The following is a 71,311-nucleotide window of genomic DNA, read 5'->3' as shown; positions in this document are numbered from 1 at the left end:
GTTTCAGGTCTTTCGTTTGGTGAGCAGCCCGAATCCTACGACCAACTGCTTGGCTGGTTTATGATCTGCTCCCCTATTTTTTGGGGTTACTTTCTCCTTTATTTCATTTTGTTTAAATAAACTTATTTTAAACATTACTGATGATGGTCTCTCGCATGTTATCGTTCTTTTCTTTTGTGTATGGACCGTAACATATTTGGGGACTTGTGGCGGTTGCTACTGGGATTGTCTAGTGTGTTGGTTGGTTGTGGCTCCTGCTTAGTGGTTTTGTTGGCCTTCTTTTGTACACTTTGTTTAAATAGTAGGTTTGATATTGATACATCCTTACTGAACATTAATTGCCACCCTTTGCACTGCTAGCTTAAAAAGCACACCAAAAATGCATACACTGAAATAAAACCAGTGACTTTACCATAATTGTGTCGTAAGCTCCAGTGATGAGAGCGATGAAGAGGGACAGCACCATGTAGATGAAGAGGGAGATGAAGGTGTAAAGGTAGACTTGGCTGAAGATCCAAACCAGTGTGCTGCTGTGCTCCATCTCCGCAAAGGTTATGAACATGTCGTCTCCATTGATCAGAGAAAACAGGCACTCTGACACCATGGAAAGGGAGCGAAACTGCAGACATAAGAGAAATTTATGCAAGGAACTGTTAAATCACAACTTTTAATGGTGCTGTACTACTCTTTTCCAACCAGAAAGGACTGCTTATTGCTTACACAAAGCTGCACTAACCAGGAAAATGTTGGCCTTTTGCTGTCATGATTCATATCTAATAAATATTAATTTACTTAACTCATTAATCATTCATTACTACAAAATGACAAGCTGTTGAAGATTTTATGATAATAAGGCTGATCTGACGTGTTCAACCATGTGAAAAAGAAAGTGCGCTCACTTTCACTTTTAAATATTTATGGACCAGGAAATTATAAAAATTGATATAATTTTTAGTGACCATGTCTACATGCCTAAATAGACAGAGCTGCTGTCTGGTGATTGGTTGATTAGCCATTTATGTTATCAAGCAATCGACACATAGACTTAATAATTCACACACAATGCAAACTTAAAATTTACCGTGTCTTTGTGGTGTAATATTCAGCCACTGGAGTGTTTTAAAAGAGGCTTGTAACACAAATTTCACTTCTGGTTTAATGTTAATTACTGTAGCAGGCAATGTAGCCATAATTATTCCTTCCATCACCCTCTAATGTATTACTTTGGGTTTTTAAGTACGACATATGTCCCAAATTGCAGATTAGGTGGGCTATTGTTTGAGTTTGTGGGTGCTGTAGTTGAAAGAGAGCTTCACATAGCTTAACAATCAACATTGGGGACATTTTTCCAGTTACTTGTAACTAAACCAGCTAACTAATGAAATCAGCTCATGCAAATGCTAAGTGGGTTCTTACTTAAATACAATGAATCCACAGGTAAATGCTAATACTGTGGCAAAGAACAATGAACCCACTTAGCTCCAGCATTAGCTGACGCCAGCAATTAATGACTAGTAGGTTAGTGGTAAAGTATAATTAATCCATTTAGTATTTGCATTAGCTCACTCCATCAGTTAATGCTAATGCTTAGTGGATTCTCGGTAAAGCACAACAAACCCATTTAGCATTAGCATTAGCTAATCAGTTAAAGCTAGCAGGGTACATGGTAAAGTACAACACTTAGTATTAGTTGACTGAGTCAGCTAGAGTCAGCTGACTGAGCCAGCTAATGCTAAGTGTGTTTGCGGCAACATACAATGAGTGCACTTAGCTTTAGCACAAACTGACTCATCAGTTCATGCTAATGCTAAGTGGGGCAGAGGAGGTTTATAAAGTAGAAGTAAAAGTAAAGTAGAAGTCCTGCCATGTTTTTAAAATCTACCTGTGCATTTAGAACAGGCTCATCTATCTTGCAGTTTAGGCTGAGCTTATTAAATTCAGCTGGTTTAGTGATTGGTTGGAACAGCTGCCGGACAGAACTTCTACTTTGGGGCACCTGGATTATACACCTCTTAAGTGGGGCTATGGTAAAGTACAACAGCTAAAATCCTGTTACAGATGAACATTTGATTTTTCTTTTTATGTATGCTCACTTTTCTCCATGTTGCTCTTTTTCATCTTTGTCTTGCTCAACTACCATTATAATCATAGAGTTTTGAGATCCTGCAAACAGGTGCATTAAGGTTACCCTGTATTACTCACTAAACCGATGCCATCCATGTAAATAAATCCAATGGTACTCACATCTAGTGACATCAGAACAATTTAACTGTTTGTAAGCTTTAGGGATGTAAATCATAAACAAAATTTTAAAGATTTTAATCTTTCTGATCTTTTTTGTTTAAATCTCACTGCACAAGTCTGTCAACTCCAGTTTTAGTCTGAATGAATGTAAGACTTTCTGGATGGCGTCACCAGTCTCATTCGAGCTTATGTTTTCAGACAGAACGCCTCACATTTAACATTTGAATACTTTAATATACAGAGTTTACTGTCTACTCAATAGCTACATTTACATGGACAAATATTTCATCTATCTGATTGAAATCAATCTGATTGGAGATTCCAGCTAGCATGTTTACGTTGGAGCTAGGTAAAGTGATCCGATCAGTTGTATTTACACGACAGTAATGCTTTTAAAATGTGCAGTGCCTTCTTGTCCAGAAAAAGTGGGGTTTTCTGTGTTTTGTTTTGAAACTTTTGACAATAAAAATTCTCCATAATCCTGAGCTCCTTCAGTTTCCAACAAAAACGTATCTGCCACAGTCCTGTTCTGTTCTGTTCTGCTGCCACCATTTTTTAAGACCCTCCTGAATCATCAGGTAGGTCAGTAACTGCCATGTGGTTCAAGCATGCGAGAATAAGTATATACATGGTTATTTTTGCCTTCTGATCGGTCCATATAAAGTTTCAACCCCCCTTTTTAATCCGATAGAAAATTATTTCTGATTGGGGATGATTGGTTTAGCTGTGGTATTTACATGGGACATTTTTATTCAAATTTGACACTCGATTGGATTAAAAGTAGTCCATGTAAATATAGCTACTAACTATACAAGACATTCAGGTCCAGTGCCTGGAAAATGAACCCAAATCATCATCCTTCCACCACCATGTTCAACAAACATGGTGCTCTTCATTATGGCCAAACTTCTTCACTTTGGTCTCATCTAACGAAAAAAAAATGTTTCTGGGAAGGTTTACAACTGTTTTGAATGTTTTCAGTTTCTGAAGTCAAGTGTGTCACAAGTGTGAACTTTCCTTTTCATGTGACTATACTTTTTGCCAGAGTGACTCTTGGTTAAAGTCCTGCAAGGTTTGTGTATGGTACCTTAGTGTGATAGGGTCCCAGTACAATCCATCCACAAAAGCAGTATCCTAAATAAATAGCAGCTGCACAGCAGCAGAAGCGGATGACATTTGGAAAAGCAGCTCTTAGTGTCACAATCAAGATCTGAAAAGAGAAAAGCTGACTCAATAAAAGGCAGGACACAGCCAAACTCAGGCTGTAATATAAGGATTCCTCCTTGCAAAGACATTACAGTACAAGTTTGTTTTTCACATACGTTGTATTTCTGAAAGAAGCTGAGGTAGCGGATGACTCCCACCCACACCAGCAGAGTAGATGTGCCCAGCAGGATCCCACACACATCATATGACGACAAAGTCTACATCATAAAGGACAAGTCAATCATTTTCTGCTATTTCCAACAACAGCAAGAAATCTCGCTGACAGGCGTGTAACTGTTACCTTCGACTCGATCCCAATTTTAATGAAGCTGCCGATGATGGTGAACAAGTCGCTGATGATGAGGAGGATGTACCAGCCGTTGATGAACTCCATTCTGTCTCCCCAGTTCACGCTGCGGCCGAGTCTGTGATTGAAAAACTGCACGTACTCCTGTGATGGAGAAGGTTTTGGTGAATGGTTGGTTTTGTTTGTTCTTACCCACAAACATACATGCGTGTTTCAGCTTTCTTACGTGCTGCAGGATGATTCCTCTGAGGATGGAGCGGCCACACAGCAACAGAGACAACAGGCAGACGATGGCCACCAGCACATCAAAGAACTCTCGAGCGTAGCTTTCCGCTGCCAGAAGAGAAACGGAAACAAAAGGGATCAAAGCCAATTAAGAAAATCTGTTGGTTAATGAATTAACATCCCACCTCCGCCTCCACCAGCAACTCACCATGTCCAGACACATTGGGGTCTTTACACTCTTTTATGGTGGCCTGGTTCTGTAAGCTGATCTTAACTTTACCGCTGTGTGCTCGGTTGTCCATGACGATCTGAGACCATAAAGAAAACCCCGGTAAGTAAACAACCACCAGGCGGGAAAATGCTTCATACGAAACATCATTGTACATAAAATATCTTTGTGAATTCATCATTTGATTTAAAGCTGGGGTAGGTAATGTCGGGGAGCTAGCAAGATTTGAAAGTGGCACCCTGTCTTGGCTCCTCCCCCTCTGGTTCTGCTCCTTGCGTGATCCGAGGTTTTTTTCTTACCTCCGCCAAGGAGGTTATGTTTTTACCAGCATTTATCTGTTTGTGTTCAAGAAACTCAAAAAGTTATGGACAGATTTTATTTAAATTTTCAGAACTTGTTGGAAATGTGAAAAAGAAGAATTGATTTAATTTCGGGCGTGATTCAGATCAACGTTTGGATCCAGGAACTTTTCAAAGGCGTTGGTGGAGGTTTGCGCTCTCCGAGTGCTTTTCTAGTTCACAGCTTTTTCCACCAACGATTTTCTCTTTTTCTGTTTAGCAAGAGGAGGCAAATAACCAAGCCAGGTCAGGAAATCCTTCCTGCATTTTCTCAGCCATGTTTGCCTTCCGAGTTTCATCTTCACTACTTTGTATTTTCATCTGAACACACTATTTCTATGCAGGACAGCCGAGAGAAGAAGCTTCGGAAATATAAGAAATGAACAACTCCCATTTGGTTTTTATAGATTTATAGTAAACTAAGGGGTCTAACTATATTTCTTATTGCTCATGATTACAAAATGTACAGACTACCATCAGGATGAGGAATCACTTCACCCAGAGTTAAAAAAAATGTCTGAGCAACATTACCTACCCCAGCTTTAACTCATTGGCTGCCAATCACTGTTGTAGTTTTGGAGCATTTTGGCTTATCTTTTGGGACTGCGAAATTTGGGGGTCTGATTTGGCCAGGTGTGTGCTCGAAGCACATCTACAATATGTTGGGTGCGCGCCACATTTTGGAGGTGTTTTGATGCGCGTTCAGCCAAATTGGCTTTTCATACACAGAAACTGCAAAAGATGTCAAAAGACATCTTTTGGCAGCCAATAAGGTAATATTGATGAGGTACGGTCCCACTTCAAACTTCAATCATAGGGTTTATCGAAGGTAGAAGTTACTTGTTTCTATGTGAATATCTGATAAATAGATTTGTTTTATTAACATTCATAAGAAGGATTGTCGCTCCAACAAGGATCATGTCCCCTCACGCAGCTCAGGATGGAGGTTGGATTGAAGTCAAGATGCAATGCAATCTGTTGGTTTTTACATTTACAGCAGAGTTTTGATACTTATCATGGCTCTAGGAATCCATGTTTTCACATTGAATTTTCAGGAAAATCATAAACTAAGCAGACACGGGTGAGATTGTGAGGAATAACACATTCATGATGTCCTGCAGCCGACTTCAAACACATTTCTGCTTGCTTTGGGAAAATGGAGGAGATCTCACTGTGATAGCGAAGGTGTAGCAGTCTGGGATTTCGTTGTTTATAATGGTCTGGATGTTTATGGCCTTCAGCTGGAAGTCAATTGTTACATTGATCAGCCTGGAGACAAAACAGAAGAAGAAATATGCTGAGAATTTAATAACAAGAAAACTCCAGTAGAAGAATAAATTTGTTTTATTCAACAAAATAACACCTAACTTGTAAAACTCGAGCGTGAAATTTTTGTAGTCACTGTTTCCAGGAGCAGAACTGTCCGTTGTGGGATTCAGGCCGACGCAGTCTGAAAAAGAACAGTCAGAAAATAACCTTACAGGAAGTGAAATGTATCTAGGAGGAAGTAATGTTTGAAAACCACACCGTTTATAGCCTCTTTCCACATCACATAAACTCCACACTTCCTCCAAACAGAGCTGAGCTCTAAGTTCTTATCTGCATTACTGGAAGACGCTTCCAGACGCAGCAGCCGGCTGCAAATAGCTGCTTTCCCAGGAAGACGGCCGGTTTGGTAAAGTACACGGAAAAAAGCTGTTTCTACTGATAGCATTTATTCCACATCTGCAAAAGTAGGGCACAGTCTGAAAGCACCTCCTGGCACAAGAAGCAGAGAAACGTTCACCTTTCACCTCCTACCTGTAATAACACGAGGGTCGATGTCAAACGTGTCGTTGACTGGGTCGATGGTTCCCCGACTGAAGTACCTCTGACAGAGAGAGAGCGCGCTCCCTTTCACGCCAACGCCCATCACATATGCGTACCGACCAAGCGCGATCTCAGGTAGAGCCATGTACTGCAGAGGTAAAAGAGGTGGGAAACTACAGTCAGCCAAGTCCTCTTATTTCTTTCTTTTATTTGGAAGAGGTCTTGAGGAAAAGTTCTCCAGGACTTTCCAAAGATCTCCTCTGGACGTTTGCTGCCTTTTGCGTTATTCTCTGTCAAACCATCCCTCACTGATCCATAATGCTGAAGTCTGGGCTCTGAATCGATCTGACAGCTGAGCTTGTGCTGAATAAGCAGCACAACAATGCTAATGCTTTCCAGATGTTCCCGCATATTGGATCAGAATCTATTAGTATTTCTCTGTATTCATTATAAATAAGAATTTTCACACGATTTTCCAATTTTACTTGATGCAAATGCAGCTAAAATTGCAGCTAAAAATGCAGCTAAAAAGCACGACACCGGCTCTGTTGTGCTAACCAGGCATCGCTGTGACACGACCAGGATTTTAACACCAGAGGAATTCAGGATTCATCTCTCCATCAGACGACTCATTTTCAGTCCAGATCTTGCATGATGTGACACATCTTCAGTCTTTTCTCCCCGTTTCCCTTCCTGAAAGGTGGCTTCTTGACAGCTAGCCGTCTACGCAGACCGTTTCTGATTAACTGTGGAAAGATCAGCTGAAGATATTTGTTGGATTTTTTTTCTTATTTTTAAAGGAAAATCTTTTAAGATCCCGTTTATTTGCAATAGATAGACACTTCCTCTTTTCTCTGCACACCGCGCTGAGATATGCCACATTCTCAGTTAATTACTTTCATGATGGAAAAATAATTATTTTATTAATGTCAAAATGTTTTTATCTGTGAGGCTCCAGCTTCCCTGCGAGCCTTCATCAGATTAAGCAGTTAAGATAATTAATTAATTAATTAATTAATTAATTAATTAATTAATTAATTAATTAATGGCGGCTGTAGCTCAGGAGGAAGAGCAGTCGCCCTACAACTGGAAAGTTGGGAGGTCGATTCCAGCTTCCCCTGACAACATGCCGAAGTGTCCTGGGGCAACACACTGAACCCCAAGCTGCCCTCCGATGTGCCTATCGGGGTATGAGTGTGTTGTATGAGTGTGCGTGTGAATGGGTGAATGTTACAAGTAGTGTAAAGTGCTTTGAGTGGTCTGCATGACTACAAAAGCGCTATACAAATACAAGTCCATTTACTATCTGTGGCTTTTTTCACAGATGCAACTAAAAGAAATCAAAAGTTGTTATGTGTAAGCAGCACTAGTTCATCCTCTAGAGGCAGGTCTGTGTTTTCTGTCTATATGTGTTATAAGTGACTTAATAAACAAAAAAAACATGGTCGCAAAAACGGTCAAGGCCAAGATTTGGACTGAAAATGAGCGAAAAAGCAGCAAATGTCTAATGAAAAATCTTTAGAAAACCAGGAAAACAGTAATTTAAGCAAAATTTAAATGGTTGGAAGAAATTCTGGTTGCTTGGAAATAAAATACAAGAAAAAAGCAGTGATTTAAGCTTTTTGAACAGGATTATATTAAATTACTTTAATTTCCTTTTACTTCCCTTCTGCTTCTGGTAATCATTAGTCTACCTGCTCTATGGCAAAGTGGATGCGGTTGTAGAGCTCTGCTTGCGTGTGGACAGCCTGAGGAGCGTTGTCCTGGTAACCCTTCAGGAAAAGGTGCCTGAATGCTGCTGTGTTTTCCTCTTTGAACGTCACGACCATCTGGTTACTGAGTCCAAACAGCACCAACTAAACGGCAGAAGCACAAAACACCTCAGCCAGAGGACACAACCGATCTGAACATGGAGAAAAGCAGTCCAGATGCATCTTTACCTGCACAGTCACGATGATGATCTTCAGCAGCTGCAGGCCCAGTTTGAAAGGCTTGCGTCCCTTCGCATTGTATTTGTCACAAGGGCTCATGAAGAAGTACTTGAGTTTCCTTCTCAGAGCTTCTTCCTCCTCTTCGTCTTCCTCCAGCTGCCGCTGCAGCTCATTGCCCACCAGAGAGGTGGGACGGGGGCTCCCACGCAGATCATGGGACCCATAGCTGGATGTGGAGTAGAGGAGTCTATCCTTCTCTGCAAAAATCACACAGAAATTCAACCAAATTTGTTGCTTTTTCATAGAAAATGATTATTTAAAAACTCTAGATGTATTAATAACTGAACTTTAAAATATTAAATGTGTTTTAATCTGGTCCAAACCATCAAGGAATAAATCTGCAGATGATTTGAGGTAAAGAATGAAGACATATCCCGGCTTTATCTCTTATCTAGATTTTGTGCAACAGGCCCCAGATCTTATCGCGAGAACATAAAACAGCGTGATTTCCCTTTCAGCCTCTGATTTACCTGCAAGTAAGGCATTCTGGACATTTATGATTATTTATACGTGAACCGTCAGAAAATTTCGCCTCTAAATGTATTGATAACAGAGACGCAATCAATCCCACGCGGTCGTCCCCCTCCGCGAGCACGACGCGTGGACAAACCTGTGGCCGCGTCCTGGCTGTAGGTGTGACTTGAAGACGCCATGGTGGAGATGGAGAGCGGGAATAAAGCGGGAAAAAGACCTCCTGCAGGGGGGATTCATGTCATTAAGGCGTGACGGACTTCATGGCAGATACAGGATGCTCTCCGTGTCGCAGTGGATGGATGACACGCAGGTAAACACATCACAGCTTCCTGCTGACCACGTGACGCACCCACGTGACAGATCAGCTGCTGGGAAAACAGAAACTTACTCCTCATGTTGGTTGTCTAGACCAGTTTTTCAACCTTTTTTGAGCCAAGGCAAACTTTTTTCCACTGAAAAATCACAAGGCACACCATAAACCAAATTTTTATTTTATTTTATTTTTTTAAAAGTGTATATTATTAATATAAAGTCCATCAAATCAAAGCCTCTTAAATTGAAATCAGATAAACACAAGAAGAAGGAATTTTATTATCTTTCACTGGGGCCTGTTTGGATGAACACAGAGCTGCTTTTTAGACCAATACGGTAAAATTGGGTAATATCTCACGGCACACTAGTGTGCCATGACACAGTGGTTGAAAAACACTGGTCTAGCTCATGATTTATGGAACACTCTGTGTTTTTCTTCCAGGTGTATTTATGATTTAAAAAAAACAACAGATTTTTAAAAAAAAAAAAGAGTATTTCATACCTGTGTTTTCGTCCGTAGATGATGCCATCCAGTTGGTTTACTTTGAAATGAGGATGGGTAGTTTTTTATAAGATTAATTCTTCTTCCTACTCCGATTTTTTTTTTATTTTCCTTTTTGCATGAAATATACTACAGTGGTTGTGTAGTAGTTATTGTAACTCTGGAGTATGTTATCTGTGATTGTTTTTTTGGATTTGCCAGTATATTATGGAAAAGAAAAGAGAATTAAAAATGTTGAAATGAAATTAAATAAATAACAGCTGAGTTAATCCATGATGAGATGAACGCATTAAGCACATTATAAGCAGGGATGCTGGCAGGATTTTACACCTGTGGGGGTCATGGATCTTTCATTTGGACACTTTAATATCAGCTTATTTTCTTTCCAGTCCAAAGAATAAAATCCCAACAAAGACCTGAGGATGTGAGGACTTTTACTAATTTGTATGAAGCTTTACAGTCAACAGTCTGCAGAGAATATTTTGGTTGTTAATGATCAAAACAAGTTAAAATAATATGTTTAAATGTTGTTTTGCTTGTAAACTGTCACTTTGGGCCTAATAAATATAACAGGTTGACAATGATATCATACAGATTTTATTTCATTCCTTTCTCTTAGTAATATGTCCTCATTTTTCTTTCTTTTTAAATTTTTTTTTTAACTTTCTACACCAGTTTAGAGTAGAAATATCCATCTTATCTAATATCAGCGATGCAGAACTTCATGTTGCATTCACTGGATGTTGAAAATCTAAATGTGTAACTCTTTTTGCCCTTGTGTGGTTATTTCCAATTTGCAATTAGGAACAAAATGAGATAAAAATCTGTGCACTCTGACTTTTGAATCTTTGTTTTTTCCTAATTAGAATTTGGAAATGACCATAAATGCAGCATTAGCAGCTCAATCATGACACAAACATGATTCATTTTAAAAAAGAAAAAATTAAAGTACCCTTTATAAGCAATCATTTTTATATGTCGGCCTCTAAAATCTGGAAAAAGCAGATAAATGGATCCCAGGACATTCATTCATTTTCTGAACTGCTTATTCCAATTCAGGGTCGTGGGGATGCTGGAGCCTATCCCAGCTGGCTCTGGGCGACAGGCAGGGTACACCCTGGACAGCTTGCCAGTCCATCGCAGGGTCACACAGAGAGACGAACAACCACACTCACGCTCACACTCATTCCTAGGGGCAATTTAGAGTGACCAATTAACCTATCATGCATGTCTTTGGATGGTGGGAGGAAGCTGGAGTACCCAGAGAGAACCCACGCATACATGGGGAGAACATGCAAACTCCACACAGAAAGGCCACTGACCAAACCAGCCAAGGATCAAACCAGTGACCTTCTTGCTGTGAGGCCACAGTGCTAACCACTGCACCACCGTGCAGCCCGATCCCAGGACATATGAAGTCGATATGTAGAGTTATCTGAAAGGAATTGTAGAAACAGGAATTTTTACCAGGATTCTTTATTTTAACACAATCTCATTAACATTGTGTAAAAATGTAATTTCCAACACATATAAATGGTATTATTTGTAAATATATTGATGCAGTTTGTTTGATTGTTAAAATAAAAGAGACAAAGAACAATTGGAACTAGGTTGCTATGCTTTTAAGGAATATTTGAAGATTGACAATATTTTTACAAAGCTAGAAGTATGTTTTGATCATCAATGAATCTAATAGAGTATACATAAATAAAGTGAATGTTTGGCTTTAATGTAGGGTGGAAATCACAATATGAGTGGAAATGAGCTGCTTGGCAGCAGTCTGTGCTTTCTGAGTGCTTTTCTACTTTCATCTTATTTGATCAATTAATTATTTCTTTAGAAATAAAACCAGCCTTTAAATCTCCCCATACAAAGTGGAAATAAGATTAACATTAATTTGAACAAACATAGTCATTTTGACCATAGTTTAGGCCTGTAAAAAAAGAAAACAAAAAACAAAGCCAGAGCTGTTTGTGAATGATACAAACACCAGGAAATTTCTTAACAAATGACTGAATGATGAGTGAAACGTTATCGAGCAGAAAATAACTCAAGTCTCACTTTAACAAAGGTTTCAAGTGTTATCAGAAACATCTTTCAGTTTCAGGTCATCTTATTATAGTTTGTGTCCTCAAACGCAACACTTCAGTGTGTTTCAATATCATCTTATTCAGCGAGCCTTAAGTTTAACCCTTTCATGCAGGAATTAATAAAAAAAAACCAATGCAACTTTTCTTTAAGTACAGTATCTTACCTCTACAGACATATGCAATACTTTTTTATTAGTGATATTTAGAATATTTAATAAAATATATAATCATAATTATATAATGTAAATCTATAAAATATAGCTCTATCATTTTCTTTTCCTATTTATTGCAAAGGCAAACTTGCATAATAACATTATGTTCAGTTATATCATATATTTATTTCTTCTCCAGTGAGTGGAAACGTATTGGATGACTCATTAACATCCACTGTGGTGGTTTATTTACAAAAATACCATCTTCATTCATGAATATGCAAGAAAAAAAGCTTGTAAATAGGTGTCCACTAAACCGCCACTGTGCATGAAAGGGTTAAACTTGGTCCTACAGCATCTGTAGGGTGAATATGAATAAACTAGAATAAAAACCCATTAAACATCACCAAGCTTTTAATTCGCAGTATATAAACACTACAACTAATGCTTCATATTAAAACAGACAAAGTGAATCATAAATAATCTGCATCAGCCGACACGCAGTCAGGACAATCTCAGTGTTCACGTTCGTCACATCGATACCAAATCTATGATACCTGTGTGATTACAGATGAAAGCTGTGATTGAACTGGTATAAAACTTCCTTACACATCTAACATACAAACAGGATGTCATTCAGCTTAGCCTCCATCCTCACTTTAGTTTTATTTGCAAACAATGACTTTTAACATTTGCTTATTAAAGCAACTGAAGATTAGCAGCCAAATATTGTTCCATTTATTTACAGCACAGAGACATAAAACAAAACAAAAGCATGATTACAATACACTGCCTGGCCCCAATTTTTCTAAATATATAGCATGCAAATGCTATATATAAAAACAAAGCAAAAGATTGAATGGAATTAGTTATTAAGCCGGAAATGATGCAGTGCGCAGCTTGAACAAGCAGCCGGAAGACGCGGCTTGTGGTTGTTGAGACGTTAACTCTGTTTCAGACTAAACAAACTGATCACATCAAGCCGGGCGAAGAGCTGTCCAAGGCTACGAGGACTCTTCATCACTGAGGAAGATGTGTACGTAGATTAAAATCCTGACATGTCAGGACAACGAGGAGCGGCTAATAAAATGCTGCAGCGACGTGTGGCCTGGCTCCTGACCAGTAGCAGGGTTCAGATGTTTCTCTGCTTCAACACACGTCAGGTTTATGCCGGATTGCCTCAAGTTTTGCCAAAAACTGACCCCCGTAAGTTGAAGTGAGTGAGCGGAAACAGGGAGGATCTAAAATCTGCATAACTCTGAGGACTGGAGACGGAGAAGGCTGACTGAAACTACACGCCTGTGGAGGAAATGGACAACATTGTCCGGATTCATCAGGCAGCATGAAACCTCAACTCCACCGAGAAGAAAAATGTAAAGGTGGAGATAAGTTTCATGGTATACATGATGAAATCAAAGCCAAACGTGGTCAAATAACATGTCACAAGCGTGTGCCTTTTTTATTTTTGGCCAGGCAGTGTATTGTCTGACACATTTATCTTGTATCAACCATGTAAATACGTGTCAGACAGCACTTTGACTCAGATGATCCACAAAACTGAGCGTCTCTGTGCGTCTCGGGAAAGTCGTCTGATTTTCAGACGCGGTCATCAGTTTCAAGTAAACCTTCTTCCTTCAGTCTTTATCTGCCGTCCAGAGCCTTGTCCCTGGCGATGACCGACTCGTTGAACTTTATCATCAGCGTGGTGCCTTTGTGCCAGTGGGCGGTGACTTTGGCGGGGAAGCCGCTGTGCGTGAGGATAGCCTCCACGATGCCGGCGGTGAAGGCGGCGCAGTTGAGGCTGCTGTTCTCTTTGGGCACAGAGATGTACACATTGATGAGCGGATCTTTCTCGATGATGTAGTAGGTCTTGTCGTCGTCGTTGGCCTGCTCCAGCTTGTCAGCCTCCTTACCAAACAACGACTTCCACACATTAACCTGATGGGAAGAGAGAAGCGTCAGCTCGAGCTGCAAAGTGAACCGATCCTCATATTTATGTCCGTTCACCTTGATGAAGAGCAGCATGTTGAGTACTTTGGTCTCCCTCTTCCCGTTCTTCTCCCGCAGCACCAGCACGTCCAGCATGCTGGCACCTACGCTCTGCCCCATGTCCGCCAGGCGCGTCTGCAGCTCGGACACGGAGTACACGCGGCTCTGACAGTACTGCACCATCTCTGAGAAGAGGAGCGCGAAGGCGCTCAGACTCACTTCAGTCTTGGGTCGAGTTAGGGGGCGCTCCAGGATGGTGGACTTCCCTCGAGTGAACCGTGTGTCCATTTTCTGTGGAGGGTGACATCAGACACATTTAGAATCAGATCAGAAATAAATAGATTTTCCTCTGTTGTACCACGATGGTGGAATGATCTCCCAAACTCTGTCCGCTCTGCAGAGTCCCTGTCTACTTTTAAGAGCAAGCTGAAGACTCAGCTCTTCAAGAAGCACTTCAACACTTAGTTTAGCTATAGTTGTTGGAAAGTTGGAGAAATTAGCCCAGTTCTTTGCAACAAACTTTATCGTATTAATTCTTTGTATTATAACATAGGTGATATTATGGGGTGGGAGGGGACAGAAATAAACACACTGGCTGTTTTGAACGCAAACTGTCGCTGATTCAGCAAAGATAGGAAGACTAAAAGAGAAAGGGACAAAACAAGAGTCACTGGGTTTCATCTGGGTCATTTGTTTCTTAATTACTTCTGGAGAAGCCTTTTTGGTATCTGCTCCTAGACTGTGGCGCCTAGATTTGTATTTATTACGTCCTTGCACAGCTGGGGTTGTTTTAAATGTGCTATCTAAATTAGCTTGACCTTTTTGTTGTGCATTTCCTATTTTTTTGTTTTTGGATTTGCTGTGATGTCTTCATCGTCTCGCTTGGTTCCATTTACAAGTTTCCCATTTCGATTGTATTTCCTAAATCTTGTGCAAACAGCTGACTGGAAACAAAATTTCCATCTCACTAGGCTGAGTAAACATCCACAACGAATTTAAACCTTTTCACTTGTTTTAAATATAAAAAAAAGGCAAATTTAGACTTATGCAGACATTAATTTACAAATGCAAATTACATTGTGCCGTTCCTTTCTAAGAGTTTAGAGAGGGTGGTTTATCTTCAGTTACAGGATCATCTTGACCTACATGGCAGTCATGAGAAATTTCAGTCTGGTTTTAAGTCATGTCACAGTACTGAGACGGCTCTTCTCAGGGTCTGCAATGATTTGAACAGTTGATTCTGGAGCTTCTGCTGTGTTAATTCTTCTTGATCTCACTGCCACTTTTGACACAGTTGATCATTATATTCTAATGTCTTTATTGTTTTTAAATGTCTTGTTATCTACTGTTTGTTTTAATCCTTATGACTTGATTTTTATCTTGTACAGCACTTTGTGTTGCCCATGGCTTGAAAAGAGCTCCAGAAATAGTTTGATTTGATTTGATATCATGTTTGCAGCAGTGTGTAGGTCTAAATGGTACAATACTCGAATGGTTAGAGTCCTATTTAAGTAACAGGAGTTTTTCAAGTACATCTTGGGCAGTTTTCTTCTACAAAAGCAACACTTAAACATGGGGTACCTCAAGGCTCCATCCTAGGTCCCATCCTATTTTCTCTATACTTACTTCCTCTGGGGTCCATCTTTAAGAAATATAATGTGTCGTATCATTGTTACAACTGACGACATTCAGATTTATTTTCCTTTAAAGTCTGTTGGAACCTGTTGTGTGGAAAATTTGCAGAACTGTTTGAAGGACATTAGAACACGGATGGAGCTAAACTTCCTCTGCATAAATGAGAACAAAAGTGAAGTTTTAACTTTTGGGAAAACTGACCTGCTGGCAGGATGCAGTAGTGCTGTAGGCTCCCTGGACTCTTTTAACTGAACTTTTATTAAAATCTTGGGGTTTTCTTTGATTTTAATTTTAAATTTGACAAGCAGGTCAATGCAGTAGTCCAGTCTAGTTTTTATCATTTAAGGCTCATCAGTAAAGTGAAGCCTTATCTGTCGCATGATGTCCTGAAATAGGTCATTCATGCTTTTATTTTTTCTAAACTGGACTACTGCAACTCACTTTATACTGGGATTGATTGGTCTCCCCTCCGTCGTTTACAGCTGGTCCAGAACTCAGCTGCCCGCCTGTTAACGGGAAAAAGACGGTGTGAGCAAATGTCACCTGTACTACATTCTCTTTACTGGCTGCCTGTCTCATTTAGAATAGTTTTTAAAGTTATACTTTTGGTTTTTAAATGATATTTTTTTCAACCTTTTAATGTTGATTTATTTTAACCTGTACAGCCATTTGGATACCTTGTGGTTTATGAAGGTGCTCTATAAATAAGGTTTTGATTGACTGATTGATTGATTCAGTGAATGTTTGACTGTGAAATGACAGTTTTGTGCCAGTGTTTATTTATTACAAGATGAAACAATTAAAAAATCTTTCAAGTATGTATTTTATGTCTCTAGTCAGACATTGTAGCAGTAAAAACAATAAACATACATAGCTATTTTACAACTATTTTACAAATAAGGTAAGGGCATGCAGAGAAATTAACACACACACACACACACACATATTATTATATATATATATATATATATATATATATATATATATATATATATATATATATATACACACAGCAACAAATTTAAGTCTTTTCAATTTTTAAATTTAAAAATAAAGGTAAATTCAGATATTATGCAGATATTAATTTACAAATGTAAATTACACAGTGAATGTTAAATGACAGTTTTATGAATGTTAAATGACAGTTTTGTGCCAGTGTTTATTTATTACAAGATGAAACAATTAAAAAAATCTTTCAAGTAAGTATTTTATATCTCTAGTCAGAGACTGTAGCAGTAAAAACAATGAACATATATGGAAGCTAAAGATATGGGCCTAATATATTCACAAAGGTAATACAGTAGCCTCATCTTATGAGGAAAATATCTGTATAAAACAACTTTAATAAATACAAATGATCTTATACTTAAACTCTCTTTATATACAGTCTATGCCTTAAACACTGCAAAATTGATTATTTAGCTTAATTGTGATTATGACATCATCATGATGACGTTATAACACAATAATAGAAATTAAAATTGTGGTTGCTTTTCACAACAGGCATTAAATTTGTAGCCATAAATCACTGCTGTGTGTACACACATAAATTCTGACATTTGGACGAATAAATCCCACTTTTTGGAAGCAGTCCGGATTTCCACCTGACGTACAGCTGATTTCAGCTAGCCGTTAGCAGCTAGTTATTAGCATCAGGCTAAAAACGTTAGCTCAGGTCTTCCCCTAAAGATTATTGCCTGCATTGAATTCAACAGTACAAACATACACGTACCAAAAACAAACTAATTAATCAAAGTTAATAAGTTAGTAACATTTAAACTAAATAAATCTAAGGGTAAACGCACCTTGTTGGAGCTAAACCAGCTACGTTACGGATCCAGTTCCTGGTTCGTCTTCTTCGTCTCTTTTGTTGACTGCTGTGGACCTTACCACTCTTCATAATTATTCCGCCACCTAGTGTGGCTGATCCTGTACTGAGATTGTTTTTGACAAATTAACTCTGTTTACAGTTGTGCTCATATGTATTCACCCCCTTTCATTAAAGAAAAGGCTGAATTTACAACAGTCACTCAAGTAACTGGATATTTAAAAAAGGAACAATAACTAAAAATTTGCAAAAATATAATTTAGTAATATAAGACACTGTTTTTTCATTTAATTGAAATGAAGAAAGAAAGAAAAATAAAACAAACAAACAATTTGGTTCTGGACAAATTAGAGTACTTTTCTGTTGAACAGTAGGACAGAATACCTGTCAACAGGTGCAGAAGTCTGACTGAGAGGAACAGAAAACACATGACTGTAGCGGAAACATTAAAGGATTGTTCAACTAAATATTAGTTTATGAGTGATGTAATATGTAATAAATTATCTTATTTGTTTGCTTTTTAAAAAAAAAAAAATTCTATTGAACCAGAATTAGAAGATAATGTAATGATTTCAATAACATTTTTATTTATTATTACTTTAGCTTATTTTACATGCAGCTGTTTTTTCCTTCTTTAATGAAAGGGTATGAATAAACATGAGCACAACTGTATGTCATTTTCATTTTGATTACATTTTTAAAATTTATCAACCAAATTCACTGTAAATGTTCACAGATCACCTGAATCAACAGAATCTAATAAAATGACTAATTACACCTCTTTGTCCAGCAACCACTCAGAGTAACTATCATTGTGGCTGCACTTGTTGAAATAAATGAAATGCCACTTTTAGTTTAACTTCTAAATTATCTCCAGATTATGAACACATTCATTTAAAAAAATGTAAAACTTTCTTGTTATTAGAGATTACAGTAACCACTTATTGACCTGTTGGTGTGTGCATACCAGATTGTCTGCTGGGAATGTTCCCACAACAACCAGAGTACATCTACTTCCTGTTTCTTCATGTAAATTCTGCAAGAATTTATGTGGGACTTTTGTCATTGTGTACATATAACTGAAGCAGCAGTATCTATATGACCATCTTGTGCATTTATATGTCTGCCACTGCCATGGGGAACACACGTGATTTGTGGTTTTGGGACTTCCTCAGTTTTGCATCTCTGATAATTAAACAAGAGCATCAGAGTTGCCTCAGAGAGGAGTGCCAGTGATTTATAAAGCGGTGAACAGTTTGCTGCTGGCCAACATTATTCCCGGAAGGTTTCTTTATCAAGCAGCAGCCAGCTTACTGGCACAAGTAAAGTGACTGAGATTTATTACAGAACTCGCGATTTTTTAAAAAAATTGCCCAAGTTGGTCACACAGAAAGACCTTCAGTGGTAAGGGCAACACAGTGCCCATGTTACAGCTGTCAGTTTCCCACATTGCTCATGCGGGTACGGTTGCTGATTAAACACAGGCATAGCCTATCCACAGCGCAACTGTTGCATAACCACCCACTCATTTTGTATACGAACTTCTATAAATAAGAGACGGGCAAAGTGCACACAGTTGACGCTTGGAGCTGAAGGTGTTTACGACTCAAGATGGATAAAGGCTGCTGGAAACTAATCCTGCTCTTTCTGGTTCTGTTGGTCAATATGTGTGCAGAAGGTAATCACATGTTTATTTTGGTTTCTTTCCTAAGATGCAAATAAGTTACAGTAACACTTGCAGCTAAGTCAAGTAACCATAGTAATTTTGTACATATCTTTTTTTTGTTTAATCTTTTTGGACTTTATCCTTTCATTTTATATCTAACAAATGTTTTGTGAATGTGACATTTATTAATGGCTGGTATTAACAATAACAGTTTAGCTCTGGGATTCTTTCCATTGAGCCATGCTGTAGTTGGTAAAAACTTTGTTTGGCATTGTCTTGCTGAAATAAGCAAAGCCACGGCACATGCTAGCTGTGATCTTGTGCCACAGTTTTTAACTACAGTATCTCTAAATGTACAAAAATGTCTGTGTAAAGTGAGAACTCTGAATTTTAAGACGGCACACGAGCTCAGAGCACTGTTTCGGATAAGTAACACCTCAAAAGGACCATAGAAAAAGACTATACATATACACAGTGTTTAGTTACCTGTCGTGCCGTAAATGTCTGGAAAGGTTTTGGCCACTGACGGCTAGCGTCCAAACAACTATGCTTGGCATTTGAAGTCATTTCTAAGTCCATAACTACCACTAGATGTCAATAATTTGTTAAAACTGCACCAAGGAGTAAAAATATCCATGACAAGTTTAAAAAAGAAATGTTTCTTAATTGTGATTTAAGTTAAGGTGACGTGTGTTGATTTGCTAACTGTTGATTCATTAGCTGGTTAGGAAAGCTACATAGCAATATTTTAGCTAACTTTCTTTATGTGCAGATGTAAAGAACAGTTAAAAATGTTGAAATATTATTTAACGAATGTATGTATGTGTGTATGAATACGCGGTACACAGTGATGGCAAAGGGGCGGGGTTTAATAATTTTTTGGCTTCTGCCGACTCCTCTTCGAGTATGTCTGGTTTTGTTGTTTCTTTTTTTTTTTTTTAGTTAGTTTTGGTCTTTTTTGTATGTTTCATTTTATTGTATTGGACATAGTGAAATAAACTTTCCAACTGGAAACACAACCAGCAAAAAAAAAAAAAATTCGCATATTCCTTCAGCCACAGCCTGAAAGCCGTTATTTGGCTAAAACATGATTGTCTTTTTGTCTCCAGCTTCATTTTCCTGCCACATGATTGACTTCATCAAGGCTGTCAAGCAGGTGGAGGATGAGGACGCTGGATTGGAGCCAGTCGCTGTGTTAAAGAGGCTGCGCCGAGTAGCTGGCCTCAATGATGGATTCATCAAGTTCTTCCTCGCAGACGGCGACTCTAGGGGTCCAGAACTGGATGCTAACCTCACAGATTACATCCGTAAGGTTGTGCATCACCGAGTTCTTGAAGATGCCAGGGAAGAAGGAGTAGTTCTGACTCCTGATGGAACCACTGTTGCCCTCAAGCCACTCCTCCTGGGCATTGAAGCTGGTCTTCGCTCCAAGAACCAAGGCCTCTACCAGCTCACTCTGGCCAAAGATCTCAGTCTTTCTCTCAAGCACAGCTCGGCTGACACAAGGCGTCTCGGATCTGACGGCTGCTGGGACAGTTTATATTCCCCTCAAATCTTCGCCCTCTCAGACAGGCCATCCTGGCTTACCACTGCTCAGGTCAACGGAGGAATGGATGGTTTGGTTCTGGGGACGGAGGTTTTGTCCAAATCCATTCGACCTCTCAAGCTCAGCAGTCTGCTGACGGAGTACTACTGCCACCAGCTGGACAGCAAAGGCCTGGACGGTGCCCCACGCCTCATCAGCAGACGTCGCAGGGAGAACTTCAGAGGGCTGGTCGCCTCCCCAGTGCTGGCAGGACATGTGGTGAAGTCGGTGATGCTGCAGGAGAAACTGGCAGGACTCTCAAAGATGGAGGCAAAGAAGAAGAAGCAGCTGATGGCTGTGGTGAAGGAGGGAATGAAAGAGTTTGTTCATCTGTACATGGGTGAGCATGAGATCAGACCACAGTGGAAGTGAAAGAATCTACAAAGCACTTTTATCCAGAGTTTTGTTCACTAAAACAGTCCATCAGATTGAGAACAGAAAACAAGTTTTTTGCTGAAAACGCAGCGATATGTTATGGCTAATGTGTCTAAACGTGTTTCAGATTGCCCACCCATCATTCCTCGGTGTATGTGGGGTGCAGAGCCGTACCGAGGAACACCCACAAACCTGTCTCTGCCTCTGTCCTCCATGTACATCCATCACACTTCCTCACCCAGCAAGCCCTGCCTGACCTTCCAGCAATGCTCTGCAGACATGCGCTCCATGCAGCGCTTCCACCAAGAGGACAGAGGCTGGGATGACATTGGATACAGGTTAAAAAAAAAACAAGTTTGGCATTTTGAAAATCTTAAATGTATGAAGTTTAGAGTCTCTAAGGTCTGGTGTGTTTCTTAGCTTCGTCGCTGGCTCTGATGGGAACATCTACGAGGGTCGAGGGTGGCACTGGCAAGGCGCCCACACCCTGGGACACAACTCCAAAGGCTACGGCGTCTCCTTCATCGGGGACTACGTTGCCAGTCTGCCATCTCAGCACTCCATGGCGCTGGTGAGAGATCAGCTTGCATCTTGTGCTGTGGGTGGTGGCCGGCTGGTGCCCTCCTTCATTTTACAGGGGCACAGGCAGGTGGTCAACACGTCTTGCCCCGGAGACGCCCTCTACGAAGAGATCAAAGGCTGGGAACACTTTGAGGTATGTAGGAATACTTGCAAGCAAGCAGATGTTATCTGGCTATAAAGATGGTGGAAAAGGATCAGCTGGCCGATGAAATAAAGCTGGAATATTCAGTGTCTTCCATATTTGCAAACATTAAAGTAGATAAGACTCAGATGTGGCAATCAAACATCGAAACAGCACGATTTTCAGCTTGTCAATTTTAGTTCGCCCATCGATAATAGCTGGCGCTCCACTGTAGGATTTTAGGGCCATTTATGCTCCCCTACGTCTGTTCCAGATGTTGTCATGTGTCCTCATACTTCCACGTGTCTTTTACGTTGCCATGGTTGCTGAGACAATTCATCCACTAGAGGGCAGTGCTGAGTTCAGAGTTCACTTCCGCATTTTGGTTGGGATGAAATTGTTTACAAGCGTCCAAAAACACCAGAAGAAGTAGAAGAATTAAAACCACAAAGTTTTTTTTTTACTGTTCTTCTGCATCTTCTCCTTGCTCCTCTTCTTCTTCTCTGGTTTGTTCCATTTGCTTGTTGCTTGTCAGCAGGGCCGGATTAAAAGTGCACAGGCTCCTGGGCCCAGAGTGTTCCAGGGGGCCCCTTCCCCACTGCAACATTGTAAAAATTGTGAATAATAAACTGTGAAACGAAATTTCTAACATCTCTCAGCCAATGGTACCAATAGCAATACACTGGACACTGTGGTGTAACTATTTGGCTTTTATGTACATTTTGTTTCACGTCCAAACTGCTGGTGTTTGCCTCACATGGGCCCCAAGTGGGCGTCGGGCTCCTAATGCCCTTTGGATAATCCAGCGTTGCTTGTCAGCTGCACGATTCAACACTTTTTGGTGGTATTGCTCCGTTTTCCGTGTCAAGTGGCAGAAAGCTAAACCCCTTGAAAACTGATTAAAATATGCGCGTAACTGATGCAGGAGATGAAGGAAACTGTCCATCTGTCAGCGTATCGGCTTCTGCATCAAGCATAAATCAGTCTGAGTAATAATTGAAAGCTCATTTGAGGCCAAAGTTTATTTCAATTATCACCAGAAACATCATTTGTACCACATTAAATCTATTCAGATAGTTTAGATCCTTTTGCTTGAATTAATCTCAAGAATGGCTCATTAACAGGCTGGATGAGGAGGTCCATTAATCAGAATCAGGTGTGTTGGAGCAGGAAAACATCTAAAACATGATGGACAGTGCAGGGGAGTGTATATTTATGTGTATATTTATTTTTGTCCACAAAGACAAATATAAGTTGATGACATTTTGCTTTTTCTAACAGTCCTTTAGCGTTGTTTTCAAAAAAAGGTATTAAAATGATTCAAGTGATTATTTTGTCTTTTTAGGACACGAAGAAATGAAAATCATCTGCTTGAGGATGAGAGGAGTCTTATTTACATCCAAACAACAAACAATAAATATTTCTTATTCTCATGTGCTTATTGTTTACACGTTCTTGAACACTATGACCAGATGTTGATTAAACTTTTGTGTGTGGATTTGTTTGATTTTTGTACATTGAACAAGTTTTTATCATGCTTCATCCTTTCACTGCACTTATATGTGGAAATATTTACAATTTCATGCAACTGAATTTATTTGACAACTAAACTTACTTTACATATTAGAGCTCCTGATGTGAGGATTTATAGTCACAAAGTTAATACAATAATTATTATTTCTCCCTCTGGTCTGTGTGGGTTGTAAATCAGAGAAGATGTGACTGATTTCTGTATTAAAAACTACCAAAATATGTTTATAAACTGCAGACATTTACTGTCAAGTTAAGTTTAACATGAATGATCTCACTGAATTCTAATAACTCTCCATAGATAATAATTATTAATGGCTAATAACGAAACTGCTTCCTCCCACTCCTCAGTTTTATTTCTCTCAGGTCAAAAGGTTTGGTCAGTCTGTGAACATTTCTACCAAAATCTTGTAAGTTTGCAGCTTTTCTGAAGGTTTTCTGCTCATTTATAGTTCATTATACTGTGATAAACCATTTCAGCTCCTCTGCACATGTGATGATGTGATATGTGCCACATTCAATCATTCAATCAATCAATCAAAGTTTATTTATATAGCACTTTTGATACAAAAGTAGCACAAAGTGATTTACATAATAAAAAGTAAAAATAAAACAAGGTTTAAAAACACGACTTCGCGTACAAAAACATAGAATTTACCCAAAGTCTAACACATATGCTCACGTTTCACACACACTCATGTAGATAAAACACATAAAACACTCTCATCAAACCAATCTTAGGGATCTACATTGGCACATTATGGCTATAAAGGCCACCGCCTCAAAAAAAAAAAAAAAAAAAAAATCACAGCTGCTGTTACACATTTTTTTTTAGTTTTTTGGTGGAAGCTAGCAGAGTTTTTGTCTCTATGAGAATAAATTCAGATGCATGGCCGTGTATGGCCAGCAATTTCATTTTACAACAATGTCTTTCCATTATTTAACTGTACAGGGTGCCAAATAGCTAAAGTAATTAATAATAAAAGACAAGTCTAGCAGGCTTTAATATGAAATAACATAACAATATGCATGGAATAAACTTCATGTCTAAGATTTTCAGCATCAGATTTCAGTGCAGATGACTTGTGTTGATTTTTCTTTGTCATTACATATCTGGACTTCCAAACATGAAATCCTCCATAAAAAGAAAACAAACATTTTCAATCCTATATTTTAAACAACAGGTTATCAAATGATGTAAAATACTCTACTGGAAAAAGGGTGTAAGGAGATTTAAAAAATTCCTTTTTAAGTGAAATAACTTCTTACAGAATCCTCAATTACACATAATTTTAAATCAATCTAATGTTAACTTGTTTGAAATGGTCATTCCCCTACCTAAATTCTTCCCTTACAGTTATTCCTTTGTGGATTTACTGGCATTGTGTGGAAACATCATCTCCAAGTTACAGCTTTACTTTTTCATTCATTCATTCATTTTCTTAACCGCTTAGTCCAGTAAGGGAAGCTGACGGCGGGTACATCTGGACAGGTCGACACTTCATCTCTGAACACACAACACGTCCAGCCTGGAAGCAGATGGTCTCCAGCAGCAGGAGACCACACCGGGTTCCCTCCTGTCAGAAAGAACAGGAAACTGAGGCTACAATTCACACAGACTCACCAGAACTGGACAATAGAAGATGGAGAAACTGGTCTGATAAGTCTCCAATCCAATCCAATCCAGTTTATTTATAAAGCACCGTTAAAAACAACAAAGTTGACCAAAGTGCTGTACAGAAGAAACAATAAAACATACATATTTACATCATAATGGGGCATCAGCACATTGTTAATAGTAAAACAACCCTTTAAATTAGTCAAACGCCAAAGAGAAAAAATTAGTCTTCAGACAAGACTTAAAAACAAGAAGCGATTCAGCCTGTCTAATGTACAGGGGCAGCTTATTCCACAACTTGGGACCAATAACAGAAAAAGCTCGGTCACCTCTCAGTTTACGCTTCGTCTTAGGAACCACAAGCAGAAGTTGATCTGTGGACCTCAGAGAGCGTGTAGGGGAATACCTCACCAGCAGGTCTGACAGGTAGCGAGGGGCCAGACCGTTCAGGCATTTAAAAACAAATAAAAGAATTTTAAAATCAATTCTGTAACGGACAGGGAGCCAGTGAAGGGAAGACAAAATTGGTAAAACATGGTCAGACTTTCGAGATCCAGTTAAAAGACGCGCTGCAGCGTTCTGCACCAGCTGCAGCCGTGCGAGAGAGGACTGACTGATCCCACAGTACAGGGCGTTACAATAGTCAAGCCGTGTAGTTACAAAAGCATGGATCAAAATTTCAAAATCATGTCTTGAGAGTGAGGACCTTATTTTTGCAAGCTGTCTCAGGTGGAAAAAACTTGCTTTCACCACAGCACTAATTTGTTTGTCCAGTTCAGCTCCACATTCACATGGTAGGATCAGAATCTGCTGGAAACATCATGACAACATGGATCCATCCTGCCGTCAGGATCATGTTTCAGGCTACTTGTGATGTAATGATGTGTGGGTGGGGGCATAATTTCTGAGCACACTTGGGGCGCCTTAGTACAAACTAAGTATTATTGAAACACTACAGCCTACCTGAGTGTTGCTGCTGATCATGTCCATCCCTTTATCACCACAGTGTAGCATCTTCTGATGGAAACTTCCAGCAGGATGATGCACCATGTCACAAAGCTCACATCATCTCCACCATGATGATGAGTTCACTGTCCTCCAACGGCCTCCACAGTCACCAGATCTCAGTCCAGCAGAGCAGCTTTGAGACGTGGTGGTGGAATGGGAGATTCTCATCATGGGTCGGATGCAACTGTGTGATGCTATTATATAAATATAATCTCTCAGGAATGTTTCATACACCTTCGTGAATCTATGACATGAAAAATGAAAGCAGTTCTGAAGGAAAAAGGGGGTCCATCGCGCACTAGCAATGTGAATCTAATAAAATGACCAGTAAATGTAAAATCTATCATCAAAACAACCGTCATTTTCATATTTTTTATATTTAAATGTATTTAGATGACTGCTGGATTTATCTCCCCAATGATGGGTCTTCTCTTGATTCTCTTCAAACATGTCTGAAAAATGTCAAATCTTGGATGGCAATTAACTTTCTTAACCTAAACGACTCCAAAACAGAGATGGTGGTGTTTGGTTCCAGGTCCGCTGATGTACCCTCTATCGATCTGGACCGTTTTCATTTATTTTACAAGCCAGAACATTGGACACTATATCTGCTTTTAAATCTGTGCTGAAGACCCATTTGTTTAAGCTGGCTTTTCTCCATAATAAGTTGACTTTTTAGATCAGATTTTATTTTGATTGCTTTTATTTAGTTTTTTTTTTTTTTTTTTTTATTTATTTATTTTTTTTAGATGTCTGTTTTTGTTTTTTTTAAAAGTTGTCCTAATGTATGTTTTTTTTTTTTTTTTTTTAACCCCCAACAATGTGGCACTTTGGTCAACATTGTTGTTTTTAAAGTGCCTTATAAATAAAGTTGTATTATATTCTAGTTTTCTGTTGCGTTTTAACCATAGACTGTATATAAAGTGAAGGTTTAGTGTAGTGTAAAGGTTTAACCATAACAGGCAATGACATGCAGTTCCACTAGCAACCACACGGGGACGCCAAACGTCCATCTAATAATCAATAAGTCTTTAATTGATTTGCAGCATTTTGGTGACTTGTTTAAAATATTAAACAATGCACGACTAATATAGCAAAGCAATGACTAAATCTCAGTTTTAATTAGCTAACAAAGTACTTACAACATAATACACACTAAACAGAATTAAATTATGTCGGTTTAATCAAAAATCATTTAGCTGATTTAATAGTTTACCTTTAACCATTTATTATTTTATCGGAGAAAAGTATATTTTAAAAAAAAGAAAGAAAGAAAACGCCACAAAGCCCTTTAAAGAAAAAAAAAAGAAAAAGAAAATACTCGTAGTGATTTGTACACCTTAAATAAAGAGTTTCATCTTCTTAGAATTGACACACTTCATGCAGAAATGAAATAAACAGAGCAGCTGTGAAAAGTTACTTATTAAACTCGTCCTGTGGGTTTGCTGGAAACTCTTCCCTTCGCCCTCCCCGTCGACGTTTTACGTAGGCTGCCGTGGCGTGCCTGCAAGCTGAATAACATGGAGTCCTTCGCCTGGCATCTCCCAGGGATCCCAGCTAGGAAGCCGAGCAGCGGGTAGAAACCAGCGACCCCCCCTCCATGGCAGCAGCCGAAGCCGCCTGCGAGCACCGACGCGCGGCCATAAAGCTTCAGCTCCCGGCCTCAAACTATGACGGACGGTGCTTAAACAAACAGCCTTTCACTGCGATCCGAGAACCAGGCCGAATTCTGTGAGTAAGTGTCCTAAAAAAAAAAAAAAAAAAGGAAAAAAGAACTAAAGATATAGGAAGGCGCAGTTTTAAAGGCGTTTTGTGGGTTTAAAGGACAGCGTGCATGAATGTGATGGTCTTCTAATCACCTGACAGCGACCGCATCGATGTCAGCCCCGTCCTCTGGAGCTCCACGAGCTAAACCCTGGGACACCTTGATCCACTCTGGCATTTTCCTGCCTTTTTCTTTTTTTTTTCTTTTCAAGAGGGGCAGCAGGAGAGGACATGGGCCTGAATATAAAGGCCACTTATTTATGTAACCATGTGAGCGCCCTATTTTATTCTTTAAGCTCATAGATATGGTGAAAATAGGTCAGACAGTCCGAAAACTGCAGGTGGAAAAAAAAAAAAAAAATGGTTACAGCCAAATCAAATCCTGATAGGTTCTGCAGACGTAGATGATTACCTGGTATGTTTTGGATGCTTACTTCCAGCTTTTCTAAATGAATGCATTGTGTCAAAGTTCTGTACCATGAAAAACTTCAACATGAGCTCATATGTTTTCCAGAGGAAGAGGAGGCTACACCATGTAGGAAAGCTGGTCACCTGTGGGACTCCATACTGTTCTCTGGGGAGAGGGGGGGGATCATGGAGGCAGATGGGCAACCTCTAACCCCAGGGACCAGCTATGGGCCCCCACCCTTCACCTCAGCTGAACTCAACGCCGTTGAGGTAGTTTTCTCTTCACTACTATCCCTTAAAGCAGGGGAGTTAAAATCCAGTCCTAGAGGGCCAGTATCCGACAGGTTTTTGTTGTTTCCTTCTACCAACACAGCTGATTAAAATCAAATGGATCCAGCAGCTTCTTGTCAACATATTTATGGATTTCGGTCAGGTGTATTGGAGCATGGAGACAACAAAAACCTGCTGGATACCGGCCCTCGAAGACTGGAGTTCGACACCCCTGCCTTAAAGTAATTTTCATAATCAATCCATAATGATTAATTTCCTCCCTTTCTATTCTTCAGTCTTCATGTTCTCCAATGCTGAGAGATGGCCTGATGTCTGCAAAATGCACATGGGACCTGGCTGGAGAGGAGGGCTCGGAGCAGAATATGGGCCCTCAGTCCAGCACAGAGCCAGGGAGGAGCACACAGAGGAGATTCAAGTCCTCAGCCTTTCCTTCCTCCCTAAGCTGGGACTCTGACTCTGAGAAAGAAACTCTAGATGGTAACAACTGGTTTTTTGTACAGTAGAAACCTGTTGCACACACTCACACCCCCAGGGTAGCACGATAAATGGATCATCTTCAGCAAAGCTAGAAGTAGTTATGAATTCAGCTACTACACAGTAAAAATGGATCAGTGTATTTATGGTCGTCGTCTCCTTGTTTTTAATGTTTTTCAGTCTGCTTTAGTCTCATTTGCTGAGTATGAGCAAAAGCTTTAACTGTGGATTTTACCTGTTAAGCTGTGCAGTGATGTTTCTGTGGTTGTGTGTTTTGTGTACTGTGATGTGTCAGAGGAGGAGCAGCAGAACTTTTCTAACCTTCACGGTCTGGCTGCTCACAGCCCTGGATCACCCTCTTCTGGACTCAGGTGAGGAGAAGGTGCAGGGGAACATATTATGGTATTGTGTTTATTATTGTTTTTACCTCAGTGTTTTCTTTGTTGTTTTTGTTGTTGAGAGCTATTTTCATTCCACCAATCTTTCCTAGACTAAGGAATAACCTTCTACTTTATACCATCAACTAAATAATCAGGTCTAGTTCCTGTCGTTGGGTGCATGAACACTGACACTGTTTGGTCCTCAACTGTATGGTTTCTTTGGAACAATGTTAACCTGCATCTGAATTCTTGTACAAACTACAGAAGCAAACTCTGATTGGCTTAAAAACTGTGACTTTCACTTGCAAATGAACCTTAGTGCAGCTGGTTTACAGTGTGAAAGCAAACAGACTGTCCAATGAACCAGAAGAGGAGGTGACGTAAGGCAACGTGTTGGATAGCTCGCAGCCTCTCCTGCTGCTTGTAATAGATAGATTCTTATGAAAATCACATTAGGTTGAAGCATCAAAGTAAAAACACAAACCCCAAGATTGCATAAACTTCTGCTGCATTGTTTTCTTGAGGTGGACGATTCGTTTCCGGTCGTGGCCAGTAAATTAACCGGATTTTCTTCTTCCTTTGTGATCAGCGATCGTTTAGGGGAATATCGCCAATAACTGGCCATTGTTGTAACTAAAGCTGAATTAACTAAAGGTGTGAAGTTTTTCAAACAGCCCCGCTCCCCCAATTCAAGTGAGTCCCTCCATAATATCCTGGTGTGAATGTGTCCTTAAGGCCCTTGACAGTACAAGGCTATGACGGTAAAACAAAAGTTTAGTAGCTTTCTTACCTCTTGTTGATACGGTGACAGAATTTTTCGGTGAATAAAACCGCAAAGAGTTGACAACGACCTATAGAAGGAAATCTTCTTGCAACGCAACGCATGGTGAGTCCTGTCGGTGTAAACTGGAATCGGACTCTTTGGGCGATGGTGACGTCTTTCGCATCATCTTGCATTTGCGCAATCAGACCCTGTGTAACACACTAACAGCACAACAAATATGGCGGGACTTCATGTCATGTTTGTGCAGCTGCATGTTTTTCATTCATTTGACAATGAGTTAACAGGTCAGGTTTACCTTTGTGACAACTGTGAGGGGAGTGAGGGGAATGATGTTTTTTTTTTTTTATTTATTACTCATCCGTTTAGAAATAATTTCATCTAGAAATTCTGCATAATTGGTGTAGCAAAACTGCTGTTTCTAGCCGGTTAACAGCCTGAGTTAGCTTTAGCCCGCCTACCTCCATTAGCTGGTTAGCTTGCATTAGCTCTGGGTTAGCTTAGTTAGCGCTTAGCTAAAGGCAGGCTGGAGTTTGGTAGATGTCAATCATCCACCCCCACGCTCACAACCCCCCATTAGCTCTACCTCTTTGCCCATTTTTGTATTTCTGGGAGCGACAGCACGCGTGACGCTGCCAACATGGCGACTGTAGGAACCGCCCACCGAGCTTTAAATCAGCTCTTCAAAAAACTACATGTGACGTCACAGAGGCTCCGTCCATCTTTTATGCATCATATGTTTTGGTTTTTTTTTACTTGTTCTGAGTCATTTTTTTAGTGCAGTTTTAGGATATCATTTTTAAAATTAAAACCACAATATTTCAATCTTTTTCTAATTCTCAAAACTAAATGCCAAACATATGTCCACACTAAAAAAAAAAAAGATGCACCTTCATCATCATTAATGGTAACTATAAAACAAACTTCACAGGACTGCACAGCTGATTGTATTCACATCTACTGGGATTTATTTACGTTAATGTATGGACAGGAGAAGGGGTCCTTCTGCTTTTTCTTTCTCCATTATATTTTCCATAAAAGCAAAAACTACAGTAACAAGTCAACAACTTCAGTTGAATGAGGTAATGGGAAAGCAGTTCTCCCATGTATGCTTCATGAAGTGTGTGCTTCATGAAGCATACACTTCATGAATGCTAAAGTGTAACTTCAGCATTCATGATCTACCTTCACATTCCTGGTATAAAATAGACAAAGTACAATGTAAGCTGAAGCTAGCTTTCTGCCAATCAACATTTGACTAACGCGTTGCACATAGACTGTATGTAAAAAGATGGACGGAGCCTCCGTGACGTCACCCATAGATTTCTGAAGATCGGTTGGCGGTTCCTACCATCGCCATCTTGGCAGAGTCAAGCGTGCAGGGGGTGATTGACATCTAGCAAACTCCGAGGTGCCTGTAACTAAGAGCTAACCGAGCTAACCAGCTAACGGAGGCAAGTGGGCTAAAGCTAAGTCACATTGTTAAGAGGCTAAAAAAAAACGCAGTTGTCTTGCATTCCACTTCTTGAAGCGGGATATCGGGTAACTGCCAGTCAAATTTTTTTCTGCTGTGAAGTTGGTCTTTTTAACATGGGAGTCTATGGAGATTTGCTCTGTTTTGGAGCCCCTAGTGGATGAAGCTGGAACTGCAATTTTTGGCACTTCTGCATAGGCTTTGCTTTTTACCGCTGGAGGTTGCTGCTTAGCGTCGCATCATCTCCAATAGCTGTGCATAGTTTGAGTTTTGTATGACTTCATGTCTGTTAATGATGAATAAAATGGGGAGAATCCTTCACCAATATGCAACCAGCTCTGTCATGAGCATAATTGTTCATATACTTGTGTAGTAAGCTTCTTATTTTTGGACTGAAGCACCTGAACGACAGTCAGACATCTCACTTGTGAAGTGGCTCATCTCTTTTTGCCTCGGACACAAAATCTGAGTAATTGTTGGTAAAAGTGACTAAATACTATTATATAGTTGTAGGAAAAGAAAGTTGATGTAGTATAATTTACAAAAATAAACAAATGTTGCTTTGTAGTTGCTGGGATAGGCTCCAGCACCCCTACAATGCTGCATTGGACTAAGCAGGTCTAGATAGATGGGTAAACCTGGTTTCTCACAGATCTGTGTCATGAAGCTTTATGTCAGTATTGTAGACATGGATGTTAATTGTAGCATAGTCTCAGCCACAAATGACAAACATTTGCTGTCTATCACTTCATATTTGGCATTATTATACCCTGCTGGTGTGTTTGTGAAACACACAAACAGCTAGACACCCCACATCTGCTTATTTATTCTGCTGAAATGGCACGTTATGTCTTCCCTTCCTACAGGCTTGTTGGCAAAACTGAGCAAGAACCTGAAAGACTGCTGCGCTTCCAGAGTGAGACTGACACAACTGCCCCTGTGGGGGGGCACAGCGACAACAATGAGAGCACAAAGACCGAGGAGCCAAATACATCTCAGCTTGGCCAAACAGACTGTAAGCAGAAACTTGAACTGCTTGCTCATTTCACATCTCGCTTGTTATCTTTGACTTCATTCAGAATTCCCGTTTTTTTCTTTCAGTGGCAGACGGTGAAGTCTGGAATGTATCTGAGGGGTCTGAGCCGTTTCTGTCCAAAGTAAAACCAAAGGACGGGTGCCAAGTGGAGGAGGAGGTGGCGGCAGTACAACGTGAGAGGGAGACGAGGCCCAAGAGAAATGAAACCAAGGATCCCGAGAGAGATGTGTACACCTTCCCTGGAGACTCAGATCCGGAGAGTCCCCCTCCTGCTCCGTGGGCTCATTGCACTTTTATTCAGCGGTGCAGGAAGAAGAGAGTGCTGCTCAGGCCCTTCTCTGGACTTGGCACCCCGAAGCGCACAACGCCTGAGGCGGGTAAGCTGGCTAAAGCTAAAACCACTGACGATGCAAAGATGAATCGAGGGGAAGGGGTTTATGATTTCGAGGAAGCTGGTTTTGGGGACGGGACTGTCGAGACGATAAAATTCGGAGACAAAGTTGGGGAAAGAGACCAAGAGGAAGAAGAAAGCGGGATGGAGCCAAGTAATGAAATTTTCACTTGCGTCGAGTGTAGCATCTACTTTAAGAAGCAGGTTCACCTGCAGGAGCACATGGCCGAGCACCGTCAGAGCGGCGTGGGTGGTGGCAGGCGTCCGGGGAAGGGTCATCGCTTTCGATGTAATGAGTGTGGATGGAACCTGCCAAACCGTCCGTTGCTGGCCGACCACCAAAGAAAGCACCAAGAGTCCCGGCTGAAGATCCTGGAGGAGATTGAGAAACTGAATGAAAATGGAAAAGCAAAAGAGATGCAGACGGCGGTGAAGCCGGCACGTCTTGACCCAGATGTTGCACAATACACAGGCCTGGTCTCGAATCGAGGCGAAATGTCAGACCCAGAAATAGTCAGATCTCCTCCTCTTTCCCCAGCTTCAGTTTCAAAAGCAGACGCAGAACAAGCAGCCGTGGATTTACATACAGTTCCTCCGAATTCAGCTCGAACTGCCACTCAGCCCCGAACTGTGTCTGGCTACCGCCGCCGCTTTGTCTGCTCAAAGTGTAACTTCAGCACAAGAACACCGCAGGCACTGAGTAATCACTCCAAGACCCACAACAGAAAAACATTTACTCTCCAGCCTGACTCTTCCTCCTCAGAGACGTCATCAGGTTTAGCGTCCACCTCCCTGGCTTGTGGTAACTGTGCCTTCCTGACCTCAAGTCAAACCATACTTAGGGAGCACCAGACACTTGTACACCCAGGACAGGTGTCCATCAGCAGGGAGAAGGATGATCAGACTGGCCAGTCTTCAAGATCTAATGTGAATAAACAAATTTCAACCCCCTCCCAAACATCTGAGCATCCTCCTGACTCGCTGCCTGATGCAGCTCAAGACAAAAGCCAGCAAGGAGTCGCTGCCTCTGAGGACGACACGCCACCAGAAAGCGCCGCGGCTCCTTCCACGAGCCCAGGTGTCTTCAAATGTGGAGGGAGCAGGAGGTCCAGCACACGGCCGAAGGCTTGGACTGATCCGCCCAAGTTCAGTCAGGAGATGGAGGATGACAAGCTGCCTGTGAGAGAAGAGGAGGAGAAGGAGAAGGAGAAAGATCAGGAAGATCAGAGGGACCGTAAATCCGAGCTGTCTCAGCAAGAAGGAAACTCAGCTGCTGGGGGGAAGCTGCACATCAGAGCCCAGCACAACACCGGTGAGTGGAAATACTGGAGTTCATGTTAGACTTTGTGGTAGTTGCTTTTGTTTGACGTACATCAAGCATACAACAAAAAAGCAAGGATCAAACTTGTGATTTACAGCCATAATGATCATAATACACATTAAACGCATGTTTGAGTTTTCCATCACTCTCTACATTCGGTTTCCATGGCGACAGAAACGATTGGTTTAGAAAGTTTTTCTCTACTTCAAAATTTTGGTGACGTCCTGCGGGAGGGACTCCGTGATTGGTCGTCTTCTCTAGGTTGTGCAGGTTCAGGAGAGGAGAGCCACGCCCACCTTCGCTGCTCAGTATAACTACTTCTAGCAGCTGTCCAATCAGACGCAGGACATGGGGCGGAGCTTTCTCTGTCCGCTTGTTTCTGGCAGAGGCTGATCTGAGAGGATCAATACAAAATGAATGAAGGGGTTTGATAATTTCTTGCCCTTCTGGACTTGCAAAATAAAATAAATTAGACTGAAATATGCAGAATAGAAACACTTTAAACATTGCCAACGTCTTCTCATCAGCAGTCCAGTTTATAAATGCTGCTTTAACCAGCAGTTGTTTATGAATGCAAACTCCGACTCTACAACAAAGTAACTGTGTTAAGTTGTGTTAAATTCAGGTAACCATGGTGATTTGATTTCCGTCATGTGGAAAACATGGATGGAACAGAGGAATTTGACATTGACGCTGGATTCCATTGTAAAATGTGGCACAGAGTTGAATGTGCTCATACGTGGTTGTTACGTGTTGTTTCCACTTATTTAAGAGTTTTTCACAATGCCTTAACCAAATGGACAAGAAGACTTAAATAAAAGTTAAATGCATTTTGACCCTCCCGTCTGTATGACGTCACCTGAACTGACGGAGCTCAAGTTTCATTCAAGTTTCATTGTTTTACAAAATTAAATTAAACATAATGCTCCCTCCAAAAAAGCATCCATCAAAGTCTATGTGTTAAAGCTGCATCTGGAGGCTGCCCTAAAGAAGATTCTTGAAAAGCAAAAAGAAACTAAGTGGACAACGGTAACCAATTAAAAGATTGACTTTTTTTTTTTTTTTTTTTTACAAAAAAAAAGTCCAGCAAACAAAAACCTGGATGGTTATGGTTAGTTAAGTAGCCAGCTGAAATGAGGAAGCTACAGCTCCTCAACGCAGTCGGCCAAGGTTCAGATCACTGGTCCCGGGTCCTGTGCTGCAGGTCACTGTTTTCTTCTCTGACCCCCTTTTCTGTCAAGAAACTATCCAGTGAAGTCCTCTAGAGTCACAAACCAAGAATGAAATCCTTTAAATAAAAAAATTAATAGAATATTTTCCTGTTGAGCTTTTGAAATTTTATACACCAACCACACGATTGGACAAACTCCCTGGAAAAATGATGTCACACAAGAAAAAGGTAAATTTAGGGGAAAAAGTTTAACAAAATCTGGAAAAATGTAACAACACTACAAAACTGCTGATGTTAAAATGGCCTACTGCAGGAAAACTAGAAGAACATATTTTCCTTCTCACAGAATGCCGCGAGACTGTAATTCTCATAGGCCTGATCATACTGTACTAATTTATTTAGACACTTTCTTTGTAGACAATCCAGTATTGGATTAGTTTTAGGAAATGTTTTCATGCTAGTTCAGAAGCTGTGCTACTAAATTGATTCTCCTCATATGTTGGACACTTCAAGATCTGCCAGGATGAGTTTCTATGGCAATGGAAAAGTTGTTTGAAAGTTGGATGCACTAATTAAAGATGCATTACTTAACTTTCTGACCTCAAAACGGACTTGTTCGATGACACAGTAACATCTATCATGTATATTTCTGCAGCTGCTGCCATCAGCAGCGTCATGAGGCAGAGAAACTGAACTATACAACTTTTACATCTGGGACGCAATGTTACATTTCAGCAGAGTTTCCTTTGGTGGTATAACAAGGAACTGTCTGTTTGGAACACACAACGTTGCTCATTCAGCAAAGAAAACGCAAGAAGATTAATAGAGAAATGGGGACAAAACAAGGGTTATCGTAAGATCGTCTTTTGCTGGCTGGAGAGACCAAGATCTTATATTGATGAGTGAGTCCGACTGCTGACCAAAGCATTTCCAGCACACCTTAAAGATTGTTAGTGGAGTTCAGGTCTGAATCCTGGCATTGTCGTCTTGGAATACGCCCCTGCCATGAGTGAAGAAAATAATCCATTGATGGAAGAACCTCCTCATTCAGTATGTTCAGGTCATAAACTGACCTCATCCATTGATGCTGAACTTAGACCTGACCAACTGCAGCAACCACAGATTATTGACTGCCCCTATCGGCTTGAACAGTAGTCACGAGGTATGATGGCTGCATCACTTCATCTTCCTATCTTCCTCTCCTGATGCTTCTCTTTCTCTGGAACAGGGTAAATCTGGACTCATCAGACCACATGACCTCCTTCCATTGCTCCAGAGTCCAATTTTTCTGCTCCCTGTTTGCCATACTGATTACTGGTTTACTTAAGGAACAAACAGCGATTCAGTTTGAGTTCCCTTTAACACTGTCCATGTAGAAATGCTCTTACTGTTAAACATTTCTCTGAGTTCTACTGTTGTTTTTCTTCCATGTGATTTCACCAAACGTCTGATTTTAGCATTTCTTCCAACTACGTTTCTTCCTGGAAGACGACCATCCCCCACTTTCCCTCCAGCTTTTAGTAACATGCTGGACAGTTCTAAACCCTCTTTTAGTAGTTTATGCATGTCCTGAGATGTTTCCACTGCTTGATGCCAACAATTTGACCATTCTTATACAGACTAACATCTTTTCCTCGACCTCAAGATTTGTCTTTCAACATGGTTGTTTAAGAAATAAGAATCTATTTTATGCATGACTTGGGGTTGAACTACTTTTTACCAGCTGAAAGATACCCCCTACCCCCTCCAGTAGGGGGGAAGGGGGTAAATAACCAGCAGGAGACTTGTACCTGTTTGCTCAGTTAAATCTAAGTGGCAACTTTTTCTGGTAGCAGAGTTTTGTTTCTACATCTAACAGGTATTAAGTATCATAAACAGCCATTTAGACTACTAGATGAACAGTAAACTAACTCGGCTTTTCGTTCCCATCACTTCCCAAAGTAAATATGTGACTTTTTAGTGGCATATGTTTCCCTGTGTTTGCCAGCTGATAACTAACAGCGTATGATCTGTGGTTTGGAGCTGGACAAAGTATACACTGGTTCATATCAGAGCTTTGTAAAAAAAAAAAAAAAAGCAGAAAGTAGAAAACTTTGGGTTTAAAATTAACGCAGCTGGCTTCAAGAGCAGACTTATAATACAGTAATACCATCCAGTCTAAAACACTTTAAAAGGATGTAAATTAGTTTTTCACTTCCTCTATGTCTACAAAACCAGTTCATCCCAACTGCTACCACCAAATTAAGCTAAAAAAGAAATATCTGTTTCAACAGCTGGGGAATAAAATATGTGTTAATGAGATTTACAAAACATTGTATTATATTTATTTACCTCATTGGAATTTGGGCTGTACATTTTTAGTTTAATTCTTGAGTCAGTTTTTGTTGGTTCCCAGTACCAATCCAAGTCATTGAAAACTAAGTATGGATAAGTCTCATTCCAGTAATTGCATTTTCCTTATACATAGTTAATGCACGATACATAAATGCATTAAAGTTTGAAGCAATTTTTATAAACAAAAATAAGCATGCTTCTTGTTACCTGTCTTTTTATTGTCCCCCTGTCTCTCAGTTGTTCGGTAATTGGACAGTAGACACAGTTTATTTCTTGGAAGAGGCCTTTTAGTTGAGCGGTGAAGCATCTTTAAGAACCAGTAGGGTCACAGTCAGAACCATTTAATGAGCTTTGCTGGCGATCCTTTCCTCTCTATTACTGTGGCTCTGCACAAAAATCATTCTGCTGACTGTAGTGAAACTTTAGTCTGCTTTCTCCTACAGTGAGTAATAACACACAGATCTGCTTCTCTGAGCTACTGTGTTGCCAGGTCTGCAGCAGTGCCTCTTTTCAGCTACAAAATTTCTTATTTTTTCCCTTTACTCACTCTTATCATGCGCAACATGTGATAGCAGTGCATAGTACCTTCGAGTGAACACAGATCCCGAGGAGGCATTTCTGCACTGCGAGGGAAAACGGGAACATTCTCCTGATAGACGATCAATCCACTGTGGGTGAACACGTGGCCCATAATGACCCACACGGTGTGATGAGCATGCGCTCATCCCTAACTCTACCAGGGATGCCACGATTTCTTTGTGTGAATGTTATCAAAGAAATAATCATATTTTTACGATCATTAAGCATTAAGCAACACATTAGCTGGGTGATATTGCATAAGCTTTTCCTACAGGCCTGTAAGTTTTCATTAGTGCTGTTAAAATTGATGTTATGTCAAAGAGATCCATCTCTGGAAATATCATTTTCTGTATTCCGTTCACCTCATCTCGGTGAACGGAAACCTCCAAAAACCACGTTATCCTGCTCAATGATGAAGATTGGTCGAAAATTGCCACAATCTGATTTATCAGGCATTTGTGTTTGTTTTGTGCACAAGTTGTGTTGATCTGCTGTTGTGGTTCAGACCGGATCTTTCACGTGATGACAGAAACAAATCTTTATGATTAATTCATGGTGCCGTTGAATACTGCGATTAATTTAGAAAATTAAATAGTCATGATATCCCCTCACTTCTTAATTCTAACCCAGCAGGAATAGAAACACAAATCTTATTGTACGGACCAGTTGCATTCCTGCTCCATCACACTGGTCTCACAGTAAATGGATCCGACAGTCAGTTGCTACGTTTACACGGGAGTTTTAATTCCTGTTTAATTCCAAATTTAAGTTAATTCTACTTTAAACTGATGAAAAATTACCATGTAAAAACTTAATTCCTAATGTAAATATCTATTTGAAATTAAACTAATGCCGATGTAAGGGGCTGGTTTATTTACATTTTAGTTCTGAACTATTTAATTCCTCTGTCATGTAAACCTTAACTCCGCTCTAAGTTAACTCCGGTCGTTCTGAGCATGCTCATTACCTTGTCCTGTCCCGATGACGCGTGTTGTTTTGCCTCCTGTGTTCGGTGGTCTATCTTTATGCTCCTGTTGAGCTGGTACTTCAATTTTGTAATGAAAAATAGTGGCAAAACTGGTACTTATTATGTCGTTTTTACAAGTTACGACTGAAAAGATGAGGAGCAGGGAGTGAACCTTGTTTATTTCCGGTATCCGTCATACGTCACCTGCACCCTCTGCCCAATCAGAACCCTTCCCAATCCGCTGCTCTACTGAGGAATTAACTAAGGACGTGTTGCATGTAAACCTCCCTTCAGAATTATTTTCATGTAAACTCGTAGGAGAATACATTAATTCCGAATTATTTAATTCTTAATCATTAAATCCAAATTAAAAAGAACATCATGAAACTGTACCCAATGAAGTTCTGCACAGTGACTGATTCATTTGAACCATCTGTGTTGGAACAGGGATACATGGAAAACTTGCAGGATCGTGGCCCTTAAGAACCGGAACTTGACACCCCTGGTCTAAAAGGTGCAGAATAGTAGATCTTCAGGACCGGACTTTAGTCTCCCTGGCTTACAGAGTTAAACTCACAGGAGTTTAATGCTGCATTTAAGAAATAGAGAAACAGAAAGAAATAATTTATTTTAAAATTGGGAAGCTACAGAACTTTTCCCATTTTCCCATCAGGCACCCCCGACCAGCAGCTAATTCAGCATCCATCTTACATCCTACCTGACCTGTTAGCTCTCTCCAGCAAGCAAAAGACGATTTTATGATGACTCTTGTTTTGTTTCTTTCTGTCTTTGTATCTTCCTGTGTTTCTTTGCTGAATGAGCAACGTTGTCTGCTCAAAACAGCCAGTTCCTTATTTTACCGCAAAGCGAAACATAACTTTGTGCCCAAGCAGCAACCTCCGGCAGTTAAAAGTGAAGCCTATGCGAAAGTGCATCAAACTGCAGTTCCTCCTTCATCCACTAGGGGCTCTAAAACAGCAAATCCCCATAGACTCCCATGTTAAAAAGACCAACTTCACAGCAGAAATAAACATGTTTACAGCCTGGTTCAAAAATCCATTTTGGATTTAATAGTTCAGGTTTACCTTCATGACAACTGTGGGTGAAGTGAATTTTTTTTTAACTCCTCCCTTTAAAAGTAATCTCAAAATTCGGCATATTTAGGGGCGTGTCGATCTCCAGCTTCAAGTAAGAAGAACGCAGAACAACCGCGGTTTTTAGCCGGTTATCAACGTGACTTAGCTTTAGCCCGCTTACCTCAGTTAGCTGGTTAGCTCCTGTTGTCTCCAGGTTAGCTCGGTTAGCTCTTAGCTCCAGAAAGCTCGGAGTTTACGCGATGTCAATCATCCACCATGATTCTCACAGCCCCCCTCTCAGCTCCACCTCTTTGCCCATATTTGTATTTGCCCGGTGAGCTGACACGCATGCCCCTGCCAACATGGCGACGGTAGGAACCGCCCACCGAGCTTTAAGTCAGTTTTTCAGAAACCTATGGGTGACGTCACGGAGGCTACGTCCATCTTTTATATACAGTTTATGGTCGCGCCTCAGATGTAAAAGTTGTATAGTTTGGTTTCTAGGCCTCGGGATGCTGCTGGGTAGCAGCAGCTGTAGAAATGCACGATACATGTCACTGTGTCATCAAAAAAGTCCAGGACGGGGAGTTTTAAGATCGACAAGTTACCGAATCTGTCTTTAAATGACCAAAATTGATATTCCTCAGAAGATGTTTCTGGTCTGAACATGCTTCAGTAAACAGCTTACTTTATTGTATGTGGAGCAGTTTTACAGCATGCATAATGAATGAGGTAAAAATGCAGAGTTAACTCAAACCGTTGAAGCAATTTTTTAATTATAAAGAACAGATAGCAGTTTCTAAGGTTTAATTAGAGCTAATAAAGGAAATTTAAGTTTTATTTATTGGTCCTGTTTCAGTCTGATTTGTATTAGATGATTAAAATGTCTGATTCCTTCTTGATAGACGACTCTTCAAGACAGCAGAGCCCCGCATCGTCGCCACCACCGGCTAAGAAGGGCGTAAGGGCGGAAAACAAGCCGGGGGAGGAGAAGGAAAGAAAGGTTTTCTTCTTGAGGAGGAGCAGCAGGGTTACCGCTGCTCCAGCACAAACTGACAGCGACGACGACGACATTGATGATGAGCGTGTGCGATGTTTCCTGTCAGAGGGCATCTTAGATGAGGACAAAGACGAGATTGATGAGGACGCTGAGGCGCCGAAGAGTGTGGAGAGGAAATGCCCCTACTGCCCCGATCGATTTCATAATGGAATCGGGCTTGCCAATCACGTGAGAGGCCACCTGAACCGAGTGGGCGTCAGCTACAACGTGCGCCACTTCATATCCCCCGAGGAAGTCAATGCCATTGAGAAGAAGTTCTCCTATCAGAAGAAGAAGAAAAAAGGTCAGCGGCTTGTTGCATGCGTTTCTTTAGGCTGTGTGGATGATTGTGTCGTCTTTTTCCAGTGTTTTGGGGGAAAAACACGCTTAGAAATGATAACCCTGATAAGCAGGAGGCTGTGTTCTGACCTGTCTCTGCTATATCGAACTTCTCAACCCTCAAAGCAACAAACTATTTCAGGTCTTTTGCAATCTGTTGCATCTGTTGCATGTAGTTGAAGTTTTAGTAAAGAAAAGCAGTCGCTGCCAAACTGAAGGTCCCTGACATGCATCTTCAGGGGTCTATGAATTATTCAGGTAACATGAGAAAAGCCAGAGTTAGCATTCGATAGTCGGCGTGGCGGGGATGAAAACAAAAAGAGGTTCAAGAGAAAACTTTCCTGCAAGTTATAGAAAGTCCACCCTTCTGTTGGGTTTCTTTGTTGGGAAATCTTTTATTTAGACTTTTGAGATGCAAGATTTTTGAGACTTAACCTCTGAGACCTCATTTAGGGGAAATGCAGGCTGAAAAAGTCCACAATCTTTGGGCAGATGTGTCCTGGGGTACAGTTAAGGATAGCCTACTTAACTCGCAGCCCTCCAAGTCTAAGGCAACACATTTTTAGCAAAGTTGAGGTCCAGGTTTGGAACTTGTATCCACGATAAATTATTTATTTAGCATAAAGCTGCTGGCTAATCGTTCAATAAAATATGCAACATTTTTAAGTAAGGGTCTGTCTAGTTGAGGTTTGGTCATGTTTTAGGTCAAAAGACTTACATTAACAGGATGGATTTCACTTCACAGGTGCAACATATTATGCACATGCTACTTTTGTTCATTTCTCCTAAGAATCAATAAAAAAGGATGGAATATGATTTTTATAAATCATCATTTCATTCAACAAAATGGCCGAAGGAAAACCACGGTCTAAATCAGTGTTTTTTAACCTTTGTCGAGCCAAGATACACTTTTTTCACTGACAAAATCACAGGGCACACCACCAACCAAAAATGGATTTCAAGGGTTTGCATCATTTAATTTACAGAACATGCCCACAACTTTGAAGACGTGATATGATTTTTATTGTGAAGCAAATATCAAATGAGACAGAAGAACATAAAACATAATTGTGCATAAGTATTCACCCCCCAATGTCAGTACTTTGTAGAGCCACCTTTTGCGGCGATCACAGCTGCAAGTAGTTTTTGATAAGTCTCCACGAGTTTACCACATCTTGCCACTGGGATTTTTGCCCAATCTTCAAGGGAAAACTGCTCCAGCTCCTTCGGGTTTGATGGTTTGCGCTTATGAACAGCAATCTTTAAGTCTGACCACAGATTCTCAGTTAGATTGAGGTCTGAACTTTGACTAGGCCATTCCAACACATTTACATTTTTTTCCTTATGCCACTCAAGTGTTGCTTTAGCAGTATGCTTGGGGTCATTGTCCTGCTGGAAGGTGAACCTCCGTCCTAGTCTCAGATCTCTGACAGATTCATAGAGGTTTTGCTAAGAATATTTCTGTATTTAGCACCATCCATCTTTCCCTCGACTCTGACCAGTTTCCCAGTGCCTGCTGCTGAAAAACATCCCCACAACATGATGCTGCCACCACCATGTTTCACTGTGGGGATGGTGTTCTTGGGGTGATGGGATGTGTTAGATGTGCGCCAGACATACCGTTTTCCTTGCTGGCCAAAAAGCTCAATTTTAGTCTCATCTGACCAGAGCACCTTTCTCCATACATTTTGACAATCGCCCACATGCCTTTGCGCAAAGTCAAAATGTGCCTTCTTATTTTTAGCAGAAAGTAATGACTTTCCTTTGGCCACCCTTCCATAAAGCCCAGCTCTGTGGAGTGTACGGCTGATTGTGGTCCTATGGACACATACTCCAGCCTCTGCAGCTCCTCCAGGGTTACCTTCGGTCTCTGGGCTGCCTCTCTGATTAATGCTCTCCTTGCCCGGTCTGTCAGTTTTGGTGGGCGGCCCTCTCTTGGCAGGTTTGTTGTGGTGCCATGTTCTTTCCATTTGACGATGATGGATTTTATGGTGCTCCTGGGGATTATCAAAAATTTAGATATTTTTTTATAACCTAACCCAGACTTGTACTTCTCAACAACTTTGTCTCTGACTTGTTTGAAGAGTTCTTTAGTCTTCATAGTGGTGTTTGGTCAGCAGCGCCTCTTCATTAGATGTTGCAGCCTCTGAGACCTTTCAGAAGAGGTGTGTATATACTGATAGGTCATGTGACACTTGACTTCTGAAGGTAATTGGTTGAACCAGAGCATTTTAGGGCCTTCATAACAAAGGGGGTGAATACATATGCACATGGCAATTTTCAGTTTTTTATTTTCAATTTTTTTTTTTTTAATTTATATTTCTCATTTTACTTCAAAACTTGGACTGTTTCGTGCAGATCCATCAAATATAATTTTCATTTGAAAAAAAAAAAAGTCAAATTAGAGGTTGCAATGTAACAATTTAGGTAAAAGGCCAAGGGGGGTGAATACTTTTGCAAGGCACTGTACCACAACCGGGAACGCCAAGTTAGGAACTGAATGTATGTTGCAGAGGTCATGTTGAGGGGCCTCCACATCTCACCTTTATTGCAGCCTGAAAAGCTGCCTCCCCACCACCATGCTGTTACAATGCTGCCATTAGGGCATGGTGGCCATCCACCTTCGATCCAGAACTTTATCCGTCACTTCCAACCCATGGAGCGGGGCATCTATCAGGCAAGAAAACTGAAAATGAGTCGTGTGTTTCTGTTAGTGCTGTGTTGTTTGTGAACAAGCCGGTTCTAAGAACTGATTCTATATAGTGAACGAGAGGAGCTGACTCCCATCTGGAGGAGCTGAATCTTCATTTTGATTGACAAGATTGTGATGCAGCCAATCAAATGCAAGGAAAAACCTCTATAAGAAGGGAGGGGGGAAGATGGGGAGTGTAGTGGTACAGACCAAGCAGGGAAGTTTTTTTTTTGCGTTCAGTGAATATCTCATGAAGAAAATTATGTGGTAACTATAAGGGAAAAATAAAACTTTTATTAAAGCACTACATAAAAAGATTGCTTCCCAACATACAAACAATTTATAATGCTACATTAGGCTAAGATAGAAGCTCTAAGTCAAGGATGTGCAAACTCAATCCTTGAGGGCCAAAATCCTGCAGGTTTTCTTTGTATTTTTTTTTTTTTTGACACACCTGACTCACATTAATTGGATCCAACAGCCAATGAATTTCTGCACAGTGACTGATTCATTTGATTCAGGTGTGTTGAAATAGGGATCCATTGAAAACCTTCAGGATTGTGGCCCCCGAGGCCCAGAGCTGGACGCTCTAAGTGATACCAAATGAAGAGCCATTTCATCTGAATCTCTGAAGAATCGAACACGTAAGTAATTTTTAAGATCACTGCAAATGTTTATCTGGTTAAAGGCGGTGTAGATGTAGCCTCTGAAGTTTCCTGGTTCAAAAAAGTTCATCTGCTTGCTGCGCGCATGGATTGTCTATAAAAAGATGGATGGAGCCTCTGTGACGTCGCCCATAGGTTTCTGAAGAGCTGAATCGAAGCTCAGTGGGCGGTTCCTACCATCGCCATGTTGGCAGAGGCATGAGTGTCGTCTCGCCCGGAAAATACATATATGCTCAAAGAGGTGGAGCTGAGAGGGGCGCTGTGAGCGTCATGGTGGATGATTGACATCGAGCGAACTCCAAAGTTGCCTGTAGCTAAGAGCTAACCGAGCTAACCTGAAGATAACAGGAGCTAACCAGCTAACTGAGGTATGCGGCCTAAAGCTAAGTCACGTTGTTAACCGGCTAAAAACCGCAGTTTTTCTGCATTCTTCTTACTTGAAGCCGAAGATTGGGTACCTGTCAATCAAAAGGACACGACCCTAAATATGCCGAATTTTGAGATTAAATTACTTTTAAATGGGCAAGTTAGGAAAAAAATTCACTCCCCCCACAGTTGTCAGGAAGGTAAACCTGACCTATAAACCTAAAATGGATTTTTGAACCAGGCTGTAAACATGTTTATTTCTGCTGTGAAGTTGGTATTTTTAACGTGGGAGTCTATGGGGATTCGCTCTGTTTTGCAGCCCCTAGTGGATGAAGGAGGAACTGCAGTTTGATGCACTTTGACGTAGGCTTCACTTTTTGCCGCCGGAGGTTGCTGCTTGGCTGCGCATCAGTGCAGCAGCTGCTTTCTGACTGCGATGCGTTGTCCTGATGGAGACTTCATCTAAACAAACTCATTCACTCTCTGAATCAAACACACACTTTTATTTTTTAACAATGCAATAATCTCATTCAAGTTTTCACAAAATGCCTGTTTTATTTATTTTTGGACTTTTTTTTATAAGCAGAAAGTTCCTTCTTTTTCCCAGACTGCACAGAAACTGTGACTTGCTTAATAATGTAGCACAACTTCTAAGCAGATCCTCTTTAATGAAGCTTATCTGGAAAACCAACAGTTTAACCTGTTTGAGGTTGTTATGCGGGATAAAGACAGGACAGGAGAAGATAAATATAATAGAAAAATAAAACCCTGAATCTTTAATTAAGCAGAATCTCACATGCAGAATGACTTGGACAACACTGCATTTGCCGACTCTGACAGTCTGTGAAGATGAAACATAAATTCAGAGATTATTTGTCAGAAATGATGTTTGAGATGTTTAGTTGTGCTTGGATCAACAAATCCCAGGTCTGGATGGGGCCTATTAGAAATATCAACTGGTGACCATGTCTGATTTTGATATGTAAACTTTAGTTTGTTGTATTTTTAATGTATTACCTGTTAATTAATCATGAAACGACACGTCATTCACACAGTGATAGAAGCTGTTTTAGTGGAAGACTTCTTTGGTCCGAATGGGCTAAAAATTTAGGGATAATTCATCATTAAGTCCACCAAGTATGATGACAATCAGTCTCCCGTTCATTAGGGCAAACCAGTGGATCCCAGTTTCCATCTCCAACTAAAGTAAACTGGTCACAACTGGTAAAAGGGCATGACTGACTCGCCTTTGCTCAACTTCCACTCTTCTCTCTAGTTGCCAACTTTGACCCGGACACCTTCAGCATGATGCATTGCGAGTTCTGCAGCGCCGGCTTCGACACCCGGGCCGGCCTGTCCAGCCACGCCCGAGCCCACCTCCGTGACTTCGGCATCACGAACTGGGACGTCACAATCTCGCCAATCCACATTCTGAGGGAACTTTTCTCCAGCAGGCCGGACCTGGTAATTCCCACGGCTCCTCCTAAAAGTCCTGGCAGCTCTCTTGAGGAAGAGGAGGAAGACGACGATGATGATGATGATGAAGACGGGAATGAAGCGAAAGCTTCAGAGGAAGAAGGAATTATAGAGGTAAAACTGGAGGGGGAGACAAGTGAAAGGCCTCTGTCTGCTTCAGAGTCTCATCAATTGGCGTCAGTGTCACATCAAGGCTGGAAGAAGGAAGAAGAGGATGAATTCGAAGGTAAGTTTTCCATATTTTCCACATGAATTGAAAGCAATGTGACTGGCTGAGTGGGTGTTTGTGTTGTTTCGTGACCCTGTCAGTTCATGGAGTTTAACTTTGCACTCTGAAATGATGACAAGACTCATTAGAAACGTTAAAAAGCAAGAAGAAATGCAAATTAATGCAAGAATAAGACACAGGGAGGTGTTGACAGAAAAAGATGTTCAGCAGGAGGTGTTTTTGTGTGTATGCGCGTGCTGTAAGGAGAGAAAGAGAGCGTCCCTTGATGCCCATGGTGGATGTGGCACTCGGGTGCATTTATCCCCACCTCCGCCTCCACTGCTCGATTGGTCACGCCTTAGCTTGGCGGTGCATATGGGGGCAAAATGGCTGCTTCCACCTCCCCGCAGACCCAAACAATAGCGGAAAAACTGTCTGGCTTCAGCTGTCGGGAGTCCGATGCACTGCGGACCGGTGAGTAACCGCGCGCGCTGATTCCCGAGCACCGCGTGCCCCCCCCCCTCCCCTCTGTTGAAATCTCAACCCCGACGTCGAGCTGGACGTCTCGCACTCCGCATCTTTCTGTCACATTATAGCCAGACAACAGTCATAAAAAATGAGAAAACAGAAGTCTTTATGGCGCGAGGGCACGTTAAAACGCGCAGGTAGCCCGTGACATGCCTGTCAGGAGCTCATAAAGCGGGTCATTGTTTGTTTCCAAGAGGTCGATAGAGGGAGGGGGTTGTTCTGTCCTCGCAGTTGTAAAAAAAAAAAAAAAATGTTAACACTTTGTTGGCTTTAAAAAAAAGAAAAAAGAAATCTCACGCACGCGTCTCGAATGACGTCCAGCGTTTTTACCAGCACCACAGGGTCTGTAAAAATCACCTCCAGTTGCCCAATCCTCGCCATTTTTTTTTTTACTCCGCTTTGATTTTTGATAGAGGACACGCTGTGCTCTCAAAGTGGAAACATGCATGTTTAGAAATAAACTGTCACAGAGCGCGCGAGGGAGGCAAACACTAACACTTTGCGGACCAATAAGTGGCGGTAATCGGTCATCTTGTAACAACTTATCTGGATTAACCAAGTATAATCGGAAGTGTTACTTTTTACTTGCAAGTCTCGGCTCGCTTCGCTGGTTTCTTTAGATACAAAGTCATACTCTGTGCTGTTATACTCTGTTTTTTTCCTGGTATAGACTATAAATACTGAGCTCATTATTGGGAATACTCTGTTATAATAAATGGTGTTATAACGCTGCGCTCCGAGGTGTCACATCGCCTCTCTTTTACAGTCAGGAGATGAACTGACAAGCGCAGAGCCGCCCACCAGACAAAAAGCATTGTCTGTCTCCACGTCTCTTTTGATTTAGCGATTTGTCGCAGAAAATGGCACTTTTGTCCCAGGAATGCCAGACTGCGGGAAACCAAGGCTGCAATGTTTGATTCACACAGTAGTCTAGTTATTTGCTACTTGTCGTTTTTCTTCCTATTTTTGTTCCCTGAGTGATTAATTATGTGATATTTTTATGCATTTCCAAACAGAAGACATTATAAGGCGGCGCTGCACGGACTGAGAAATTACAGGCAATAAGCTCTCAGGACTCCTGTTCATTTATTTAATGCTTTATTTATTAGCTTGTAGTTTTACCTGTTATGTTTTTTCTTTTTCTTTTTTAGGGGATGACGAGGAGGCAGCCGAGGAAGAGGATGAGGATGATCTGCAGCTTGCAGGTCTGCATGGTTTGAACTCCAGCGGGAATGCCGACAGCCTCTCTCCGGAGAAGGATGCAGACGTTAAGGGTGAGGTAGAAATTGTAGGGGATGCTGACCTGAGAGTGTTGACTGTGAATTGGATTCGCTTCAGCTGAGGCTTTGTGAAACTGACCTCAGGTCACTGTTGAGGTGTGGCGACACTACAGCAAAGTATGTTGTCCAGAGGGAGAGCCAGAGAGACAGAAAAATGTGTTAGCTTTTAAAGGAGAGAACCTCTGTGTCAGTGTTACTGCAGACTTCAAGACAACAATGTGAAGTGGGGTGATGTGTCTTCTGGGGTGTCTGTGACCTGCATATAAACCTTCACCACCTGCTGTTGTTGGCATTCCCGGCATCAGGATTTGTAACCGCTGTGTGTTTGACATTCTTAAGTTTTTCTTGGGATGTTTAAGGTGCTGTTTTTTTCGCTTCTGCAGTCCACAACTTGAAGTGTGAGGTGTGCAACTCTGAGTTCAAGAGCAAGCGTGGACTCTCCATTCACGCCCGCTCTCACCTGCGCCAGCTGGGTATCACCGTCTCGGAGAGCAACGGGGCCCCCATTGACCTCCTCTACCGAATCCTTAAGGAGCGTGACTTAGACGGCAAAATAAGCCCATCCCATCTCAACCACTCCCCGTCTGCTCCTTTGAAAGATGAGGAGCCAGACGACATGGACTTAGACGAGAAGCCCATCCCTCTCTCCATCCTGGCCAAAGCAGCAAAAGCAGTACCGCTGCCCTCTTCCTCCCCTGCATCCACGCCTTCTTCCAGTGCCTCTCCAGCTCCACCGCTCTCTGCCTCCCCTTCATCGGTAGTGAAGAAAGCCCCCATTTCTTCTTTACTGCCTGTGTCTTCCCCTTTGCGCTCCCCTGAGCACAAGGCTGGGGGAATAAAAAGCCTGACCCCCAATCTCTCGACCACATCCACCATTGCAACAGCCAAACCCCTCTGGGCACCGCAGGAGAGCGATGCTCCTCTTAACCTCAGTAAGTGTCATTCCCTTGGGTAAAACCTTATATCCGCTTGCTGTTTATTGTTTTCTTGCTACTCAATTGAACTTTTTTCTCTCCATTTAGCACTAGAAGTAGACCCAAATAAGGACATCGTTTGTCAGCTGTGCGGCGCTTGGTTTGAGACTCGAAAAGGTTTATCCAGCCACGCACGAGCCCACCTGCGACACTTTGGTGTAGAATACTCTGAGTCCAACGGATCTCCCATTGACCTCCTGAGTCAACTCATTGATACCGATGACTTCAAGCACAAAGCCAGTACGTTGCAGCTTGACAGCCACACGGAACCACGGGGCCTCACCACAACGCTTCCTTCCCCAAAGCAACCGCTGCTGACCCTCTCCTCTTCTTCCTCTTCATCGCTCCTGTACAAGGTGACCACAGCTGGTGGTGGGTCAACATCCAAAGCTACCTCTTGCTCTGCCTCGTCCTTATCCAGCCCACCTGCCAAGCGTCTCAAGACCTCTTCCATGCAGGTCTTTCGTCTCAGTAGTGGGGAACTTATGGCCCTTCCACACAGTGAGTGAAACGTGATCAGTTGTTTGGACAAAACCAGACTCCCACCCTTTTCTTGTTTAATACAGTTTTTAAAAAGTAACTTTTCTTCTGATTTCGTAGATGAACCTCCAAAGGAAATAGGCTGTGAATTCTGCGGTGAGTACTTTGAGAACCGCAAGGGACTTTCCAGCCATGCACGCTCCCACCTGCGCCAGATGGGCATAACTGAGTGGTCCGTCAATGGTTCCCCAATTGACACTCTGCGGGAGGTCATCACAAGGCGAGGCTTGCCCTACGCCCTTCCTCTAAAACCTCGTAAAACTCCACCTCCGTCCTCTCCTGGACCTCCTCGTTCTCCTCTGTCACCCTCCTCGTCTCCCTCAGGTACCCTCCTGGGTCGCCTACCCTTCACCTTCGCCCGTCCCTCCAGTCCTCCTCAGTCTGTGGTGTCTAAATCCAGTTCGGCTCCTCCAACACCTTCCGGTGGCCTGATTCTGAAGCTGAAACCTGAGCCGGTTCAGCTGGAAGTCACAGCTCCAGCAATGGTGGGGAGATCTGGAGGTTTTTCCACCGAGTCTCTCAAGTCTGGCTGGAGCAGCTCTGACAATGTGTTCCCCCTCAACTTGGGTATTTTGAGTACTGTTATTCCCTGATAAATCATAAAGAAAATAGATACTAAATAGATTAAATTTGTGTTAATGAAGTTTCTCTTATCACCCTGTCTCTTTAGCAATGGCCCATGAGGTGGAGCCCACGCGAGACATCCGCTGCGAATTCTGTGGGGAATACTTTGAGAACCGTAAAGGCCTCTCGAGCCATGCACGCTCCCATCTTCGTCAAATGGGCATTACGGAGTGGTCCGTGAATGGCTCGCCCATTGACACCTTGAGGGAAGTCATGCACAAGAGAGGGATAGGAGGCTCTTCTAATTCGGACCATGGAGTGAAGAAAGAGTCAAGCCAAGGAACTAACAGTCCCTTGTGGGAAAATGCCAGTGGTGCCAGAACATCAGAGGGATTGGGTGTTTCGGGTTACCAGGCCTCCAAATTTCGTAAATCTCCACTCAGTTTGCTGCAGTCAGGGCCAAGGTACCAGAAACAAGGATTGGGTAGCTCTTCTTCAATCCCATCTGCAGGGAAGTTTTTCAGGATGTCCCCTTTAGGGAAGAGGCCTTTATCAGAGGAGGCCAAGTCAGTGGAGACTGCCCACTCATCACCACATCGGCTTAAGACTTTCTCAGCCCTTCCACAGGACTTCTCACTGAAAAGGAAACCTTCCCCGGACAAGCCTGGACACCAGGGTGAGTTGTAATAGTGAAATCCCATCTCATCCTTATCATTAATCTGTAATAAAGTTGCTCAGTTTACTCCTACTGTGTTTTTCAGACCCCAGTTGTGAGCTGTGTGGTTTCTACTTTGAGAATCGAAAGGCTTTAGCCAGCCATGCGCGAGCCCACCTGAGACAGTTTGGTGTAACTGAGTGGTCTGTAAATGGATCTCCTATTGAGACTCTTAGCGCTTGGATGCGGAGCAGGCCGCAGAAGGTGTTGGAGATGCACCGAAGCTACATGCAGGGTAACCGTTCTGCCCTCAAAAAGGTGAGGAGCCTGTTGGTTGTTGTTATTTCACAACAAAGTAGTATTTCAGATCAATGTGTGTGTGTGTATTTTATCTGAATGGAAGGAGTTTCATGGATTCAGTTCAATCTTGTTACCAATGTAAGTAGAGTTTATTAACACAAAAAAATGTAAGCTATATGGAAGAATTTGCCTCTCACCCAGGCTGCGGTGTACAGCAAAAGATGAGAACCCACTGAGCTACCTTTATCGACAGCCTCGCTCTTCACAGTGCTGTGAATCGGCGTCATGCTTTGAGATCAAACGAGGCCTCTGCTGGTGGCATGACAGACATTTTGTGTCTTGGAAAGCTTCAGACGTGTTGTCTCGCAGCTTCGAGCCTTACTGTAGATCCCGTCTCTTTTACACTCAGTGAAAATCACTGTGGGGACAGATGCCAGAACAAGTAAGCTATTGACTTGATAGTTGCCATAGTAACCAGGGTGCCTGGCAGCTTATGTTTCATCTTCAGATAAATTATGGCAAGCTGTTGATGGAAAAAAAAAAAGTATGTTCCCCCCACTTCAGGATTAGTTTCTGGCGCATTTGCGTCACTGTCACACCTTTTCCCCTAGCTATGATGTGACACACATGCAGAGACGATTACCTTTTAAATGTCCTTGTAATTGTAATTGTATTGGTTTTTTGTTTTTTTTTTTCCATCCCAGAGGTAAACCCAACTAAACATTGGGTATTGGGATAGCAGGCTTCAGTTTAAGAACTAAATATCTGTAGATTATATAAATAGAAAAAAAAAAAAAACCCCACTAATTTACCAGTCAACTAACAGTAGATAACTGCTAGCTTTGATTAAAATACAACTTAGTGATTTTTAAACAAAAGAACATTTACCATGCGCTAGAAGTAGGAGAATATGTTTATAATATTAGTTATAACGTTAGTTATTCGATGTTCGTTTTCTTTTTTTACACTTTGTAAGTTCTGCAATGACATAACACGAAGGAGCACAGCCAAGCTAGGCTAACTTTGATAGTAAAAAGTTTTGAAGCCAAAGATAACAGACCACAGTCTTATAATTATGAGTAAAACAGACCTCAAAACCTAAAGAAAATAACAAGGTTTGGTAGAAATATGAAATCTTCAAAGAGAAGAGAGTTGTGTGAAGAGAACCAGTAAGCATAGCTAACAATCACTAATACTAGCTAACAGCAGCTAACACCAGCTGTACTGTAAGGTTCACTTTCACATATTAGTCTTAACAGAATTGTACACCTGTGTAAAATCCTATTAATGGAAGAATAAAATGAATAATATTGCCAGACAGCAAATGGATCTTGTTGACAAATCCTCAGCTGATAAGTAGTTATTATAGCTAACACTGTACAACAAAGTGAGGCTGCTTTTTGTCAGAGATTGCAGAGCTAAAGCCAAAAGTTACAACAATAAGAAAATAGAAGATGACATAAAACTAAAAACAGAAGATTTACACTGTCCAGTTATCCTCTTTCATTAAAGAAGTCCTTGTTCTTCACCTGTACAAAATGAAACCAGGCAGGAAAGCTAACTTCAGTAGCTTAATTACTGATTTATGTCTGGGAAACTAAAGGCCTTTACACATCAGAAACAAATATACAACATGAAATTTTGAATTCAGAGGTGAAATATCAATGTGTTTAATGTGCACATCAAGTGCAAATTACCAAGATTCTAAAATAAACTCATGAGATGTCAAAAACAAACATGGATTTCATATGAAGCGATGATATTGTGCTGATGCTGCAAAAGAAGAAAGAGAAAAAATTCTAGAAAACAAAAAGGAGAACTTGGGGAGTTTATCTGTTTTAGTCCAGGAGCTAAAACTGGACCACAACTGCTCCAAGACGTCCCTGGAACAGTCTGAGGATCCGCTTTTACATTGTCTTTTTGATAATTGTCGCTGTGATATTTTTCTTGCTTGTTGAACAAATACGAGTGCTGTTACACAAAGACAATAAGACACTTGGCCATGGTAATGAAGGAGTTTGAATGACATGGTAGAAGCTATTTGCATAGCTGAAAAATCAATTGACCTAGTTTGAAAAATAAAACTGGCAAAATTGCTGGGCAGAATTTCTTGTAATCCTTTGAAAAGAGTCCTTTGGCTCTCAGATGATCTTGATACGACTCTATGTGAACAGTCCCATTGACCTGGCATTAATTTAATAAAGAAAATACTGCTGTGTGTATTATTCACACTAAATATTCAGAGTAGGTATGTAAAGACCATAAGACTGTTTTTTTTTTTTTTTTTTTTTTTTAAAATCCAAAACTATTTACCATTGGGAAAACCTAAATTGAAGAAGAAACAAAAGACTGATTACATTTTAAGTACAAAATTCTCATTTTATTGCACTCAGACATACAGACAGATAGATGGATATGTACTTTTTTAATGCCAGGAGAAAAATATAATTTTCTCTCTTTCTCTCTCATATTAACCCTTTAAAGCCTACCTTATGAACAACTGGGTAGAAAAGTGCATTTAAGTCTTTTTTTTTCCCCTTTAACAAAATCTTTAAAAAAAAATATTTTGGTATTTTTATCATTTATTACCATGCAATAGATCAAAATTGTTGTAGTATAGTCATCTGCTTTTTTTTTTGTATCTGTCAGGGTGCAGGAGGCGACAAGGTTTTAGTAAAGTTTCTACCATAAAATGATGCAAAATGACACAGAAACTGTATGCTTAAAACATGATTAGTTAGGATTTATATGGTTAAATAATGTAAAACAACACACTGTGATGGGACACTAAAATGTTATTTTAAATGTACTTTTTTAGTAGCAAGGTTCAGAATTCATCATTTTTTGTGCTCTATTTAGTTGTCCTTTTTTTGCGAATATAATCAAAATACTAATTAATTGATCATAGGAATAACTTCATTGTGCATGTCATAAAACAGTTTTTCTTCAGTTGCCTTTTTGGTTTGAACACAAATCAGTTAAAATTATGTACATTTTTTATCAAGTGTTTTTTATAACAAACAATTAAATTATTAATATAATCCTTAATAGACCTTTGTTTCACCTCAGTAAACCAATGATTGTGACTTTTTTTTATTTCAGTGCAGTTATAAGTATGTGAATACAGTTCAGAGTTAAGTATATATTACATTTACAAATGTAAGCATGGATGTACATTAATAATAAAACACAGACTTGGAGGCAAGATAAGTGAACAGGGATTCATTATAAGATTATTTCAGGTTATGAGGATGTAGTTTAACCACAGAGCTCAAAACCCCTCGTAGCCTCTCTGGTGGTTTGTTTCTAGCTGATCAGACATCTGCTCAGGGTGAGGTTGGCTGGAACTATGCTGGGAAGCGTATGATGTCGCCTCTATTAATAGGAATGATAAATTCACATGTTAACATAAAGGGGAGGGCGGGGTGTTCATTTAAATGCTAAAAACCTCTGTGACTTGTTCACATTTGACTCACAAGGTGTGCACTTTCTTTGATGTTTTTTTCTCAGCTTCAAGCTGCATTTGTTTGTTTAGATTCATGTAGAATTGCATTGTCTATAAAAGGTATACTTTTGTGTTGAAGATGAGGATAAGTAGCTGAATATGTGCTCCGGGATCTGATACAGAATCATGCTCAACCCCGCTAAAGCACAATGTACTGTCACCCAACAAGTCTGTTTAACAGAAAATGTGCATTATAGTTGTACCACTGAGCAGTTACGCTGTGTTTTTGGATAAAGAAATACAGTATTGGTGCACCCACACATGAATGCTTTGTAGACACATATAAAAGACAAATACCAGCTTATTCTGACCAGTCGTCATGATTAAATGCTCTTTTAGTCGTTAAAGCAGCGACTTGCAGAACAGATCCAGTTTTACACATCATTGTTGCAGAAAATGTGTCCGTTATTATCATGACCTTGTTTTGATTTCTGCAGTGAAATGAAGTAAATACAAACTTGATAGCAAAAATCTGAAAGAAGTGACTTTTTAAAAGTCATTTCGTTGTTTAATTTGATGTTATAAGCGCAAATAAAACAGATAGTAATTGTTGATGTGTGGGCACTATGCTACTGAATAAAACCCCTTTAGGAGGTATTTTTCTGTTCAGATTGTCTGTCTAGATTTTTGTCTTGCTCGGTCTTTCATTCGGAGACATTTTTTGGCTTTGCTGCAGACGCAGCATGTCAGATTTTCTCTGATATTTGGGTCAGGGGGATTTTAAAGGACTCTCTAAAAGCTTCTGCTTGTGCTTCTAAATCATGGTGGATTTTGAGGTCTGCTAAGGTTCATTGTCCTGTTGCAAAAGCCAGCCTCTTCTCATTCCGTGTGTGTGTGTGTGTGTCGGTGCGCGCGCGTGTGTGTGTGTGTGTGTGTGTCTTGAGTGACATTCTTGAAATTTGTTGCCATTTAGTGGAATGTGCAATGTTTAGTTTGCCCTTTTAGCCCAGAATAAAATGAGTTTTATCTCAAGTTGAGCTTGGCAGATCCTGTTTGTATCTGACTGAAATAGTTTCCCACAAGTGCTCCTGATAGTTTTTTAAAACTTACAACTCAATAATTATCATTTGAGGAGAATTTTTGTTTATTCATTGCTGTAAATTGGCATAGAAAGAAAGAAAGAGAGGAAACGTGTTTGGTTAATTATTTCTTTGTTACAACACTTCGTCTTGCCAGTAAATCTTTACACCATTGGAAAGCCTGTGAATTTGCTTTTTGAATGAAGACACTTTTTTTTTTAAAGGAAAAACATTTGTGGGACAAGCAGCAGAGGTTAGTATGTGGGTGGTATCCATGGAAAAACTTGCCAAATCTTCTTTGCTAAAGCCAAACAGCATATGCTGCTATTGACTCTTGTTTCTTGGATCAGATAATTAAAGGCAGAAGAAACAATGTTGTCATTTTAACACTTTGTTTATTTCTGAAACTGGGGCCTTAGCAGCTAGAGGAAGGACATCCACAGCCACAACATACTGGTACCTCCTCCTCATGCTCATTGGTCTTGTGATACTGTGGAGTCAGTACTTTGATAACTAACAGTCAAAATATTTGTTTCAGTACTTTTTTTTTTTTTTTTTAGTTTTGAGGTACAACTCTGCTGCTATAAAACATGCTATTTGGTTTTACTTCTGAGAGTTTTAAGGAATAAAACTGTGTGCAAAGCCCAGCAACATCTTCCCGTGTCACATAATTATGGTTGCCTATCAGATGGTGATGCTGCTACTGTTTAGTGATGATGAGGTTTGCTTGTGATATTCTACTGGTTTTATCCAGGTTATTGCCCATTATGTTTTATTAAATGTATCATATTATATGCAATACTTTTAATTTAATAAATGTCCATAATCTTATAATTTTCTGTAGTTTAATTACTCTACAGTTGTAGTAGTTTAACTACTTTGTTTTACTTTTGTGTATTTTACTTTTGTGTAATTTACTGATAAATATTTATTGTTTTAAAAGAATTCCTATTCAATTATATTGCACTGAAAAATCGTGATTTATCTTTCAGGAGGAAAAGGTGTCAATATGAATATCAGTGAAAATTGCCATAAATTAATGATATCATATTGATAGAATCCCTATTTTAGTCCCACTCTACTGTTGGATTTAGATAGAAATAAACGGCTTTCCAGCAGTTGTAAGAGCTAAGCTTTCTGCTTTGTTTATTTATTTTCACAACATTTATTTATTTTCTATTTATTTAATTTGAATTAAAGGAATTTAATGAAAAATACTTTTAATCACCAAAGGGAAATTCTACAAATTATGGTAACCTAAAAATTTATTGATTATTATTATTATTATTATTATTACTACAAATTAAAAGCTAATTAATCCCCGTGAAGTTGCCAAAGCATCCTATTGTACAGCTAATAGTATATGAGTAAAAGTTCATTTTGTTAACTTAATCCAGTTTACACATGGTGGCTATATTTTGACTTAAAATATGTATTATGGCAAATGTTTTAACATTTTGAAACTGAAGAGCTGATACGTGAGAGCCCGCACACGACTTCCAACGTGTCTGGACTGTTGGTTTACTCACAAATGGCAAATAAAGAACCTTACTGGGTATCGTTTCATATTTACCAAAGGCTTCATTCTTCTAAAATATGTTAACAGTTTAGTTTTATGCAACATAATATGAGGGTCTGTGTTTACAACAGGACACGTTTTAAGTGCCGACAGGATCACTCATTGTCCATCTTCCAGACCGACAGTTCATGTCTCTCTGCATCAGCAGATTCTGATCGTATCATCCCAATCTTGTTGCAGAAGACCCACTCGTCCTCCTCTTCCTCTCAGTGGTCTTCTTCGCTGGCCGTCAGCCTGGTGCGACCGCTGAGCCGCGAGGTCAGCCAGGGCTCTTCCAAGACCACCGAGGAGGAAGCTGGTACCAGTTTACAGGCGGCTCCCATCAGGCCGGGTCGCAGCAGTCCCAGTCTGTCACGGCTCGGTGGCGGCCTCCCACTCCAAGCACAGGTGGCTCGCAGCGAGCTGAATGTCCGCCTGCCCAGAGGTATGCAGGGATACGGCATATGCTGCGTGTGTCTGAGTAAATACACCTGCATAGATTACATTTCACTTTCTGTTCATGTTTTGATAAATAAATTCAATAATTCACACTTAAACTGCAAATTTATTCGTTTTTAAAAGTTGTTTTTTCTGTATGTTTGAGATGTTATGGGTTATAGATTTTCAAAAAAATACAGTATTTACGTAAAATACTTAGAACTGACAAAGGAGTGGTGTGACATTTGGTGTTGTTGCATCAGTTGTTATTGCTCTGGTAACTATGCAAAAGGTTGCCAACGTGTTAAAGAATAAATTTGATGTAATTTAAGATCTATACAGTCAAATATGACAAGCAGAAATAATGCGTGCATGGGAAGGGCTTCAGTTGGTATTAGTAATAAGTTGGCACAAAAAGTGAAATTTGTGTTTGATCATTTATTTCTCCCCCTTTAATAATACCAGCTGGTCATGTATTATACATAACTGGAAAGCCTGATTTGTCACCTTTACATCAAGGTATAACTTTTGTGGAATGAGCATCATAGTTAAATGTGTAGCTAATGCCACCAAAATCTGCCACAATATTCTCCTGTTGGTTTTCATTCTGGTTGTCTTCTGAGTGTATTATTATATTGGATTATTGAACTCTTCCAGAGTGATACACTTTGTTCTTTTTGCACAGTCAGTCCTCTCTAGCATGTTGGAAGATCCAGGAGGAGCTTGGCACCTCCTCGTCATGCTGCTCGCCAGCTTGGTCACATTTTGCTGCGGGATTGCACCCAAGCTGATTCCACTAGCGTTCAACGGGTTGAGGCCTGGACTCGCGGCTGGTTATTTCATCCGCTCCACCCCTTACATGTTGAAAGTAGTCTGTGATGATCCTGGCTCTGTGGGGGGAGTGTGTTGTCATCCTGGAGCATGGAGTTATGTTCCAGATTGTGGAGATACGGGATGTTGCCAGCGCTGGAATCTGATTCTGATAAATTATCCATTAGTTAAGTTCCAGTCAGGTGACAGTCAGACATTCGTGGCTGATATACACCTGGTTGCACTTGCACCTCATGACAAGTGAATGCTAAAATGAGAGGATTGCAGGGGATTTTTGCACATTTTGGTTGGAAAACCCACGCATTTAGCCGTGTTTGTCATTACACAGAAGCACAATCCTTACAGGTTATACCCAAAGACTGTATATAAAAGATGGACGAAGCCTCCGTCACGTCACCTGTAGGTTTCTGGAGAGCTAAATGGAAGCTTGGTGGGCGGTTCCCGCCGTCGCCATCTTTGCAGAGACATGCGTGTCGTTTCTCCTGGAAAATACAAAATTGGGTAAAGAGGTGGAGCTGAGAGGGGGGCTTTGAGCGTCATGGTGGATGATTGACATCTAGCAATCTCCGACTTGCCTGTAGCTAAGAGCTAACCTGGAGCTAACGGGTGCTAATGGTGGTAAGCGGGCTAAAGCTAAGTCACGCTGCTAAAAACTGGGGTTGTTCTACGTTCTTCTTACTTGAAGCGGGAGATCAGGTACCTGTCAATCAAAAAGACACGCCCCTAAATTTGCCAAACTTCTAGATTAAATTACTTTTAAACGGGCGAGTTAGAAAAAAATGCATTCCCCCCACAGTTATCATGAAGGTAAACCTGACCTATTAAACCGAAAATGGATTTTTGAACCAAACATGTTTATTTCTGCTGTGAAGTTGGTCTTAACATGAGTCTATGGGGATTTGTTCTGTTTTGCAGCCCCTAGTGGATGAAGGGGGAACTGCAGTTTTATGCACTTCCACCTAGGCTTCACTTTTAACCACCAGAGGTTGCTGCTTTGTTGAACCTCGTGGTGAATGTGACCAATCAGGCTTTCCAACAACGTATGATACAGCACCAGTTGGTTTTCCCAAAAGGCAGAAATAACTAACCAAGCAACACATTTCCTTACTTTTTGTGACAAGGTTATACCTCAAATTTAAGTCCATTTGTTTTATTTAATAGTATAAATATTGATACTGAAACTTTTCATCAATGGGGGGAGGGCAGGATGCAAAATGTCTGCACTGTTCTCTCGGATGCAGTGTGTGTTAGAGCCTGGTGTGTCATTAGCACTCTTACATGTCATTCTATTCAAAGGTTGAAGCTGTCAAATGGTTTTTATTTCGTGTTTCCATCTGTCATGAGCTGAGGAAGTTGACAGTGTGACACTTTCCTTTTTACCCGGTGGCTTTGAAAACTGAAGGAAAGTGTCACATTTTAACATAAAACGCCAACGAACGCATGAACCTTTATCCAAATTTAGCAGTGCGAGTTTCCCCGCCTGAATCCAGCTGAAGCAGGTAGCTCTGTGGCCCCGCTTCACCAACACCTTTTATTGCCTCTTTTCTTGCCAAGGTTTTGAGCGTCGACCCTTGAAGCACCCGTCTTTCCCAGACGGAGCAGAGAGGGACAGCGGCACGCCAAAGCCTCCACGCACAGGCACCGTCCCCGCCCTGGTGCCCAAGCCACCCTCCTACCCACTGGTTAAACTCGTGGGGAAGGTCTACACCCTGAAGTGCCGGTGAGTTGGATACTTGGCCGTCGTCTCAGAGGGCTCAAGGAAAAATATTCAGGGCTCTCACTGTTAGTTATTTTAAGCCTGTATCATTAAATGAAGTGTCTAAGTTTTAAATAGTCCCATGATCCTCTAGAAGCAGCCCCTTCCCCCACAGCCTGCCAGGCAACGCTTTACTTTTGGATGCTAATGCGGCGTATTGAGAAACAGGAACCATTTGGGATTTTAAAGCAACATAAAGGAGTGCTTAAGCTCTGATGTAACTGTAGTATAAATGTTTGACGGGATCAGCGTCCCTCCCCCCCCTCAAGGGAGATGCCTACTTAGTAGCATCAGATTGTACGCTGCTGCGTCTTCATGTGACATTTTGTCAGAGACGTTGCAGTTATTTCGGCATCGTTTCCAGCCGAAAAGTCTGTTTGTTCTGCTCCGCTCCAGGTTCTGCGAGGTGGAGTTCCACGGCCCGCTGTCGGTGCAGGAGGACTGGATCAGACACCTCCAGCAGCACATCCTCAAGATGAACTACGACAAGCCTGCAGCCGCCAAAGCCGCCACCGCTGATGACCAGGCTCTGATCCACAACTCTGCCCAGGCCTCTACCTCCACCCCGACCCGCTCCACAGCTCCCAACAGCCGCGCCGCCACACCTCTGGCCGAGTGCGCTCCTGCCATAACTGCCGCAGAGATTGTAAAAGTCTCAGAGGAGCAGTCCCCCCTCATTCCAGCTTCCATTCCTCTCCCCACCCAGACGGCGTAAGCTCAACTCCTTCACCGCCACCGACCGTCGCCACCTGTTTTCTCCTCGTCCGGTTCCTGTTCAGCCTCCCCTTTTCTTTGCTTTCGTCCTTCACAAAGTGTTTAGAAGGAGCGTCTTTAATTCCAAAGAGCCCTCTGAGCCCCAAGCACCTTTGAAGCAGCTTGAGACTGTTACAAGGTCCTGTTACCATGGGAACGAAGCTCCCCTGGCTTATTGGTGGATCGGAGATGGGTGATGATGGGAACTGTCCAAGGTTAATGGAAGAAACGAACAAATGTTTGGTTTTTTGCCTTGTTTATAATGAATGTCCAGGTGATACTGTACCTCTCCCATTCACTGGGAGATTTGGGGGACGATGCAGCCCCTTATCAAACCTAAACCCACGCCCCCCCTTTCCTTTCTACTACGGTTCTCCCCAACCTTCCCCCTTACGAACATCGCACTACTAAAACCTTCAAGACTTTGACCTTTTCTATCAACAACAGGTTGGTTTGGCGTCCTAACTGATTTCAAAGTGACATTTCTAATCATGCCAGTCTTGTGGTCGAGACTATAAACGTGGTAAAAGGCACTTTTAAAGTCGTCACTCAGCACTTAATGGGATGCCCATTTCAAATGGCGTCAATGTGGATTTGACGCCTAATTCCGATTGGAGAGGCGGAAGCACATCGAAGAAAGGAAACTCCTTCAAGTTAACTTTATAATGTAACACTGCCCCCCCCCCCCCCCCCCCCCCCCCCCCTCCCCTCTACCCCTCCAAATATACATTTAGCTTGAATGTAGCTCGAAGCACCTACTCATTCCTTTATATGCACACATTCATACGCAGTCCAACGTATGTTCCAGTACGGCGGCGCCATTGAGGGTCCTAACGTGGTGTGATGTTGCTTTTCAGCAGGTAGCGCTGCTGTTGTGTTGAAAGCGTAGTTGCTTTGTTTTATGTTTGTTTTGAAGCTTTGAGATTTTAAGAGTTGGCGCCACAGCGCTCGTGCGTACATGTTTCGGTTTGTTCCACTCACGGTGTTGCCATTTTCTTCCTGCTTCTTCTTTTCAATGTAACCCAAATAATTTATTTATTCTTTTGCATCTGAATGTGGTTAAAGTTAGGTAAAAAAAAAATATAACCTAGGAATGTTTGAAAATATTGGGTCAGCAGTGTGTGTGTGTGTTCTTAGTTTGTATGTTTTTGTACATACATAGCGAGCATTTTTGCGGAAAGAGGAAAACAACTGAAGTAAAGCTGTTTAATTGAAAGACGCCTGCTCAGCTCTGTTGCAATGCGGTCAGGACTTACATGCATCCGTCACCATGTTTGGATGTGCCAAAGAGTCTGTTAACTCCCATGTTTTGCCTCTGTAAATCTGTTTACATTGGACCTGACGGTGTGGAGAGGAGGGGGTGGAATTCTGCAAAGCTACCACAGCACAACGGAGCGAACCCGCTGCGATCTGAACCCATCAACTTTAAAGACCCGAGCTCCTGAAGCAGCCTCATGTTAGATTATTATTATTGTTCCAATTAATCACAAGTTCAAACCAAACTCCAGTTCAAGCAGAACTCCTGAGAACTGTCAGCCCTCAGTCCAAATACAGAAACACATGTGACCTCCTGAGGACGACGTCTGAGCTGCTGCTTTCTGTTATTTGTTGCATCCGTGTGTTCACATCCACCTAGAAGTGAAGCATTCAACAAAGGGTCCATGTAGGCAACCTTATAAAGTTTGTTCCAGTGTTGCCCAAGTTTCAAATGCGTCTGTCCAATCCAAACACCCCCAATCCATTTTGTGGAGCATAGATACTTACTATATAACTCCATGTACTTCGGCTGCTGGTGCTGATAGAGCTATCAGCAGTTCTGTTAGCAAGGTAGTTAAGAAATAAGTGATCTTAATTCCTCTGTTGTGATTTGATTTTTTTTTTTTTTTTTTTAGCATCTGATGCTACATATTTTTAATTGCTCTGTGCATTTCTGTATTTGCAGTCCTGCAAGGTGAATCTTTTTAGGGGTATTTTTCATTTAATCTGTTGGCTTCTCCAAGCTGAATCTTTGGTGCTGATGAGAGTGGCAAGTGATTGAGCGCGAGGGAAATATTTTAACATAATAGTCAAACGTTAGTATAAATAAGACCCCTAATGGGAAAACATAAAAGTAGGCCTGCAGTCGGACCACTTTACACGGTAAAATAAGACCCTCTCTCTCTCTCTGCATTCATGTGATTTTTAGAGGCTGTTGCCTCTTGTTTCCGCATCAGTGTGTGAGATGTAAACTGGAACCTCAGCTGGTGCAAATTGCTGTTTTTTTTTTGTATGTATGTGTGTGTGTGAGTGTGTTAATACAGTGAAATGACAATAACATTAAAAGGAAATAGATGCAGTTGGGGAATGGACTGTACTGTACACAAACGGTTAAGTTTTAAGTGAATCAGCTCCAGAACAAACAATAAATGTGATTTCAATTTCACACACTGTCCACTGCCTGCATTTTTCTGTCACATGAATCTGACCTTTGGTCTGCACAAACCCTTTTCATTGGCTTTGACCACTAGGAGGCGCTACAACACTAAAGTTAATGGAGATCTGTCACATCTGAAATAAAGATTTCACACCTGATTCCCACATTAAACAAATTGATTTTACAAAAGATTGTATAATTTCTGAATGGCTTAATTCTCTGTTTTCTGATTTCTTGCCCTGCGATATAAAATCACTAGAAAAAGCTAAAACGCCTGGATAAATGGTGAATTATGTTGGGGCTTTCACTCAGGAGAAATTCTGTGTTACAGCAGCAGGTAAAGATAAAGGCAAACATTGTAGAGATAGAAATGTAATAAAATAGAAAACAAACTAACTTAATATGAATACAAATCATGCAAAAGAAGGATGCATGTGATAACAGAATAAAGTGACATCAGGCATGATGACTTTGATAAGAGGATTAACAGTTACTTCACTGTGCAAAGAGCCAAATTATTGCACAGGAGTAATCGTTCACCTGCAAGCATGTCTACAAATATAGATGTACTGTATACACACATACGTATGTATCTATGCTGGATCAACCTGTCACTGAAAGTGTTTTTACAGGAGGCAGTGGTTTGTGTAATTTGTGCTATTAATCATATAGATTTAGCTTCCTTTTCAGTTGCTGTTCTTTACTACTTCATAATAATATTATTAGTCATAATTTCAGCTTTTTGCCATTTCTGAGTCTGTTGTTTGGTTCAGGAAGAAATCAGTTCTATACTCTTGAAGAGAAGTTCCTTCCTATGTTATGTTGACCATCATCAGACATGTTGGCTAAAGTAATTTTGAATAAAAAAAAAACACTTATTCTGATTAATGATGAGATTGATATTTTGATCAGCTGTGCAGCTTTGATACACTCCTGTGTCTAAAAATGTCCAGGGACTATAAACTCATTTCCACATTGTTTTACTTGGACAAACACTTTCCTTAATAAGTAACAAAGATATCTTATATTCCTTGAAACATCTGTGTGGATCTCATTGTTTTCACTCAGTGATGGGAAACATATTGTGATGTCAGGAAGAGGACAGTGGTTACCACCATCCATCAGTTTTCTGCTGCTCATCTGGGGTCGGGTCGTAAGGGGCAGCAGCGTAACCAGGGAAGACCAGACCTCCCTCTCCTTAGCCACATTTTCCGGCTTATCAAGAGGGATCCTGGGTCACACTCAGGCTAGCTGAGAGATATAATGTCTTCCCCGGAGTCTCCTCCTGCAGGCATGTACCAGGAACACCTCATGAGGGAGGCGTCCAGGAGGCATCCTAACCAGATGCCCTAGTGGTACCACAAGGACGACAAATACAGATTGGATAAAAAAATATTTAATCCATCCAGGAATGTAAAAGAAAGCTGCATAAATATCAGACAGGGACAAAGACCCGGGTGTTCAAGATAAATGAAAACAGTTTAATTCAGCTTTATTCAATTTAGCTTTATTTGTATAGCACTACTTGACAACAATGTTGTCTTGGGGGCATTTTACATACACATCATTTCAAGCCAATTCATAATAGCCTAGCTAATAGAAACTAACCCTAACCCAGCCCACACCGTATTAAAATATAACGGACAGTGTATAAATAACATTTCACCATTCCATTTGAATACAATATAATATAATATATAGTACTTTAATATGTAAATAAATGTATAAATACAATTGAAATTTTAGTAGGAAAAACAAGTTTTAGCTGTGAAGAAGTCATTTTGGCCTACTATTCATTTGGTCGAATAAATTTTGGCCAGGCCTAATCTAGTTACTGATCCCTGCCCTATGAGCTGCACCAGCAGGAGCTTTGGTTTCATTTGGGAAACCCAAACTGGACAGGTCTTAGTGTAAAGGCCTGACAAAGTACAATCCACTTCTTGGGAGTTGGACTCCACCAACAACCCAGTCTCATTAAAAAAATACTGTACTACATGTGTGCACATGATGCCACCTTCACATTTCTGCTTGCCCCCTCAGGTATGCATTCCTAGAACCGGCCTTGATGCAGGCATTATTTAAATAGATCAGAACTTCACACTCATGTAAGCATAACTCGGGTTATGTAGGAAAAACTGCGTTCCTACAGTAAGATAAAGTAATTTTGTTACTGATATTTTAAATGCAGTGTTAATTTATTTAGTTACCCAATAAAGAAATATCATTACTGTAATGTGTTACCCCCAACACTGACTCCATGCCCCAGTGACCCCAAATAAGTGTGTATAAAAATGAGATATATGGAATATTATTTTTTATTGTTTTAATTGGATCCCCAATAACTGCAGCAAAACTGCAGCTATTCTTCCTGGGATCTGAAGACCATGAAAGCAGTAATGCATCACGTATCAGTGGTTCAACAATCAAATGAATGGCTTGTAATCAAGCTGATGCAGGCCTGAAAGACATGCAGATGAGGGAATTCAGGTGAGTTGAAGAAGGGTTGCAGCTGTAAGTTACAGGATAGTAGATCTCGTGGCCTGGACATGGACACCCCTACTCCAAACTGTCACTAGAAATGAGTCTTGTGTCTCTCTGTGTTGGACCTGTGATGGACTGGAGACCTGTCCAAGTTGTACTCTGCTTCTTGTCTAGTCGCTTCTGGGATCGGCTCCACCTCCCCTGCAACCCTGAACTGGAAAAAGTGGCGCAGAAAATGAATAAGGACCTTTGAAAGTGGGTTATTGTGTTGTCTTTGTGGGCTGATTTTGTTGCTTCGGGGTCATCAGTTCACGGCTGCGGCCATATTTACATTCTGCGAAGGGGAAAAAGAGAAAATTCAGGACACGAGTTTAGATGAAAGCGCCAAATATTTTTGTGGTTTTATCAGAGGATGTCCTGCTGGAGTTCATCCTTTGATGAGTCCCAGCTTCCTGGTTGTAGTGATGCTAATCAGGGTGTGACAGAACAGGTCATCTACCCAGTTCATCATCCTTCCACACACTAAACCTGCAGGGATCAACTCATCTAGATCAGCATATCTGCACTGCTGAAAGTCATCAACATCAGGCAGCGTTTCAACATGGTGAACACTGTCTGACTGTAGTTTACTGGGATAATAACTGAACACTTAACGAACCTGTATTTAGCCCAACAACTGTGATTCAAAATTATATTGTGGAGGAAAATGTGAGTGTTTTTTACTCTTCAAAGAAATATTCCATCTATTTTTTGGATTGGATTAAAAACTAAATTTATAATTCTTTAACTAAAACCAAGGTTTTAAAAACAAAGAGATTATCAGAGCTAAATTCATTGTCATTTACTGTGATCAATCTCTATTTCACCTAGTTTTGATTAAAAAAAAATGCATTACAGGGTGAAAAAACTGTCCAAACTTCTTCATCCAAGCTATTTTAGGACCAGTTTGAAAAATAAAAATGCATTTTGACCCTTTTTGGCATCGGCATGTTGATGCTTCCTCATTCCACATTTGTTTTTTAATCTTCAGAGACAGTAATTAGTAGAGCTGAGGAAGAAAACAGGAAAGGTTCCTATCTGAGGAGATTGAATCTTTGGGCCCCTGTGGTGTCGCATGAATGTCCAGATTGGACCGAAAAGTTTTGCTGAAACCAAACAATGAAAACACCAGTGTTTTGGACAGTTTTTAGGAACATTTATTTTTACAGTAAACAAATGGAGAATTGTTAACTAATACAAGCCAGAAAAGCTACAGTTCAATCAGAGAAAAATACACTTTTCTACACTTGTTTGACAACATGTGTCCCTGTTCTTGGACATCAGTTTTAGATGACAACATGTCATCTAAAGCCTTTTCCTCAGAGGAAAATGATAGATGATGTAGCAGCACTGTTAGCACTTGGTAAGCTAACAGGGGTCAAGAATAAACATTTATGCATTGCAGCTCTGTCTGCAAGATCTTCCACTGACCAGATTTAAGAGAGTTTGGCTTATATTGGCTCTAAAGCTTCTCCTGACCTGGTCTGACACCACTTTGCTACAGAATTAAATATCTCAGCAGTGACTGGAGTCTTCATCACAGCAGACATTGACGGTTCTGAGAGGAAGATGATTTTGGTGACCTGGTCAATCTTTCAGGTTTTAGCTGAAATGTGTGAGCAGCTATGAATGGAGTGTAATCTGGGACATAACATACGCGAGCTCACTGGATTGCTTGTAATTCTACTGTGACTGTAATGTTTTTCAAAGGCAAAAGTCTTTCAAATAGAATCATTTTGGAAGAAAATGTTTAAATGTGGAGTTTGCATTTTCTCCCCGTGCATGCGTGGGGTATCTCCAGGCATGCATGTTAGGTTAATTGGTTACTGAGTGTGAGAGTGAGGGGTTGTTTGTCTCTCTGTGTGGTCCTGTGATGGACTGGCGACCTGTCCAGCTTCCTGCGACTCTGAATTGGACAAAGCGATTAATCCCAAAGTCCTGCAGGTTGTTTAAATGTTTGTGTAAGTGGACAGCGGCACTTCACTGTAGACTGTAATACATCAGTATTAGTCACATTATTTACCTTTCTAAGTTGCTTTCAGTTGCAGATCTTTAGACAGGAATAGTTTGGTTTAGATGTTTTCATAAAGTTATTATTAAGAAAGTAAGACTTAATACATATTTACAAGTAGCCCTCAAAATGTCTTCAACCTTTAGCTGCAGTTCAGTATCATGTGACAGAACAACATTTTAAGTTACCAATAAATTTGATTAAAAACTTAGAGCTTCCTCGAACACTTTGTCTTTATTAGCCCACTACTTGTTCAAATTTGGACTTCACTGTCTTTATTATATTATTAAACATTATCTCAACCATCTGTTAAAAACATGGATTCTTTTCTATTCTACAGTCATTTGGCAGACGCTTTTATCAAAAGTCACTTAAATGTATAAGTGATCAATTAACCTAACATGCAGGTTTATTTTTAGATTGGAGAACCCAGAAAAACCCCGCATACATGTGGAGAACATGCAAAGTCCACGCAGAACAGCTGCCTTTCAAAGCTGAGTCTTGAACCAGCAACCTTCACACTGCTAACACTCAGGCAGTGATGATCTGCTTCTGTCCTGATTCGATTCGATCTGGATTTTTTGGGTGCTGACTCAATTTAAATTGCAATTCTCACAATTCTTTGATTATTTTTGTAGATTAATCCCCCCCCCCCCCCCCAAAAAAAAAATGTACAAGACATTTTTTGCTCGTCATTTTTCTTGATTTTAATTAGGAAAAAAACAACACAGTAGCCAGACCATCATTCTGTTGCTATAATGCCCAAAAAAACGAGGAAAGAGATCAATAAAGACAATAAAACTGACAAAAATTTTATAATGAATTAATTGTATTTATTTAAAAAAAAAAAAAGTATTTTAAAACTGTGAACCAAAAAAATCCCGATATTTGATTGTTTTCGATTTGATTTACCGCCCCGACTAACCACCTGCACCATCTTCTTATTGTGTTGAATGAATTTAAAAAATACAACAAAACATTTTTTCCACTGATTTTTTTTTAAAATATATAGATAAGACAACAGTCAACACTTGAGCTGACTTTTACTGGTTTAGGAGAGCTCAGAGAAGAGAGAGAATGCAAGACGGGTGTTGAATTAGCCTTCGTAGGGGGGGTACCCAAGTGTGACAATCTACATAAGGTCAGTATTGTAGCCTTAAAGACAATAATTTAGCAGCAGACTAAAATTTCTCAAAATATTTCATTTAATTTTATTTGTTCGGTTTACTTGTTCTTGTTTCCCACTGTTTTACTTTAATAAAAAAAAGAGTTAAAATGGATGAAATCCAACAATTTGAGACTGTCAATTAAAGTAAAGTGAACTTGAAATCATTATAAGAATTATTACCTCTAATTTACATGGATCACATCAACTTTCTTGCACAGCGACAACTTTGGATACTTCTTTGAGTAAAGTTAAGGTTTTAGATTTTACACTGCCACTAAAGAAAGATAAAAAAAATAACACAACTATGATATATTGTTGTCACAGACTGCTCATCATGTCATCATATTTACCAGCATGAATCCAAGTATGAAGATAATTTGTCTCAGCTTTGAAGAATTTATAGTTTTAAATGACATCCTTTGTTTTCCACAAGGTGTGGTTGTTTGTTTCCCTACAAGAGACAATAAAGGTGACGGTTTGTTCATACCAGACGTGTTTTGAGCGTCAGGTTTAAATGTAAAGTGTATGTAGAAGTGTGTCAAGAAGGTGTCAAGCTTTCTTGCGGCGCGTTTTCAGCGTTTTCCCCGCAAAAACTAGAGATGGAAAATACGAACTTTTGCCACTTGATGCGGGGCGTCAACCAATCAGAGCGATACATAATTCGTCTCAGCAGGTTGTCAAAATAGCGCTGGAAGCAAACCTCATCAGAATCCTTATGATTTATCTGGTGAACCCAGACATGGAGCTGAGACACCCTATGATGACGTTCTCTATTAAATAAAGCCATGCTGCTTTAGAAAGTTCCGCCTCTCTCCCCCCTCTCTTTTCCGGCTAACGCGACAGGAGCATCTTGGGCGTTGGATACAAAAGTACAGTTTAGTGACCAGCAGCCAGCGTTCAGAGCGTCAAAAACGTTCAAAGCGCGTCTGGTCTGAACCAAGCAGCAACCTCCGGCGGTTAAAAGTGAAGCCTATGTGGAAGTGCATAAACTTGCAGTTCCCCCTTCATCCACTAGGGGCTCCAAAACAGAACAAATCCCTATAGACTCCCATGTTAAAAAGGCCAAATTCATAGCAGAAATAAACATGTTTACAGCCTGGTTCAAAAATCCATTTTCGGTTTAATAGTTCGGGTTTACCTTCATGACAACTGTGAGGGGAGTGAATTTTTTTCTATCTCGCCCGTTTAAAAGTAATTTAATCTCGAAGTTCGGCACATTTAGGGGCGTGTCCTTTTGATTGACAGGTACCAATCTCTGGCTTCAAGTCAGAAGAACGTAGAACAACCACGGTTTTTAGTCAGTTAACAACGTGACTTAGCTTTAGCCCGCTTGCCTCCATTAGCTGGGTAGCTCCCATTATCTCAGGGTTAGCTCGGTTAGCTCTTAGCTACAGAAAGCTCGGAGTTCGCTCGATGTCAATCATCCACCATGACGCTCACGGCTGCCCTC

The 71,311-nt window shown here is 40.8% G+C and overlaps 4 protein-coding genes across 6 annotated transcripts in view; 2 read left to right on the top strand and 2 right to left on the bottom strand.

The window, feature by feature from the left end:
• The window catches only part of LOC306765949 (mucolipin-1-like), a gene marked incomplete at both ends in the record, with an annotated part of 10,771 nt that extends 1,769 nt beyond the window's left edge, over positions 1-9,002 (bottom strand). The window contains 12 exons of the mRNA XM_079253496.1: positions 413-619; positions 3,332-3,454; positions 3,567-3,668; positions 3,752-3,901; positions 3,984-4,090; positions 4,191-4,290; positions 5,722-5,818; positions 5,918-5,999; positions 6,350-6,506; positions 8,053-8,214; positions 8,299-8,546; positions 8,960-9,002. Coding sequence (XP_079109622.1) covers positions 413-619; positions 3,332-3,454; positions 3,567-3,668; positions 3,752-3,901; positions 3,984-4,090; positions 4,191-4,290; positions 5,722-5,818; positions 5,918-5,999; positions 6,350-6,506; positions 8,053-8,214; positions 8,299-8,546; positions 8,960-9,002 — 1,578 coding nt within the window. The remainder of the gene's footprint in view (positions 1-412; positions 620-3,331; positions 3,455-3,566; positions 3,669-3,751; positions 3,902-3,983; positions 4,091-4,190; positions 4,291-5,721; positions 5,819-5,917; positions 6,000-6,349; positions 6,507-8,052; positions 8,215-8,298; positions 8,547-8,959) is intronic.
• Positions 9,003-12,280: 3,278 nt separating this feature from the next.
• Positions 12,281-17,365, bottom strand: trappc5 (trafficking protein particle complex subunit 5). 2 transcript variants are annotated; one of them, XM_079252390.1, is made up of 4 exons: positions 17,309-17,362; positions 15,945-16,009; positions 13,887-14,159; positions 12,281-13,817 (listed from the first exon to the last, which is right to left on the bottom strand). In XM_079252390.1, exons 3-4 carry the CDS (start codon positions 14,154-14,156, stop codon positions 13,521-13,523), a joined length of 567 nt encoding a protein of 188 aa, XP_079108516.1. In that variant the 5' UTR covers positions 14,157-14,159; positions 15,945-16,009; positions 17,309-17,362; the 3' UTR covers positions 12,281-13,520. The 2 variants fall into 2 exon arrangements, with proteins under 2 accessions (XP_079108516.1, XP_079108515.1); XM_079252389.1 differs by lacking the exon at positions 15,945-16,009 and having other exon boundaries at positions 17,309-17,365.
• A 1,577-nt stretch (positions 17,366-18,942) lies between these two features.
• On the top strand, positions 18,943-21,717 carry pglyrp6 (peptidoglycan recognition protein 6; the record flags this gene model as incomplete). Its single annotated transcript, XM_079252672.1, has 4 exons — positions 18,943-19,009; positions 20,107-20,922; positions 21,085-21,295; positions 21,378-21,717. 4 exons carry the CDS (start codon positions 18,943-18,945, stop codon positions 21,715-21,717), a joined length of 1,434 nt encoding a protein of 477 aa, XP_079108798.1.
• A 6,411-nt stretch (positions 21,718-28,128) lies between these two features.
• wizb (WIZ zinc finger b) lies at positions 28,129-62,443 on the top strand. Of its 2 annotated transcripts, none has more exons than XM_079252628.1 (16): positions 28,129-28,258; positions 28,555-28,756; positions 29,049-29,124; positions 32,255-32,403; positions 32,490-34,127; positions 41,169-41,606; positions 46,641-47,066; positions 48,728-48,781; positions 49,240-49,788; positions 49,879-50,331; positions 50,431-50,937; positions 51,041-51,610; positions 51,696-51,907; positions 58,173-58,416; positions 60,795-60,960; positions 61,393-62,443. In XM_079252628.1, exons 1-16 carry the CDS (start codon positions 28,175-28,177, stop codon positions 61,709-61,711), a joined length of 6,087 nt encoding a protein of 2,028 aa, XP_079108754.1. In that variant the 5' UTR covers positions 28,129-28,174; the 3' UTR covers positions 61,712-62,443. The 2 variants fall into 2 exon arrangements, with proteins under 2 accessions (XP_079108754.1, XP_079108753.1); XM_079252627.1 differs by having other exon boundaries at positions 48,728-48,850.
• Positions 62,444-71,311: the final 8,868 nt, after the last annotated feature.

Source organism: Telmatherina bonti, assembly GCF_933228915.1.
Source record: "Telmatherina bonti genome assembly, chromosome: 14".
NCBI lineage: Eukaryota > Metazoa > Chordata > Actinopteri > Atheriniformes > Telmatherinidae > Telmatherina > Telmatherina bonti.
This window is presented reverse-complemented; position numbering and strand designations above follow the sequence as displayed.

Coding starts and splice junctions, on each gene's coding strand:
- trappc5 (XM_079252389.1), bottom strand. CDS start 14,156: ATGGACACACGGTTCACTCGAGGGAAGTCCACCATCCTGGAGCGCCCC. Junction 13,818..13,886: donor ACATGCTGCTCTTCATCAAG/GTGAACGGACAT, acceptor TCTTCCCATCAG/GTTAATGTGTGGAAGTCGTT.
- wizb (XM_079252627.1), top strand. CDS start 28,175: ATGGAGGCAGATGGGCAACCTCTAACCCCAGGGACCAGCTATGGGCCC. Junction 50,332..50,430: donor ACTTATGGCCCTTCCACACA/GTGAGTGAAACG, acceptor CTGATTTCGTAG/ATGAACCTCCAAAGGAAATA. Junction 51,908..58,172: donor ACCGTTCTGCCCTCAAAAAG/GTGAGGAGCCTG, acceptor ATCTTGTTGCAG/AAGACCCACTCGTCCTCCTC.